This window comes from Humulus lupulus, chromosome 7 (genome assembly GCF_963169125.1).
Source record: "Humulus lupulus chromosome 7, drHumLupu1.1, whole genome shotgun sequence".
Taxonomy (NCBI): domain Eukaryota; kingdom Viridiplantae; phylum Streptophyta; class Magnoliopsida; order Rosales; family Cannabaceae; genus Humulus; species Humulus lupulus.
Window position 1 is genome coordinate 65,956,384 of NC_084799.1, and position 72,089 is coordinate 66,028,472.

The 72,089-nt window shown below is 41.3% G+C and overlaps 2 non-coding genes across 2 annotated transcripts; one reads left to right on the forward strand and one right to left on the reverse strand.

Moving 5' to 3' along the window:
• Positions 1-36,438: 36,438 nt before the first annotated feature.
• Positions 36,439-36,545, forward strand: LOC133793349 (small nucleolar RNA R71). The gene has a single exon (XR_009874795.1). It is a non-coding gene; the product is annotated as a small nucleolar RNA R71 (small nucleolar RNA).
• A 26,449-nt stretch (positions 36,546-62,994) lies between these two features.
• Positions 62,995-63,101, reverse strand: LOC133793120 (small nucleolar RNA R71). The gene has a single exon (XR_009874580.1). It is a non-coding gene; the product is annotated as a small nucleolar RNA R71 (small nucleolar RNA).
• Between the last annotated feature and the right edge of the window lie 8,988 nt (positions 63,102-72,089).

The window sequence follows — 72,089 nt, forward strand, 5'->3', positions numbered from 1 at the left end:
ATTAAATATAATTTTTTATTCTGATTATAATAAATCAATAATAAGGTGTTACACAAGTTTTTAATTTGGAAAGGATTTTGTAACTTACAAAATTATTGTTTAAGAGGAGTTACATAATGATTTAAGTTTGAATTTATAATTCAAGTCTTTGAAATGAATTTTAAAATTTGTAACTATTGAGTTAATCATGTTTAAACTCTCATTAAACATGTGAATAGTGTATTAGTTGTTGGATTATAAAAACCAAGTATATAGACATTTTGGGAGGCTAAAAGTGCTTAAAGAAACAAAATTGTAGACGATGCCTTGGAAGTGACAACATGTCCCCATAGGTGACATGTAACCACTTGTGTTTCAACTCCCTCTAAATTGTTACAGATGTATATTAATGTCCCAAAAATGTCTATACAATAGATGTGAGAATTTGGGATTGTGAATATAGAAAAATTGCTAAAGGTACAATGCATGTAGTAGGCCGAGAATGGTAAAGGTACAAGGCACCTGGGAAGAGGGCCTCGCTATGCGAGGCACGTAGAAGGCTGAAGTCACTAAAGGTGCGAGGCGCCTAAGGAAGAGGGCCTCACTATGTCGTGAGTCGAGGTCAAGAAAGGCGCAAGGCACCTGGGGAGGAGGGTCTTGCGTAGCCAGGCCCAACCTGCCATATGTCGAACATCCTAGAGTTGCATAGAGCCTAAAGAAGAAGGCCTCGCTATGCCAGTCCCAGTTTGCCCAAGTGACTCGCACGCGAGACCGTGTGTCAAGTCCCTTGCGCCAAAGGTGAGAAACATTTGAGGACGAGAGCCTCACTATGCGAGGCCCAACTCGCCTACACCTCATGCACCTCCTGGTGCCTCGCTGATCCCTAGCGCCTCGCGCACCTCTTAGTGCCTCGCGAAGCCCCAGTGCCTCGCGCACCTCCTGGTGCCTTGCGGATCCCTAGTGCATCGCACACCTCCTGGTGCCTTGTAGAGCCCCAGTGCCTCGCGCACTTCCTGATGCCTCGCGAAGCCCTAGTGCCTCGTGGAGCACCAATGCCTCGTGCACCTCCAGATGCCTTGCGAAGCCCCAGTGCCTCGTGCACGTCCTGGTGCGTCGTGGAGTCGTGTCGCTTCGCACACCCGCCAACGCATCACGCACCTCCGGATGCCCTGCAAAGCCGTGGCACCTCGCGTGCACATTAGCACCTCGTACCCCATGGAATCTTGCGAGGCCATATCCTCTCGAAGTCATACATCGGCCTTGTCAAGGATTGGGAGATACAAAGACAAGGCCAAACTAGCCCAAAGTAATAGAGGAGGAGAAAGCCTTAGTACGGAGTATGTCAGGCCAGGTACGTACGTGCTTGGAAGAGCACAGAGTACAAACCGAGTGCCCACGCCAAACAAGTAGTGGCAATACAAAGATAGTACGTGGTGAAACCTCTGCTACCACGTTCCAAACATCTGTACCATATAGGTAATGTTCATATGAAGTAGTACAAAGACTGGGTATTACCTGTTGACACTTGATATGTACTGGACCAGACCGCCACTCCTCCAAGACCACTACCACCTTCTCCACGATCACCTGTGGCCTGAAAATGAGTCTTTTTGTCCCTTCGGGATCACTATGTATTAGGAGCCGATAGTGCTCACCTATAATTAGGTCATTCCTTCACCTGAGGGAGGGGTTGGAAAATTGATTGTATAAAAGATTTTATCCTTCAAGTTTTCTCTAAGTTCATCATTCTCCAATATATATTTTTGAGTTTTCTTACCTAATATCATTGATGAGTTCTCACTGTCAACAGTTTGGCACCGTCTGTGGGAAGGGAAAGTATCAAGTCACAGTTCTTCCTTCAATTCTGATAAAAAGAAATGCCAAGGCATTCAAGATGCCTGCGAAAATCACAAGAAGTGGAGATCCACCTGGACGGAGACCAACGAAGGGCCTCTAGGAGAAACCCTCCACCACCTGAGAATGGAGGTGCATCAGAGGAACACCCAGTCCCCGAAGAGGAAAATGAGGCATCATCCCCAGTTGTCCCACCTAACGAAAACCCTCCAGAACCTTCAGATGCCTCCATGGGTGTCCCGGGTATGCACCCTCCTCCTCGACCATCGACCGCTCTGCGCTCCAGTCACCTAGATCCAGGTTTCTCTACGCACAGGCCCAGAAAGTGTCCTCGGGTACTCTCCTTGAGCTCCAGCTTGCTTTTATGAGGATCAGATCCGAAAGTTGCACAAAAAGAAACAAAGGATGGAGACCACGTTAGAAAACATGCAGGAGGTACTGAACAACCTACTACAAGGGAAGTCAAGCATGACCCTTCCCAAGAATAGGCAGGAAAAGCATGGGAGAGGAGAAATCACCATCCCCGTTGATGACGAAAAAACCTGGCTTTCCACTAGCCATACTCTCGAACAAAGCACCACGAAAGCCTTAGGCCAGCAAAGTACACCCAAGGGAAAAGGTGGAGGAACGACGCTGGTCGTAGAAACGAAGCCGAGGTCACCTCTAAGGAGACACCCCCTGACCTAAGAGACAAGCTCAATAGAAGGTCAAATGTAAGAACAATGCCCCCTATGGCCCCTCCAGAAAATAAGGGGAAAAGAAAGGCCAAACCTTCGAATTTGAGGGACTCGTTGAATAAAAGGAGGCAAGAGCTAGACATTGAGATGAGGATCCTTTGCAGCAAAATAGTCACCGCGTCCGATGGGAATATTATCAATGACGAGTTCGAAAATGAGTCACCTTTCACAAGGGAGATTCAAGTTGAACGACTCTCAGCCAACTTCAAAGAGCCTCACATGACCCCTTATGAAGGCATTACGGACCCTAAGTACCATCTTGATGCCTTTAACGACTTGATGAAGTTGAAGGGAATCAATAGCAGAGCAAGGTTCCATTGCTTCGTTGTCATGCTGAAGGAGGCTGCATATAAATGGTTCAAGAGGCTAAGGCCAGGAACCATCTGGTCATGGCGGCAGTTTTCCAACGAATTCTCCAGAAGCACCATGCAGTACGTGATTACACCATGTCGGGCACCAGCCTCGCTAACGTAAAGCAGGGTGAAGGCAAAAGCTTAAAAAGTTACATTCATAGATTCAACATGGAGGCGGCTAAGGTGGGAAGCCTGACTCAAGGAGAACTAAAAATGGCTATCACTGCCAGAGTGTGCCCAAGCAGCAAGCTATGGGACAATATGCTCAAAAGAAAGGTCAATGACTTTTACAACTTCTATGAAAGAGCACAAAAATACATCCATGTCGAGGATGGCCACGAAAACCTTAATGCAAGAAAAAATGAACCCCTTTTCAAGCCCTCTGCCCATGAAGGCTCAAATGGTGCAAAGAAGAAGAGAGTGTATGAAGGGCCAAGGAACGACCACCGAAGAAAGTACGTACGCGGAGGTGAACCCAGGAAAACGCCATATACCTTCTATACAGGCATGACAGATACAAGCGAACACATCTTCCTCACAAACGAAGATCAGGTGCCCTTTAAGAGACCCCCGCAGATGAAGAGAGACCAATCCAAAAGGGACCCCAATAAGTATTGCCAGTACCACAAGGATATTGGCCACACCACGGTGGAGTGTACCCATTTGAAAGTAGAAATCGAGGAACTCATACGCAGGGGGCACCTGTGCAGGTATGTCAGAAGGGAAAACCCAAGACCAGAGGATCAGCCATCCTATTTTCAAGTTCGAGAGTGAGCCCCTGAGGTGTAGGGAGAAGTAAGAATGGTGTTTGAAGGTCTTGGATGTGGAGGAGAGTCGAGGAAGGGACGAGATAGATATGTCAGGGAAGCAAGATGAAGTCCACCATCGTGCACCATGAGCCTGGAGCAGCGACCCCAAAGAACATTAAGGGGGAAAATGATTCGATAACCTTAACAGAGGAAGATGCGTGATGGGTGCATTTCCCCCACAACTATCCCTTGGTGCCAATCGTTCAATTGGCCAATACGAGAGTGCATCAAGTCTTCGTGGAAAATGGTAGTTTCGTAGATATCTTCTATCGCCCCGCATTGGAGAAGATGGGCTTGGGCATCAGGAACTTGAAACCCTATCATACCCCCTTATATGGATTCACTGGGGACTCAATACAACCTTTAGGAGCCATCAGGTTAGCCCTCACCATGGGGGAGCAGCCCAGACAAACCATTGCCATGACGAAGTTTGTTGTAGTAGAATGCACTTCGGCTTTCAATTCAGTATTAGGGAGACCCTCCCTAAGAGAATTGAAAGCGATGACGTCAATATATCTCTTGTCTGTTAAATTCCCAACTCCTGAGGGGATAGCAAGCATAAAAGGTGAACAAAAGGAAGCAAAAGAGTGTTATAATATCTATCTCTGTATAATGTCCAACCAGAAGAACCCATGGCGATGGTGATACATGGAGGTGCAAACCCACATTCACACTTGTGGATGGATGACACTGTCATACCCCGAGCATGGAATGCAAAACATATCAATAAATATTACCAATAAGACTTTTGCATCTAATGTATGAATATAAGTACCTTGTTTGTTTGTCTTATGTTACTTTCTGTAGTTAAAAATCAAAGAGGTTGCCAAGATAACCTCATAGTAGATGCAATGTTTCCATACATGCCTTTGTAATCTGCTTGCTATCAATGAAAGTGTTTCCTATCTCGCATATTACATTCCTTCTATATGCATGCACCTATATAACAAATATGCACACATTGTCCAAATCTATGTTGGGAGCGAAATGATCAAAGTGCTCAATGGAATGAATCCCGCCAAGCACTTGAGTTCATGAGGGTTAGCTACCCTTATGGCTATCAAGGGAGCCAAAAGGTTCTACAGGGATAACCTTGCGACAAAGGCTAGATACCTCTACGAGGGGTACGGTCTTAATGAGGACATCTGCTGATAAGCCGAGAGCATTTCTTGGATTTTTAAGGATTAGCTATTGTTATGAAATTTTAACTACGCAAGTGTACGCAATCAACCAAGTAATAATAGTAGAAGTAAAGTATCGTTCCCAAAAAGAATTGATCTACTAATTACCAAAAGTGAACTTTAATTTCTATTTGACTAGTGAAAATTGAGTGAAAAATTAACAACTAACAATAAACTAGAAGAACACAATTAAATTAATGAAATTTAATGGAAAACATATTTGAGCATTTTAATTTCATCAACCTTCAATTCTATTCAAACAATAATACAATTGATATGATTATTCTGACTATGATTATAGCAAGTTTACTATTGACAATTCTATTCTTTCTCAAGATATAAAATATTCAGTTTACATGTGAATTCTCTAAATATCTGTGATAAATTCTACACATAAACCGCATTAAGAACAAAAACCTATTTGCTAAACAAACCAATTTGATACTTTCGTTCTAAATTGAAATCTATGTCTATTTTCTATAGCTATTCCAATCTCACTTTTTCAGATATTGAGTTCAAACCAAAAATCATGCAAAAGATGGTCAGTCAATTACAATCATTAAGCATAAGAACAATAGATAAACATAAATTCAAGAAATCATAGAAACTGCATTAAAGATGAAAAGAATATACAATGACTACATTAAAATACTCTAAACAAGAATTTAGTTCATAATGTTAAACATAATTACATAAAAATAATCTCAAATTGAAAATCATAAAAAGATGAAATAAATTTAATGAATTCTTGCTCCATTCCTTCTCCACGCCGTCCAGAACACCTCTCCTCCCTTTTTCCAATCCTCTTTGTATTTCCACAAAAAAACCCTACAAAATTCCATGAAAATTCCAAAAATGCCCTCATGCTGATATATTGCCTCCCATGTTGCGATATATCGCCTGCCAAATATTCTCGATAAAAATGCAAAATCTCTGTTGTCGTTTCTGTCTCTGCGAACAATCCATATTCCTTGAGTGGCGATATATCGCCCAAGACAGGCGATATATCACATGTGCCAGATTTCTGAATTTCGACTAATTACGCAGATATTTAATTTTAAAACTCCGATTTAGCATACTAATCATAATTATAGCGACAAACTACACAAGTTCACAAAACAAATCAAATACGTAATTTCACTTGAGAAAAACAACCAAATCAAATCGGAAAAGTCGTGAATAAGCGTATATTTTGTACACTTATCACACCCCCAAACTTGACTGGTTGCTTGTCCTCAAGCAAACAAAAAAAAAAAACAAAGATAAGATTCAAAATTACAAACAACTATTGGATGACTTAACTTTACAGAAAAATTTAAACTTAGACTAGGTGCATAATTTTCTCCAAAATACCAATTCTTTTTCAATCGTTCAACCAATGCTTCAGACCATGTGACTAGAATTTCGACATATCAACAATTTCTCTAAATACTGTCATTCATGCAAATACACATTTCATTTCACAAATACTGTACAAAACATAATTTTACAAGTATCAAAATTCATCCATACCACAAACCGATCAAAATTTTCCATAAGCTTGCTCAATTAACTTGTCTCCGTTAATATAAAATCTATATCAAGTAGATCAAAAGGACTTTGCTAGGCTCATAACGTTAGGCTTAGGTAAAGGTAGATAAATAGTCATTTAAGCTCATAAATACCATAAGCATATAAACCCAAAAACCAGCCAATTTTTTTCCATCACACCACAAATCACCCTTTTTACACATTTAGAGAGAGATTACAGCACCTGCATCATCATTTTTTTTCAAGCTTATCAATTTTCTCAAATCACACTCCCCCAAACTTAATATTTTTCATATATTTTTTAGTTATTTCGAGAGTGTGATAATCATAAGCATAATATATATATTTTTATAAACTCATAAACTTCTCTCCGTCTTCCTTTTGTACAATCATACTGCATCCAAATCACACCAAAACTTCACCATTTTCCATTCCCCTATCTCACAATATATATGCTCATGATAACAAAGGAAAAAGAAAAATAATAAATTAGGAAATTTAAGCTCAACATAGTACAATCAAGAACAAAAACCAAAGTTTTAGGCTAAAAAAGGGTAACTAAGGATAAAATTTTCATCGATTAGCTGGAAAGGCTCAAACGTTCCAAAAAAAATGCCTAAATCATCTCTACTTAACACTTCGTGTAGAATTTTGTCTCAACAAATTAACCGAGCAAATTCTAGCTTATTTCAATATCCACCAAACATACCAAATCCCACAATACTTATAAACTTATATCATGTAAAGCAAACATTAAATGAAACACATATAATACAACAAATGAAAATACTCATATCAATTATCAACAGGTCAAGCACACAGTCTACATATCCAAAGCATCAATCCAACAACATCAAAGAGTTAGCATAATTCATCATCGAAGCCCCACTTGTCTTAGTCAATATTAGTTTTGTACAGTCATCCAACATTCGAAAATTAAAACGAACTTAAACCCAAGAAAAATAAAGAAAAAGAATTAAAAGAAAATAAATTGTCCCCCCAAACTGAAATAAACAGTGTCCCCACTGTTTCATGATATCCCAAAGAAAAGACAAAAAATATAAACCTGACAACATAAATGTTATTCGTCATCCTCTGAATCTTGGGGCGGTTGATATGGTTGGCGTAATTCTGCAAGACATTGTGGAAAGTCATGAAATCCTGTGTATCCCGTAAATGCCCCACAAAAATCTGTCATGTAGTTTGTCATGTGGAACTGGCGATCTCTAATATCAGCCTGACAATGCAATAACAGCTGTTGTTGCCTCTTTAAATCTTCAATGTCTTGTTGCATGTTTCTATATTGCCTAGAACTAGAGCCTTTAGTAGCTCTAGAGGCAGATGGTTTTCTACCCTTTCTTTTTGGTCTGGTAGAATCAGGTTGTGCATCTGTAGGTGGCAATCGTAAAAGACTCGGGTCTGCAGGCTCATATCCCAAACCAGTTGGCCTAGGAACACCACCATAATTTTCATCTTGATGCAACACTGAATAATGACTAATTATTGGAGATTGTTCACATACTTCATTGATGTTCATGGGCACCCCTTGATCCTTGCATAAACTAATAATCAAAGAACCATGGCCATGGCCACCAGATGTGACCCCTCGAGCAATATAACTAATACTCTCATTGATAAGCCTCCCGACATTGATGGACTTTCCCAAGCATATACAGTATAAAAAATATAATCGTTCGATTGTTACCTCCATTTGTTGAGTTGAAGGCATAAGAGTACTTATGACAAACCTGTTCCAAAGCCTCCCATATGGACTTAAACATGTGGCCTTGATAGATCGTGGAGTGCCAATGTCACTGCCCATTTTGTATGTTGATCCTGGTTTAGTTATTTCTCTTAAAAGCAAATCATAATTCTTCTCATTCACTCCCGCTCAATAATCATCATCCCAGGGATCATTAAGGCCATAGAAACTGTTTATAATTGTAGGAGAATAACAAACATTTTTTTCGCGAACTAAAATAGTATGATTCTCCCGATCCACATAAGAATTGGCATAAAATTCCCTTACCAAGCTTATATTGGCCATGCGCTTAGGCTTACACAATTACTACCAATTTATATTAATAATCATTTGCGGGAGGACGCCATCCAAATCACTCGGGCGAAAATGAGACTCCACAATCACTATTTTATTTTTTTCAATCCATTCCTCAAACTTGTTCTGAGTAGTGGGGTTAGCAAAAAGAATGAGGAATATTCACATTCGCTTGTTGGACGGTGGACATAGTTTTAGCTTTAGTAGGTGCCATTGGATTTTTCAATCACAAGAACAAAAACCAAAGCTGCTTAACACACTCACACCCTTGAATCAACTAAAAAACGCACAAAAATCCCCAAAAATCATCAAAGCCTTTCACTGGGGACTTTTATGAAACACTTAAGATGCAGTCTTCGAAAAATGTTTAAACACACTCAAATGACCCCAAAATCTCTCCCAAACATATAAAATAATCTCACAACATTATAATAGAAAAAATCACAGACCAATCTAACAACAAATCTCAAAATCAGTTCATTACTCCAATACCTTATTTCTTCAAATTTCCTCAAAATCTCAATAAAAACTTCAAAACTCAACAATGTACCTTGAAAATCTTGAGGAGGATGAGGAACAAGTTCTTGAATCACAGTAGAAATCTGAATTTTGATGCTTGATGGAGGTGATTTGAGAAAGAAATGAGGAAAAAATTACAATAAAATGGGAGAAAAAGATGAGCTTTTCGGTTCTGTAACATTTGGGTCGAAATGGGGTTACATTGAGGGAAGACAACTGAAATAAGGAAATCATGTGCTCACCACATGACTATTAAAATTCAAAAATTGCAACAGGCGATATATCGCCTACTTATGGCCATATATCTCCATAGACTGTATATGCAAGCGGCGTCTCTGCCCAAAATGGCAATATTTCGCCATTACCACCACCAATATAGCGTAGCCCCATCCACATGTACTGATATATCACCATTGGTCGGCGATATATCTCCTGGGCACCTGAAAAAAATGTTAGAAAAATGCACCAAAATTCAAATTGAATCTGTTGTCCAAGCGATATATCGCCTGGTGTAGGAAATAATGCAGTTTAAAATAATTTTTTTTATTTATGTTTTTTTCACGCTTTTCATGGTTCAATTAGACTAAACAAAACAATAATTAAAAATAAAATATAATAAAAACTATGGGTTGCCTCCCATAAAGTGCTTCGTTTAACGTCTCTAGCAAGACGTTGCAACTCAGTCTCGACTTGGACTGTCCACCAGTGTAATATTCACCTTCTTCTCAATTTCACCACCATAATAATGCTTCAATCGCTGTCCATTGACTTTGAACGGCGAAGAATCACCTTGTTGAATCTCAAAAGCCCCGTATGGAAAGACTTTTGTAATGATGAATGGCCCCGACCATCGAGACTTTAATTTTCCGGAAACAACTTGAGCCATGAATTAAATAATAGTACCTTATCGCCCAGCTGAAAATTTTGATTGGCAATATTGTAGTCATGCCATTTCTTTGTCGTCTCCTTATAGATTCTTGCATTCTCGTAGGAATCATGATGAAATTTATCAAGCTTATTTAGTTGAGCTAGCCTTAATGCTTTCGAAGCTACCGGATCTAAATTCAGCTTCTTTAAGGCACATTGCGCACTATACTCTAGTTCAAATGGTAAGGAGACATACCAATTGGCGTTTTAAAAGCCGTCCGATAAGCCCATAACGCATCATCAAGCTTATTGGACCAATCCTTTCTATTGACTTGCACCGTCTTCTCTAAAATAAGCTTAATCTCATGATTTGACACTTTTGCTTGCCCATTTGGCTGTGGATGATATCCCGATGCCATCTTGTGTTTAATTCCATACTTTTCCATTAGGGAGTCAAAAATCTTATTTGAAAAATAAGTCCCTTCATCACTTATGATTGCTCGAGGTGTGCCAAAACGAGAGAAAATGTTCTTTTGCAAAAACTTGACTACCACCTTAGCATCATTTGTTGAAGTAGCTACTACTTCAACCCATTTACTAACATAATCCACCACTAACAAGATATACAAATTACCGAACGATGGTGGGTAGGGCCCCATAAAGTCGATACCCCAAACATCAAATAATTCAACCTCCAAAATGTTAGTTAGCGGCATTTCATGACGTCTTGAGATATTACCTACCCTTTGACAACGATCACAATGCTTCACATATTCATAAATGTCTTTATACATAGTAGGCCAATATAATCCACATTCAAGGACCTTTGCAGCAGTCCTTGCTCCACCAAAATGTCCACCAGTAGGTGATGCACAGCAATGAAACAAGATGTCTTTCATTTCTCTTTCTAGTACACATCTTCTGACAATCAATTCTGGAAATTGCTTGAACAAGAAAGGATCATCCTAGTAGTAATGCTTCACATCATGATAAAACTTTCTTAACTGCTGCCTTGACAATTCTGGTGGCACCACATTGGGTGCCAGATAGTTCACATAATCGGCAAATCAGGGCACCAACTCATCTTCCACTGCAAATAACTGTTCATCTGGGAAACTCATTAATCTCCACTGCAGCAAGTTCTGACTCATCCCCAACTCAAGTCTTGATAAGTGATCTGCTACCAAATTCTCAATACCCTTATTGTCCCGAACCTCCATATCAAACTCTTATAAAAGAAGCACCCAGCGAATAAGTCTAGGATTGGCATCTTTCATAGCAATAAGTTGCTTGATGGTTGAATGGTCAGTATACACAATAACCTTATTTCCCATCAAATAAGGCATGAATTTATCGAATGCATATACAATAGCAAAAAGTTCTTTCTCAGTGATGGCATAATTCAACAGGGCACCAATGAGTGTTCTGCTGGCATAATAAATAATACGAAATACCTTGTCAACATGCTGCCCCAGAACTGCGCCCACTACAAAATCACTTGCATCATACATTAAATCAAAGGGAATCTCCTAATCTGGTCAAATAACTACAGGGGCTGACCCCAATTTCTGTTTAAGTATTCTAAAAGCTTCAAGACACTTCTCATCGAACTCAAATGGCACCCCATTCATCAACAATGCTGAGAGTGGCTTAGAAATCTTGGAGAAGTCCTTAATAAATCTTTTGTAGAAACCCGCATGACCAAGGAAACTTCTAACCCCTTTCACTGAAACTGGTGGCAGTAGGTTTTCAATAGTGGCAATCTTTGCCCTGTCAACCTTAATACCACTTTTAGACACCTTGTGCCCAAGCACTACGCCTTCATTTACCATGAAATGGAATTTTTCCCAATTCAGGACTAAATTGGCCTCTTGACATCTTTTCAAGACAACCTCCAAATTCAACAGACAATCATCAAAAGAAGACCCCATAACAGAAAAATCATCCATAAAAATTGTAACACCCTGGTTACCCCAGAACAGTTACGGTGAACGGTGAATCGGAAATTTAACTCGCTACCCGAGTTCTTTGGTTAAAAAACGTGCTTCTAGGTGTTATTAACAGGCTAAGGTGGAAAACCAATCAAAAGGAAAGGATATATTTCATTTAATACATAAAATTGTTCATGGGCCCATCAAAACATTTACAAGTTATTTACAACTCAAAATGGTCATTACTGTTTAAATTTACAACCCGCCGACCTAAGTGACAAAAATAGGGTAAATCCCCTAGTTCCTCTGAGAACTCCTTGGCCGTGGTGGTCAAGCGACCGCATATGTACACAGCATCACCTAAGCTCTCCACTCAAGGTTGGGTGAGCTTTTCTTTCCCTTTACCTGCACCACATAGCACCCATGAGCCAAAGCCCAGCAAGAAAACACAATATAGAATGAATATAATAGCAACAATGATCATAATCATCATTCAGTACTTTCAGTCCAAAACAGATGAGTGACAGTCGCAAAAGTCACTAAGGTGGGTTCTGTTCCCTCTAGCCATGTGACGATAGGGTCGCCGGGGCTTTACAAATAAGTGATCCTCTCACTAGCTTAAACAGGATAGGTGCTTGATGACTAGTCACCAACATAACCTACCTCGTGACCATAGAGTCACCACCATGGGATTTTGCTCCCTAGCCATGTGACAAGCAGTCACCTAGGCCTTAGGCCCTGGCTCTGAGTAACTAGTCTTACACTAGTCAAGCGCTTATAATTTTCATCGACCTTAGGGTTGGTCCAGTATTAATGCTTTAGATTCATTCAACGCTGATATCGATTAGATCTAATATTTTATCGACCCTGCGTTCAGGACGCTTATGCCGTTTCTAACTCACAGGTCAGTAATATGCGACCAGTGCCGTCCCTGACTAATCAGTGCCATACACAAGTAAGCAAGCTCTGCTAAGCATTTAATATGCAATCAATGTCCACATTTATCAACCAACATGCCTCAACAACAATCATGCATGTCACATATGGGGTGCAGTTTTCTTACCTCTGATTCGAGCGAGAATGAATAAAAGAACGACCCTTGAGAACGATCTGACTTTTAGTCCTTTAGCGATCACCTAGTCATAACCAAATATGGGACACCATCAATAAAATGAATAACAAGGGTTCCCAAACCAAGATCTAGCCTCCGAGACATCAATCCCCACTAATCTGGGTAGTAGGAACAATCCCGAGGCCTAAAACCAAGTTCCCGAGGTCAAAACACTCAAACAGGCTCAAAACTACCTAAGATTCGCGACCCTAGCACCTTGAGCCATGGCCCCCAGCCACACTAGGAGCAAGGGCCGCGACGCCCAGCAAGGCCAAAACCTCCCCAGCTGCTTCTTCGATCTTGGGTCGCGGCCCCCCACCCAGAACCAGCCAAGAACTCGATCTTCTTCATCCCAAACCCTCCAAAAACATACCTAAACACTTCCAAATCCAAAAATCAAAGTTCCCAAACTTCCCAATGATCCAAAACCATCAAATCCCGAGGCTCAAACGAACCAAAAACTCAACAATTCACAAAATCCAATTTGAAGCTTAGAAACTCTAAAAACTCTCCTTTGATTAGGTTATTTCTCGTCAAATTCTTCGGTCAAGAAGCTTCTAATCTTTCCTAGGATCACTATGCCTCGATCCTCGCTTGATTCCGACTCCTAGAACTCAAGATTTCTTCGAAATTGCCTCGAACGGTAAAAAAAACTAACGGGAAGAGAGAAAGTGTTTTTTCTAACATACGGTTCTATCTGACAAGCTATTTCAAGCTTAAGTAACCTCAAATAAAACCTAGTGCTCAGGGTCCCGAAAACACCCCCGGGGACATTATAGTCAAAACTCCCAGAATTTCCTCCTGATCTCAATAACTCCCAATTTATCATCAAATAAACATTCTCATTACTCAATATCCCAATAAAAAAACCTTGTTATGACAAAACCGCTAATTTACAATATAAGACCGTCTCATGCCGAATAGCTCGAATATATCTCTATAATAATGGGATCTCATCCATAACTCACATTATGCACCAAAATACACAAATATGCCCTCAACAAGCCAAATTACCAAAACACCCTAATAATCGAATGTGGACCCACATGCATGCATATAACATCATATTATAATATAATTCACATAAACATGCACATAATCATTTAATGGCATAACTAAATAATTATCGCCCTCCCGGCCTACTAATCCAGCCATTAAACCGCATTAGGGATTCGGGGCATTACAACTATCCCCTCCTTACAGAAATTTCATCCTCAAAATTTACCTGAACAGCTCGGGATACTAACTCTGCATATCTGACTCCAGCTCCCAAGTCGCTTTCTCGACCTTGCTGTTCCTCCACAACACCTTAACCAAAGGTGTCGTCTTATTCCTGAGGACCTTATCCTTTCTGTTAAGTATCTAGACTGGCTGCTCCTCAAAGGAGAGATCTGCCTCAAGCTCCAGATCTTCATAACTCAAAATATGATTCACATCAGACACATACCTCCGAAGAGCTGAAACATGAAACACATTATGCACGACCGACAACGCCGGTGGCATGGCCAACCTGTAAGCCACCTGACCAATCCTCTCCATGATCTCAAATGGTCCTAAAAATCTAGGGCTCAACTTGCCCTTCTTCCAAAACCTTCTCACCCCTTTCCATGGTGAGACTCTAAGGAAGACATAGTCTCCCACTTGGAACTTCACATTCCTGCGCTTAGGATCTGCATAGCTATTCTCCCTACTTTGAAAAATGAGCATCCGAGCTCTGATCTTCTCAATGGCCTCACTGATCCTTTGAACTGCCTCAGGACCTAAGTATCTCCTTCCACCTGTCTCTTCCCAATGAATGGGAGATCTGCACTTCCTACCATACATCATCTCATAAGGTGCAACTCTAATGGTAGACTAATAACTGTTGTTGTAGGAAAATTCTATCAAAGGTAGATACTCCATGATTCACCAAAGTCCAACACACATGCTCGAAGCATGTCTTCCAATATCTGGATCATCCTCTCAGATTGCCCATCTGTCTAAGGATGATAAGCAGTACTGAACTTCAACTGTGTCCCCATGGCCTTCTGTAAACTCCCCCAGAACTTAGAAGTAAAAGTGGGGTCCCGATCTGACACGATCGACCTAGGCGCTCCATGGAGGCGCACGATCTCTCTCACATAGAGATCTGCATACTGATCAACTATATAGGTAGTCCTCACTGGCAAGAAGTGAGCTGACTTGGTGTAGCGATCCACTATCACCCAAATAGAATCATGCTGACCAACAGTCCTGGGTAAGCCCACCACGAAATCCATCGTGATGTCTTCCCACTTCCACTCTGGGATATCCAGAGGCTGCAATAACCCTGCCATCCTCTGATGCTCAGCCTTGACCTGTTGACATGTCAAGCACTTAGCCACATATTCCACTACATCTCTCTTCATCCCCGGCCACCAATACAACGATCTCACATCCTGATACATCTTCGTGGTGCCTGGATGCAAAGAGCAAGGTGTAGTATGAGATTCATCCAGAATCTCTCGCCTCAAAATAGTGTCTAGCGGAACACATATCCGCCCCTTATATCTCAATAACCCTACCTCAGACACTGTATAATCTCTGGATGCTCCAGCCTGAACATCCTCCCTGATCTTAATTAGCTGTGAATCACTCAAATGACCCTCCTTAATTCTCTCCAACAGCGTAGACTGTAGCGTAATATTAGCCAACTGGCTCACCAGCAACTCTATACCAACTCTGGTCATATCATCTGCTAACTCTCTGGCTATCAGCCTCTGTTGACTGCGTTTTTAGCCAACGACGTGAGAACGTCAAATACGACAAACCTTCGAGAGAATGTAAACGACAACAGACGGTATAAACAAGAAAAGTAAATAATGCACAGGATTTTTATAGTGGTTCAACCCCGATTGTCGGTAATAGCCTAATCCACTTAGAGTTGTAATTTATAGATCTATACTCAAGATCAGATGGACTGAGCCAACTGAGTTTCTTCAGTACAGATTGTGAAAATACAAGAGTTCTCTCAAATATCAGCACTTTCTCTCTCTAGAATACACAGACCCAATTTCCTCTCTCTAGAAAGAAGAAGCAGCAGAAGCCCTTCTCTCATCCCATAAGCCCTCTTTATAGGCCTAGGATCCTCAACTGATATCCCATTTCGATAGGGATATTTTATTATTCATCTTATATTTATATTACAAGAAATATTCAAAATTCGAAATGTAACAAACCCCCCATTTGTGGGAAGAATGAGAGATTCCCGCGTATGTTGTTGAAGCTGTTTCTGGGCACCTTGACTTAGTCTCCTCTAGCTAGTTGATCCACCTCCTACTGACCACCCATGAAAGTGCTGGTCGAATGTGCATGGTGGTAGGACTTGTGCATGGTGGACATGCACTTCTCTCCTCTAACATGGCACTCTCCTCTAGCATGCCATGTTTCTCCTCGGACCAAATCCTTGGGGTCTTCTCGGACCAAGGCGGTAGGACATGCACTTCTCTCCTCTAACATGGCACTCTCCTCTAGTATGCCATGTTTCTCCTCGAACCAATCTCCTTGGCTTCTCCTCGGACCAAGGTGGTCCGAGGCAACCTCCTTGGCATCTCACCCTTGGGGTCTCCTAGGACCACATCCTCCTTGGGGTCCCCTAGGACTACTTTCTTGAGTTCTCCTCGATGCAACCTCCTTAGCTCTCCTAGGATCACTCTCTTGGCTCTCCTAGGATGCATTCCCCTTAGCTCTCCTAGGATGCATTCTCCTTAGCCTCCTAGGATGCATTCTCCTTAGCCTCCTAGGATGCACTCTCCTTAGCTCTCCTAGGATGCATTCTCCTTAGCCTCCTAGGACCAAGGTGCACTTGGCTTGGTTATGACATCTTTGAAGCAGTCCAAATTCTTCGTCAGTCTACTGGGTCACTTTATCACAACTCTGAGGAGTCAATGTATCTATTGACTATTAACGTGTCTTTTACTGACCATGCACTGCTACTTGTCACATTTATTGCCACGTCCTTGATCTCCAATTTTTGGGTATAACAGCCTCATACCATGAATTTTTCCCAGACCCTTCCGGCTTAAAGCATCAACTACCACATTGGCTTTTTCTGGATGATACAAAATCTCACAATCATAATCTTTTACTAACTCCAGCCAACGCCTTTGTCTCATATTCAAGTCTTTCTGGGTGAAGAAGTATTTCAGGCTCTTGTGGTCTGTATAGATCTCACACTTCTCCCCATAAAGATAATGCATCCATATCTTTAAAGCAAAGACTACATCCGCCAACTCGAAATCATGAGTGGGATATCTCTTTTCATACTCCTTCAACTGACGGGATGCATAGGCAATTACTTTCTCTGACTGCATCAGAACACAGCCCAAACCCTGATGAGAAGCATCACAATAGATCACAAACTTATCTTGATCTGTCGGGAGACTCAGAATCAGAGCTGTAATCAATCTCTGCTTTAGTTCCTGGAAGCTGTTCTCACATTTATCTAACCACATAAATTTCCGACTCTTGCGTGTCAGCTCAGTCAATGCAGTAGCAATCTTTAAGAACCCTTCCACGAAACGTCTATAATAACCAGCCAATCCAAGGAAACTTCTAACCTCAGAAGCATTCTTTGGCCTTGGCCAGTCTTTAACTGACTCAATCTTTGCTGGATCTACCTTAATCCCCTCCTTACTGACAATATGCCCAAGAAAGGATACCTAAGATAACCAGAACTCACATTTCTTGAACTTTGCAAACAATCTATGCTCCCTCAATCTTTGTAGAACCAACCTCAGATGCTGCTCGTGCTCTGACTCAGACTGAGAATATACCAGAATATCATCGATGAAGATGATCACAAACTGGTCCAGATAATCCTTGAACACTTTGTTCATCAAATCCATAAAAGCAGCAGGGGCATTAGTCAATCCAAAAGACATGACTAAGAACTCATAATGCCCATACCTGGTATGAAAAGTAGTCTTCGGTATATCTCACTCCTTGACCCTCAACTGATGATAACCAGAACAAAGGTCGATCTTTGAGAATACTTTCTTACCTTGCAACTGATCAAACAGATCATCTATCCTTGGCAAAGGATACTTATTCTTAATTGTTAGCTTATTCAGTTCTCTGTAATCAATGCACATCCTCAGAGAACCATCCTTCTTTTTCACAAACAGAACTGACGCACCCTAAGGTGAGAAACTAGGTCTGATAAAACCCAAGTCTAACAGTTCTTGCAATTGTACCTTCAATTCTTTTAACTCAACTGGGGCCATTTTGTATGGTGCTCTAGACACTGGCTCCGTCCCTGGTGCCAATTCTATCACGAACTCTATCTCTCTATGTGGTGGCAACCCTGGCAAATCTTCTGGAAACACATCCAGAAATTCACAAACAAGTCTGGTCTCTTCTGGCCTCACTAGCACGACCTGAGTGGTATCGACCACACTGGCTAAGAATCCAATGCAACCTCCTTGCAAAAGATCCCTAGCCCTCAAAACATAAATCATAGGTATGCGAGGTCCATGCACAGTACCAACAAACACAAAAGGATCCTCACCTTCAGGCTCAAAGGTGAGCATCTTCCTTCTGCAATCAATAGTTGCCCCATACTTTGCCAACCAATCCATACCCAATATCATATTGAAGTTAGTCATAACCAACTCTATCAAGTCCACTGATAACTCTCTGCCCTCCACTGTCACTGGCAAAGATCTGACCCATCTCCTGGATACCACTAACTCCCCAGTGGGTAGCAAAGTTCCAAACCCCAAAATCACAAGGTCTACACAGTCTATCAATAATACTACTAGCAACAAAAGAATGTGTAGCACCAGAATCAATAAAAACATTATAAGGGGTTCCAGCACTAAGAAGTTAACCTGTAACTACTGAGGGAAAAGCCTAAGCTTCTGCTTGTGTCAATGCAAACACTCGAGCTAGGTCCGAGCTGTCCGCTTTTCTGGGTTCTTCTTTTCTTGCCTTAGGGCAATCCTTTCTAAGATGACCCACCGCTCCACATGAGAAGCAAGCTCTTGCCCTACACTCTCCCAGATGATTCCTCTTGCATCTAGGGTATTCAGGATAAGACTTCCAGGCATCATTACCACCTAGACGACTAATTGAAATACCACGGGGCCGCCTATCAGGACCTGGAATTGGGAAGGTGTAAGGAACCTTCCTTTTCTGATCACTGGGGCCTCCACCCTTACTTGAACCCACAAATGGAGGACCTATCCTCCTGAACCCCTTTATGGCTGCACTGTCTCACCAGATCTTGTTCTTTGCACTCTCAGCTATGAGTGCCTTCTCAACCACCTGTGCATAGGTAGTAACCCCAGCCACAGTGGTAATACGTACATCACGGGCTAATCTGGGCTGTAGCCCCTGCAGAAATCTCTCTCTTCTGGTCTCATCAGTGGGCACCAGCTCCATGGAAATTTTTTCCAAACGATCAAATTTCAAGGCATACTCAGTGACTGACAAACCTCCCTGAAGTAGCCTAATGAATTCCTCAGCTTTTGCCGCCCTAATGGCATCATTGTAGTATTTCTCGTTGAACAGAGTTTGAAACTCTTCCCAACTCAGGGCATTAACATTTCTGGTATGGGTAATAACCTCCCACCAGATTTGGGCATCCTCCTGAAACATATAAGTGGCACAAGCCACCGTCTTGTTACCAGTCACCCTCATGAAATCTAGGATGGTGGTAATCATACTCATCCACTGCTCTGCCTTGGCAGGATCTGCACTGCCCTAAAAAACTGGAGGTTGTTGCTTCCTGAACCTTTCATAAAGAGGCTCCCATTTATTTCCAACCTCGGGCAGCTGCCCAGCTACTGGCACCAACACAGGAGGTGTCTCTGGTACACTGGCCACTGCAGGTGCTTGTTGTTGTCTCAGGAGACGAAGCTCTTCTCCCTGTCTCAACACTGTAGCCTGCATATCGCTAATTATCTGTTGCCAGTTTACAAGAGTTGGATATGGAATCTGTCCTTGGTCATTTTCTTGACCCTGATTGTTATTATTCTGTCCTTGATCACTCTGTCCAGCTGACATATCTGTCTGCCCTAGATTCATTCTTATCACTGATACCTTGCTGAAACAATGATCATTACGCCTAGTCAGGTAGTAATAACTAAACCTCTTGCCACCTTACGGTCCAGGAACAAGCAAACAATTATCATATTCCACAGTCACATAATTATACAAGCAGATACATGATTATAACATTTAGCAGTTAGCATGTATCACATAATAGTTCACAAACAACAATACTAATAAGTATGTTCCAGAAATTTCAGTACCATTTAGCACACGGTTGCTGAGAATATAATATTCAGGGCACAGGTTTAACATGGTGTCTCATGCATACAGGTAAAGCATATATACTATATTTAAGAAGTTATACATATAACTACATAAATAATTACCAAACCATGAGTCGAGCTTGACTTCAGTGATGTGTGTATATGACCAGCCAGTCTACAGGAACCCTAACCTTGGCACGCTCTGATACCAAGTTGTAACACCCTGGTTACCCCTGAGCAATTACAGTGAACGATGAACTGAAAATTTAACTCGCTACCCGAGTTCTTTGGTTAAAAAACGTGCTTCTAGGTGTTATTAACAGGCTAAGGTGGAAAACCAATCAAAAGGAAAGGAAATATTTCATTTAATACATAAAACTGTTCATGGGCCCATCAAAACATTTACAAGTTATTTACAACTCAAAATGGTCATTACTATTTAAATTTACAACCCATCGACCTAAGCGGAAAAAATAGGGTAAACCCCCTAGTTCCTCTGAGAACTCCTTGGCCATGGTGGTCAAGCGGCCGCATATGTACACATCATCACCTAAGCTCTCCACTCAAGGTTGGGTGAGCTTTTCTTTCCCTTTACCTGCACCACATAGCACCCATGAGCCAAAGCCCAGCAAGAAAACACAATATAGTATGAATATAATAGCAACAATGATCATAATCATCATTCAGGACTTTCAGTCCAAAACAGATGAGTGACAGTCACAAAAGTCACCAAGGTGGGTTCCGTTCCCTCTAGCCATGTGACGATAGGGTCACAGGGGCTTTACAAATAAGTGATCCTTTCACTAGATTAAACAGGATAGGTGCTTGATGACTAGTCACCAACATAACCTACCTCTTGACCATAGAGTCACAACCATGGGATTCTGCTCCCTAGCCATGTGACAAGCAGTCACCTAGGCCTTAGGCCCTGGCTCTGAGTAACTAGTCTTAGACTAGTCAAGCGCTTATAATTTTCATTGACCTTAGGTTCAGTCCAGCATTAATGCTTTAGATTCATTCAACGCTGATATCGATTAGATCTAATATTATTCGGCCCTGCGTTCAGGACGCTTATGTCGTTTCTGACTCACAGGTCATAATATGCGACCAGTGTCGTCCCTGACTAATCAGTTCCATACACAAGTAAGCAAGCTCTGCTAAGCATTTAATATGCAATCAATGTCCATATTTATCAACCAACATGCCTCAACAACAATCATGCATGTCACATATGGGGTGCATTTTTCTTACCTCTGATTCGAGCGAGAATGAATAAAAGAACGACCCTTGAGAACGATATGACTTTTATTCCTTTAGCGATCACCTAGTCATAACCAAATATGGGACACCATCAATAAAATGAATAACAAGGGTTCCCAAACCAAGATCTAGCCTCTGGGACATCAATCCCCACTAATCAGGGTAGTAGGAACAATCCTGAGGCCTAAAACCAAGTTCTCGAGGTCAAAACACTCAAACGGGCTCAAAACTACCCAAGAGTCGCGGCCCTAGCACCTTGAGCCGCGGCCCCTAGCCACACCAAGAGCAAGGGTCACAGCGCCCCATACTCAGGGTCGCGGCGCCCAGCAATGCCAAAACCTCCCCAGCTTCTTCTTCGAGCTTGGGCCGCGGCACCCAAGAACAGGGCCGCGACCCCCCACCCAGAACCAACGAAGAACTCGATCTTCTTCATCCCAAACCCTCCAACAACATACCTAAACACTTCCAAATCCAAAAATCAAATTTCCCAAACTTCCCAATGATCCAAAACCATCAAATCCCGAGGCTCAAACGAACCAAAAACTCAACGATTCACAAAATCCAATTCGAAGCTTAGAAACTCTAAAATTCTCCTTTGATTGGGTTGTTTCTCGCCAAATTCTTCTGTCAAGAAGCTTCTAATCTTTCCTAGGATCACTATGCCTCGATCCTCGCTTGATTCCGACTCCTAGAACTCAAGATTTCTTTGAAATTTCCTTGAACAGTAAAAGAAACTAACGGGAAGAGAGAAAGTGTTTTTTCTAACGTACGGTTCTATCTGACAAGCTACTTCAAGCTTAAGTAACCTCAAATAAAACCTAGTGCTCGGGGTCCCAAAAACACCCCCGGGGACATTATAGTCAAAACTCCCAGAATTTCCTCCTGATCTCAATAACTCCCAATTTATCATCAAATAAAAATTCTCATTACTCAATATCCCAATAAAAAAACCCTGTTATGACAAAACCGCTAATTTACAATATAAGACCGTCTCATGCCGAATAGCTTGAATATATCTCCATAATAATGGGATCTCATCCATAACTCACATTATGCACCAAAATACACAAATATGCCCTCAACGGGCCAAATTACCAAAACACCCTAATAATCGAATGTGGACCCACATGCATGCATATAACATCATATTATAATATAATTCACATAGACATGCACATAATCATTTAATGGCATAATTAAACAGTTATGGCCCTCCCGGCCTACTAATCCAGCCATTAAACCGCGTTAGGGATTTCAGGGCATTACAAAAATCTCAATGCTACGTTCCACCATATTAGAGAAATATAGTCTTCATACACCTTTGGAAAGTTGCTGGAGCATTGCATAGACCAAAAGGCATATGACGGAATGCAAATGTACCATATGGACAAGTGAAAGTCATTTTCTCTTGATCCTCAGGAGCAATGGCTATTTGATGGTACCCTGAATAGCCATCCAGAAAATAATAATATTTGTGTCCAGCCAACCTATCCAACATCTGATCAATGAAAGGCAGCAGGAAGTGATATTTTCTAGTTCCTTTGTTCAATTTACGATAGTCAATACAAATCCTCCAACCAGTTATTGTACGCGTTGAGATAAGCTCATTAATGTCATTCTTTACCACTGTAATGCATCCTTTCTTAGGAACTACCTGAACTGGACTTACCCAACTGCTATCTGAAATGGGATAGATCACCCCAGCATCTAACCACTTCAAGATTTCCTTTCTGACTACCTCTTTCATTGTTGGATTCAGACAACACTATGCTTCAATGGAGGGCTTACTGTCATCTTCCATCAAGATCTTGTGCATAACTGTTGATGGACTTATACCTTGAATATCTGTCAGCATCCATCCAATTGCCAACTTATGGGTTCTCAATACCCTTAACAGTTTTTCCATCTCCTCAGTAGAAATAGAAGAAGACACAATGACTGGTAAAGTCGCTTTCTCACCCAAAAAAAGCATATTGAAGATGTGCTGGCAATGATTTCAATTCCAACTCTGGAGGTTTCTCAACTGATGGTAATGGTCTTTCAAGTCCCTGGCCCAATTCTTCATATTTTCGATTATAAATTGGCCCTTTAGAATTCATCCACTATACACACCCTTGGACCTCTCTGTCTATCTCAACATCTACATCATCTGTCGTCAAACTTAATAGAAGGGAATCCTCTGTAATGTTAATCGCTGCCACTGCTTTCTCTACCATGTCAACTCTAAAAACCTGTCATTTACATTGGCAAAATTTAAAGCTTTAAACACGTTAAATACCATTTCTTCACCCCTAAACTCAGAGCTTCAGTTCACCTTTCTGAACATCAATCAGAGCTTTCCCAGTAGCTAAAAATGGCCTTCCCATAATGATTGGGACATTTTCATCTTCCTCCATATCTAAGACGATGAAATCTGCCGGACAAATGAATTTGTCCACTTTAACAAGAACATCCTCTATGATACCTCTGGGATGTTTAACTAAGTGATTTGCTAGATGAAATGCGACTGTAGTAGGACTAGCCTCCCCCAAACCAAGTCTGTGAAATACAGACAATGACATCAAATTAATTCTTGCCCCCAAATCATATAGGACATGCTTGCACTCAAAATTTCCAATAGTGCAAGGAATAGTAAAATTGCCAAGATCTCTCAATTTCGGGGGAAGCTTATTCTGTAAAATAGTGCTACACTCTTTAGTAATTGCTACACTCTCATACTCTACCCTTCTTCTTTTCTTTGATAGAGTCTCCTTCATAAATTTGACATAAGAGGGCATCTTCTCTAATGCCTCAGCAAATGGAATATTAATATGCAGCTTCTTAAATACCTCAAGAAACTTTAAGAACTGCTTGTCCAAGTTAGACTTTCTCAACCTCTGTGGATATGGAATCTTGAAGTACGGGTCTCTGTTGATGTTTATGTTGGGAATTGTGCCCTGAAAGCATATGTAGTAGACATTGTTTTAAGAAATAAATAAATAAATTGAATTTGTTTTGTATATATTTTATGGACTATATTATTCTGTGATGGTATTAAGTAAATATAAAAAAAAAATTCCTAAGTTCGTATATGTGATCTCAACCACGTATTGGTACGGGAGGATTGTGTTTGAGATAAATGAACTTGAATAGTTCGCAGTAAATAAAGTTATGGAATCTTTAGATTAATTACTACAAGTACGGTCCACTAGTATTATGAATACATGTGATCTAGATCTGGATTACTAGTGTAGTAGGACACTTTAGTGGAGGTACTTTATATATTAGAGAATATATAGAACTGGACCAGATACGTTTATTAATACTTAGTTAAATACAGTTTCGAAGTATTAATTAAATATATCAACTGATGATCATATACAAATAGATCTTAATCCTGAAGTTACTATGAACTCTTGTTTATGTTATATGAGTTTGTTGTACCCTAATCTTAGCACGAGTTCATTCACTCAGCTTGGGTACAACTGGTAGATAAATACGTGGAAAAGTAATCAAGTAGAATATCTTATTATTATCTATACGGACAGCTCGAGGTTCGTAATGGTCAGACCTGGTGTTAGGCGTCCTGACTTTACCACGAACTACGAATAAGATAAGTCATCAAAGCACTAGCTCGGGGTCGAATAGCTGTCAGAATACAAGCCCATGGAAGATACGCAGCTCGGGTGATTTAGATATAACACATACTGCATACTAAAGGATTCCCAAAGATTCGGGATTTGCTTATACGCTTATTCATGACCAGGCTGTCATATTTATTATCCAAGATAGCAAGATATATTTCCTTTGTAATCAAATCATATCCCAATATAAATGGGAATTATTTGTATTGAATGTAGACATTATGTAAATGTGCGATTGACTCACGCGGTTACCCAAACCTGTCCATGGAATTCCCCTATAAATACTAGGGATATTGGACAGGAAAGAGGGGATTATTCTGTAATACCGAAACTCTGCCAAAATAGAGGGAGAAACAGCAATAATATTGACTCGTGGACTAGGTGGATTTTAACCACTGAACCATGTAAAATTTATGTGTTCTTGAGTGAATTCAGGTTATTTTCCATTACAGTATACTTTAAAGCACTAATGTACCTTATTATTTCTTAATACACTGTTGGCGAAAAACTGCGTCAACAGTTTGGTGCTTTCATTGAGAGTAAATTAGTGCTTCATCAAAATCCCAGTCAATTCTCATCATGGTGCTCACTCGCTCAATGCACGATAATGAGATAGAACAGCCCGGTGGGTAGGAGGTCCATCGTACCGCTGTTTCGAATGAACATGGCCTTGAGATTCAGCAATGTCCGGGAAAATAACTGGCGGGACAAGGTGACACTGGGAGTTCGGCATCATTGCCGCCGAATCCAAATCCAGACTACCTACTTTCGTCGAGTTGGAAAACATGCAATTGAGGAGCCATCTCGCTAAGGAAAACAGGCAGATTGAGGAGGTTTTGGCTCGGTTACCCCCTTTGGCAACCGACGTTAATGTCGAAAAGAGGCAGAATGGGTCTCATAAGTCCCACAGGAATAATCGATCTAAACTGAGTCAATCAATCAGAACCACCACTCCAATTTCTGTACCTACGGGGCAAGATCGCCAGAATGCTCAACCCAGTAATCATCATAGAGGTCGTCAGCATGTCAGTCGGTCGGTTAGGACTGCAACCCCAAGTTCGTTGCCTTCTTCACCGGCCCCTGGGAATGCCCATGAAAATCCATGAGGGGTGGTTGGGATAGGCTCACGAAGACAAAATGCTCAAACAAACCCTCCTATGCCGCAATCGAATCAACAGGCACAGAGAACTTGAGACATTGGAGTAGAACATAGGCGGGCTCATTTAGTCCCCCTAATGGAACGAGGATAGCCTCACAAATAAGGCATCCCCCGTCACCTATAATACATCCGACACCACCTCATCCAGATTTTAACCATTGAAATCCTCCCCCATCTGCCAATACTTTTGTCCCACGAACAAGTGTCAAAAATCCAGATCCTCGGCCCCAACCGTGAGCTGTAAGCTTCACAAATGGGAGTTATTGGACCAAAAGTCGTCGTAGCAGTAGGTCCGAGGGCGACCTAAGAAATTAGTTAACTTCAGCACAGAGCCCTCGGCACGATCCGTAACTCGATTTGCGCGATCGTTTGAATTTGTAGAGAAGGAATCCAGCTTGAATGAAGATATTAGCTATACTCGACAAGAAGGAAGTCCATCCATAGTACGCGATAATAGGAATGCCCACAAAACAAAGCTCGAGCTTGGGGGGGACAATACCCCATCAAATGCATACGATAGGATGGGAGCTATTGAATAGCCCCCAGGTAACCTAGGGACTAAGGACCAAACCCTCGAAAGACTAGCCCTAATGGAAGAGCAAATGAAGAGGCTTTTATTTAGAAAAGAAAAATACGATTGTGACTCAGATGAGGAGCTTAAGCCTTTTGCTCCAAATATTGCGGCGGCCACATATCCGGTAGGCTTTAGAATGCCACACCTGTCAAAATTTGATGGAGATGGAGATCTGTCAGATCACCTCGAAATGTTTAACACCATGATGATGGCTCACAATGTCGGGCTCGATCTAAGGTGTATTTTATTCCCTGCAACTCTAGTCAGGCCAGCCAGGCAATGGTTTAAGCAATACAAGGGGCATTCCATAATCTCGTGGAAGAAGTTTTATTCTGATTTCAAAAAAGCATTCCGAGCTTCACAGGCAGCTCGGGTTGATACTGATTCATTGGCCAACGTAAAGCAACAACCTGGCGAGACGTTGAATGCATATCTAAGTAGATGACGTTGCACGAGCTAGGGATGTTGATGACAGTTCTAAGATAATGGCAATGAGGACAGGAATCCTCGTTGGGGGTGACCTGTGGCAGGAATTCCAAAGAAAAGGAGTTAAGAGTGTGGATGAATTCTTGGCCCGAGCTCAAGAATGGATTAACCTAAAGGAGGAGCGAGCTTTTATTGTGGGAACCAGCCAGACCCCTGTTCAGCCTGTTGGAGCGGTAACAGACATTGCAGCTACGGCTTAAACCGTTACCCAGAATAACCAAGGGGGAATAACAAAAGGAAGGGAAATGGCGAGGGCGGCCAGAGTGGGAAGAAGAAAAATAAGTCTATGGAGAAGTTCAAACCTGTTTACGCTACTTATACCCACCTAACGGACACTAGGGAGCACATCTTCCTAGCAAATTCTAATCGCCTTCCATGGAAGAAGTCAAAATCGTTAAAAAACCAGAGGGCGAAGAGAGATTCTTCAAAGTTCTGCTGATTACATAATGGCATCGGTCATAACATTGATGATTGTTGGCAGCTAAAGGATGAGATTGAAACCCTCATTAGAGCGGGACCTTTGGCCTAGTATGCATGAAATCGGGTGAATCCGAGTCAGCCCATTGGTCAGACCCTGCTGCCTGTTCAAGAAGCTCCTACTAACCAACCTAGAGCTCAAGCAAATCAGGTAGACCCTCCCCAGATAGTAGGAGGAGATATAACCACCATTTTGGGAGGACCTCATTTGGCAGGCACGAGCAGCGGGGCCCAGAAGAGGTACATTAATGAACTGAAGTCCCATAACGGGGTGGAGTTCGTCCCATAACAATGGTTATCAAAACAACATTGATTGGAAAAGCAACCAATCATTTTCACATAAGAGGATGCTAGCCACGTTCAATTCCCACATAATGATCCGTTGGTCATAACCGTTCAACTCGCCAACCGGAGGGCCCGAAGAACACTAGTGGATAACGGAAGTTCTGTGAATCTACTTTTTAGGTCCGCCCTGGGAAAAATGGGGTTATCTGTAACTGATTTAAAGGCGACCTCAATGACTCTATATGGGTTTTCTGGTGAAGGGTCGGCAGCCATCGGGGCGATCGGATTGGTGGTGACATTGGGAGAAGACTCGTAAATTGTTTCCAAGTTACTTGAGTTCATGGTAATCGATTGTCCGGCTGCATACAATGTGATTTTGGGGCGACCTGCGCTGATGGCGTTTGAAGCCATAACCTCTATCCGCCACCTGGCAATGAAATTCCCCTCAGCCACGGGAATATGCACCATTAGAGGTGATCAACTCGCTGCCAGGGAATGCTATAGCATTTCTATGAAGGGAAAATCACAACCCAGGCAGCAGGCGATGGTCATAAATGACAGAGGTGAGGAGTTCCAGGAAGTAGAAGTTACTAGCGGGACGGAACAACCTCAGCAAAAAAAAGATAGTGACGTCGCCCAACGCGATGACATTGACCCATGGGTAGGCGAAGACAGATCAGAACTCCAAGCCATAGAAGAGCTCGAGGAAGTAAACATCGACCCCAAAGATGCTTTAAGAGTCGTAAAGATTGGGAAGAATCTTGACAATAAAAGGAAGAAGGAGCTGGTTTATTTCTTACAGGAAAACCTAGACGTTTTCGCTTGGTCACATGAAGATATGGTGGGAATAAGTCCGAATTTTGACAGAATGTGCCTGCAAAATCTAAAAAACAGAGACGTTTGGGAACGATCCGAGATAAAGCCCTTGAGGAAGAAGTAGCTTGATTATTGAAATGCGAGTTTATTCAAGAGGCAAAATACCCGATCTGGGTCTCCAATCCCATGCTGGTCTCGAAACCAAACGGGAAGTGGAGGACCTGTATCGACTTCTTTGATCTAAATAAAGCTTGTCCCAAGGATTGTTTCCCACTGCCAAGGATTGATCAGTCGGTAGATGCCACGGTAAGTCACGAGCTTATTTCCTTCATGGACGTGTATTCTGGATATAACCAGATCACGATGAATCCTACGGACCAGGAACATACTAGCTTCATGACAGAACATAACGTATACTGATATAAAGTTATGCCCTTCGAGCTGAAGAATGTCGGGGCTACGTATCAATGCTTGGTCAACAAGATGTTTGCTAGTTAGATCAGGAGAAGTATGGAAGTATATGTCGATGACATGCTTGCCAAATAAAAAACTTCCAACAACCATGTGTCTGATCTAGATGAGTGTTTTGGAATATTAAGGAGGTATGACATGAAGCTGAATCCCCAGAATTGCACTTTTGGAGTGGCATCTGGAAAATTCCTGGGGTTCATAGTCAACACAAGGGGGATCAAGGCGAATTCTGAGAAAGCCAGATCGTTGTTAGAAATGCCCTCGCCCAGGTCACGTAAAGAATTTCAAAGTCTAACTAGAAGGGTGGCGGCTTTGAATCGTTTCATTTCAAAATCCACTAACAAGTGTCTGCCATTCTACAACTTGCTCAGAGGAAACAAAAAATGTGAGTGGACCGAGGAGTGCGAATAGGCATTCCACGACCTAAAAACGCATCTGGCCGAGCCCCTTGTATTATCTAAACCTATGTCTGGAGAATCTCTGTTCCTTTATTTGGTCATGACAGATAATGCAGTCAGCGCCATGTTAGTTTGAGAAGAAGACCGTGCTCAGAAACCAGTTTATTATGTAAGCAAGAGACTTCTCGGAGCCAAGTCACCATATCCACTGATAGAGAAGCTGGCATTCTGTCTAATATTGGCTTCCAGAAAGCTCCGACCATATTTCCAGTCCCATTCAATCAACGTCTTGACCGACCAACCTTTAAGGCAGGCTTTGCAAAAACTTGAAACGCCGGGATGTCTTTTAAAATGGGCCATTAAACTTAGTCAGTTCGAGATATTGTATATGCCACAAACCTCAATTAAAATTCAGGCCCTTGCTGATTTTATGGCTGAATGCACCGGTTTTCAAGAAGAGCTCTTGAGGGAGCCGGTGCACGAATTATGGAAAATCTACATTGACGGATCGTCAAACAAGAACGGATCAAGAGCTGGGATCATCTTAATCTCACGAGAAGGGCATCGATTTCATACAGCTATGAGGTTTAAATTTCAGGCATCCAACAACGAAGCCGAATATGAGGCCTTACTAGCAGGACTGGGGGTAGCAAAAGAACTCAAGGCAAAAGCCATCCAATGCTATATCGATTCCAACCTCGTGGTCAATCAAAAATTAGGAGAGTGTTAAGCCCGAGGTACCAAGATGGCAGCCTACCTCACTAAGGTAAAGGGAGAACTGTCTAATTTGAGTACAACTCCGTTGAACAGATACCCCGCGAGCAGAATTCTAATGCTGATGCTTTGGCAAGGCTTGCTACCACAAAAGAGGTTGAGACATTGAATGTGGTGCCAGTGTAGTTCTTGGAGAGCCCGAGTGTGATAGGAGAAGTGATAGAGGTCAGAATGATCGACATAAGGCCGACCTGGATGACTCCTATAATGGAATACCTCGCAACTGGAAAGTTACCTGACGACAGAAAAGACGCGAGAAAAATACTTTATCAAGCTCCAAGGTACGTAATAGTAGATGGAACCTTATGTCAGCATGGTCATTCGTTGCCTCTCCTATGATGTGTTCTACCCAAGGAAGCCAAAACCATTTTACAAGAAATACACGAAAGCTTTTGTGGAAATCATGCTGGGGGAAAAACCTGGCACTGAAGATACTGAGGCAGTGCTATTTTTGGCCCACTTTAACGAAAGACTCGATCTCATATGTTCAGAAATACGACAAATGCCAGTGTTTTGCCATGGTTTCCTGATCTGCTCTGTTCGAGCCCATGGCCATTTGCAGTATGGGGAATCGACCTAATAGGCTCCCTACCTATGGGAAAGGGGGGAGTTCGTTACGCGGTGGTGGCGATCGACTACTTCACGAAGTGGGTAGAAGTCGAGCCTCTGGAAACCATCACTTCAAAAAGAGTCGTGGACTTCGTGGTAAAGAATATTATATGTCGGTTTGGGCTTCCTAAAAAGATAGTGCCAGACAATGAGACACAGTTTGACAGCGATCTCTTCACTGAATTCTATGAAAAAGATGGCATCACGAAGAGTTTCTCGTCAGTAGCATATCCGCAATCCAACGGGCAGGTCGAGGCTATAAACAAAACCCTTAAGGCAAGCATGAAGAAGAGGTTAGACAAAGCCAAAGGATTATGGCCCAAACAGCTCCCGCAAGTACTTTGGGCCTGCCGAACTTCTCACAGGACCATCACGGGGCATACTCCTTTTTCCTTAACTTTTGGAAGCGAAGTCGTACTTCAATCGAAGCCATGGTAGCTACTCACGTGCAAAGGACATTTAATCAAGAATAGAATGATGGACTACTTAACGCATCTCTCGATCTAATTGAAGAAAAGCGAGAGGAGTCGCAGTTACAGCTCACCCATTATCAACAAAAAATCACTCGCTATTTTAATTCTAAAGTTAAGAGGCGCAGACTTGGATTAGGCGACCTAGTTCTCCGAAGGGTCGTTTTGGAAAATAAAGACCCCAAGGATGGTGTATTGGGCCCAAACTAGGAGGGACCATACCAGGTCGTAGAAGTTTTGTGTGAAGGAACTTTCAAGATAGCTCGACTGAATGGGGAAGTAGTCCCACAAACCTGAAATGCTCTGCATTTGAAAAAGTATTATCAATAGTACCACCATCAATGTAAGGCTTATATACAAAAGTCATTTTTATTAAATAATAGATGGATTGTTAAATAATTATTTCTTAGTGCTGTTATTGGAAGCTTGTGTTCTCGTATTTGTAAAAGCAACCAAGAAACTTTATACATTCCGGTTACTTGGGGGGCACATAACTGAAGTTGGCAAAATTAATCCTGCTCGGATAAGATCAAAAAACTTAGAAGCTTGGAAAAATTGATTATTCAACGACTTTTTAAAGCTCGAGTTTTCAATAAACCTAGCGCGAAATAAGTTTAAATCATTTAAAACCCTGGACGTAACCAGGTCCGAAACTTAGAAATTTGGAAAAATTGATTATTCAATAGCTTTTTAAAGCTCGAGTTTTCAATAAACCTAGCGCGAACTAAGTTTAAATCGTTTAAAACCCTGGACATAACCAGGTTCGAAACTTAAAAATTTGGGAAAATTGATTATTCAAGGGCTTTTTAATGCTCGAACTAAGTTTAAATCATTAAAAAACCCTAGATATAACCAGGTTCGAGGCCTGATTCTTAACAGCTATGATACAAATAAGCAAACAAAAACTTGGATATAACCAAGTTCAATAAGATCTATCTCGATCTAAAAGTTGATTCCTAAAATCTCGAATGTACAAGAGTCTAAGGATTCATAAGCATGAGAAGTTAATAAAGGAAAGACGAATGGATCAAAAGTTAGATATATATATTAAAATAAGACAAACAAATATATGGTCATATCGAGGAGATAAAACCTCAAACTAAGCCCGAAGGCAATTGTTTAATATCAAAAGACTTAGACAATTACAAAGAAAATCATATCATTGGACCCTGTCAGCTCGCCCTGCAGAAGTGACCTCCTCGCCGTCTCCCTCCGCCGCTCCATATGCCTCACCAGTTTCTGAGGGTTCTTGCAAGAACCGAGCCTTGAATTTAGCAAGGTACGGATCCCATAACCTGGGTTCCATAAAAGAGAAGTTCTCGTCCTGGTTGAAATCCCAGCAATGGAATAGCATCTCCTCCATGGCTGATGATGACGCCACCTTTTCCTCCTTGGCTTTAACTTTGGCCTCGAGTAGTTTTGCTTTGAACTCACTAATCTCGACCTAAAGTTGTTCAGCACGATGGTTCGCTTCTGTGGTCTAAGCTTGGGAGGCGTATAGTGCGGTCTTTGCGGCCTACTCTTTTTCTTGGGAAGAAATGAGAGTAGCCTTGGCATCCTACTCATTCTTTTGAGTAGTTGTCAAGGCAGCTTTGGCAGCCTACCCACCTTTCTTAGCAGCATTCAAGGTGACTTTGGCAGCATCCAGCTCGGCCCAGAGCTCTTCATTTCTGGCCCTAGCATGAGTTATGTTTCAGTATTGGGCCAGGACGGACTACAAAATAACAAAACAAGTAAAAAATATAAGATGAAAAACATAGTAAAAAAAATTTCATCACCAAATATGGGAAAAGAACTCACGGTGAGGTTCATCCCCATGGCGGACTCAAAGACATTCTCCGGGTTGCGCTCCTCTATGGTTCTCAAGTCCCTCACACTGGCTTTATAGGCGTGGCCCACCATATGAGTCGATTTCTCATATATGATACCCCGAAAGGCTTCAGGGATCTTTTTTAGGTCTTGAGGATCAACCGGTATTCGGACGGTGGGGGCATCAGATTGTATTACTTGAGGCATTGGTTGAGGTGGGGGAGGAGGAACCTGCCCAACGATAACAGAGGTCATCAGAACTGGTTCTCGAGCTGAGCTCATGTCCTTACCCTTAGCAAGGGATTTTGAAGTATTCCCCGTTGCAGGGGTGGCCTTCTTCGCCACCCTAGGCCTCTTCACGACGGGGCTCGTGCCGATTTTCTTAGCCTGAAAGACAGTTTGTAGGTCGGGAGCTCCGGTCGATTCCATCTGTTCGCCTAAAATGAACAAAGGGAGTTAGTTCACATAAATGATGCTTTAAAAACATATATAAATAAAGAGGAGGAAACAAAGATCCTACCCTCCGGGCTGGGGGAGGAATCTATTATCACCAGCTCGGGTGTTTTGACCGGGATAGGCACGAACTCCGGCCTTGGAATTAATGGAGGATAAGGGGAATATAAAGTTAATATTTCTTGGATCCTAAGGGGTCCAGGTCCTTCCTCGGGGCTGGTTTCATCTACGTATTGTCTGAACCCAAGGACAAATGCACCATGGAGTAAAGAAGTCTAGGTCCTACGGTTTGTCTCGTATTCTTCAAAAATGGCAGATCTAAAGTTTAGGGTGTTATCAACTACTACAGTGCCTCTAGGGTAGCTATGGTCAATCTGAGAGGACAATTCTGATATTAGAAGAGATGTTGCGAGCATGTGTGATGGACCTTGGTGGATCCTGGAGTAAGTATCTACCTTTGATAGAGTTTTCCTACAACAACAGCTATCAGTCGACCATTGGGATGGCACTTTATGAGATGTTGTATGGTAGGAAATGCAGATCTCCCATTCATTGGGATGAGATAGGAGAAAGAAGATACTTGGGTCCTGAGGAAATTCAGAGGACCAATGAGGCCATTGAAAAGATTAGAGTTCGGATGCTTGCTTCTCAAAGTAGACAGAAAATTTATGCAGATCCCAAACGCAGGAACGTGGAGTTCCAGGTAGGAGACTATGTTTTCCTTAGAGTCTCGTCATGGAAAAGGGGGAGAAGATTTGGGAATAAGGGCAAGTTGAGCCCTTGATTTGTAGGTCCATTTGAGATCCTGGAGAGGATTGGTCAGGTGGCTTACAGGCTGGCCTTACCACCAGCATTGTCAGTCGTGCATAACGTATTTCATATCTCAGCTCTTCGGAGATATGTATCAGATGTGACTCACGTTTTGAGTTACGAAGATCTGGAGCTTGAGGCAGATCTCTCTTACGAGGAACAACCACTTCAGATACTAGACAGAATAGACAAGGTCCTGAGGAATAAAACTATACCTTTGGTTAAGGTATTATGGAGGAACAGCAAGGTCGAGGAAGCGACCTGGGAGCTAGAGTCAGATATGCACATTCAGTATCCCGAGTTGTTCATGTTAATTTCGAGGATGAAATTTCTGTAAGGGCAGGATAGTTGTAATGTCCCAAATTCCCTAATGTGGCTTAATGCTTAGATTAGGGGGGCAGGAGGGCCATAATTGATTTATTATGCAATTAAGTGATTAAATGCATGATTATATGATGATAATTGCATATCTGTATATTTATGTGCATGTTTATGATTTATGGATGAGACTACATTATAATGTGGATATGTTCGAGCTATTCGGCATGAGACGATCCTAGGAAGCAAATTAGCGATTTGGTCATAACGGGGTCAAATACCGAGCTCAGGGCGAGCCTAGGGGTAATTTGGTAATTTAGTACATTATCGGGTTCGGGTAATGGGGATATTGTTATTGTGTCCTGAAAGCATATGTAGTAGACATTGTTTTAAGAAATAAATAAATAAATTGAATTTGTTATGTATATATTTTATGGACTATATTATTCTGTGATAATATTAAGTAAATATTAAAAAAAAATCCTAAGTTCATATATGTGATCTCAACCATGTATTGGTACGGGAGGATTGTGTTTGAGATAAATGAACATGAATAGTTCGCAGTAAAATAAAGTTATGGAATCTTTAGATTAATTAAGTTCTGAATCCTCTACCTCTGCTTTAGGCCCTTCATAGGCCTTACCACTTCTCAACGTCACTGCCTGACATTGTTCTTTTGGATTCACTATTGTTGAACTGGGTAGATTCCCCTGAGGCCTGGTATTAAGAAAATTTTCCAACTGTCCAACCTGTGTTTCCAAGTTTCTGATTGAAGACCTGGTTTCTGTTATAAACTACGCTTGATTCTTGGTAAGAGTCACAAGAGCAGCTTCTAACTCACTCTATTTTTCTTGTGGATCTGGTGGCCTGGTCTGTTGTGTAGGAGCTACTAGTTGTACTTGAGGCATGGTTTGTGGAAATAGAGTCTGATACTGAACTAGAGGCCCCTGATTGTTTCTCCATGATAAATTAGGATGGTTTTTCCACCCTGGATTGAATGAATTGGAGAACGGATCGTTATACGACCTTGGAAAATTACCAACTGCCTGTACCTGGACCTGATCAACTAGAATATTACCATATATGCTGGCAACTATACACTGTTCATACAAATGAGCCCCCCACACAATTCACACCCTGACTGCATTTGTATAGACTGAGTCTAAGCTGAGATCTTGTTTTGTTGCAACTGCTTTGTCAATGAAGAAACCTGAGTAGTTAAAGCAGTAATAGCATCTAATTCATGTACCCCAGCTACTTTTCTCTATGAGGGGTCTCGTTCAGCAGGCCACTGATAATTGTTCATGGCCATCTCCTCTAACAATTCATAGGCCTCATCAGCCCCTTTACTCATGAAAGCACCACCTGCTGCTGCATCTATGATAGTGCGAGCAGTACCGCACAGCCCATTATAAAAATTGTGGACTAAATTCCACTTCTCAATACTATGATGAGGGCATTTTCTGAGCAGGTCTTTGAATCTTTCCCAAGCATCGTACAATGACTCTCCCTCATTCTGATAGAAATTATTGATTTCCCCCCTCAACTTGGAGAGAAACTTCTGAGCTAGTTCCTCCCATGTATTAATTGAGTTGGCCTGCAGAGAAATAAGCCAACTTTATGCTCTGTCCCTAAGTGAGAAAGGGAACAGTCTCAACCTTATTGCATCATCGTTCACCCCATTAAACTTGAACGTTGTACATAGCTCAAGGAAGTTCACTATGTGCAAGTTAGGATCTTCAGTGGGGAGATCCCCAATCTGAACAGAAGTCTGGACCATTTGTATCATCGCCGGCTTAATCTTAAAGTTATTGGCAGTGACAGCCAGCGGTCTAATGCACGAGTGCACCCCTGTGATAGCAGGGAGCACATAATCTCTTAATGCTCGCATATTTTGATCCCGATGGGGTTTTCACCATCAATGTGATTGGCCTCGTCTCTTTGGTTGGCAGCCATTGATGCTTCCAAACTTTTGTTCCTTCTGTTCTTTTTGCAAGATCTTTCAATTTCAGGATTAACAGGAAAAAGATTGGCAGACCCTTCACGTCGCATTAAAGATTCACCTAAAATAGCAAAGTGCGACAAATTAAATTAGTACAAAGAAATAAAGACATTCAAATTAGAATAAAAATTAACTATTTTGATATTAATAGAATTTCAATTCCCCGGCAACGACGCCCCAAACTTGTTACAAAATTTTTACTGCGCAAGTGTACGCAATCAACCAAGTAATAATAGTAGAAGTAAAGTATCATTCCCACAAAGAATTGATCTACTAATTACCAAAAGTGAACTTTAATTTCTATTTGACTAATGAAAATTGAGTGAAAAATTAAAAACTAACAATAAACTAGAAGAACAGAATTAAATTAATGAAATTTAATAGAAAAAATATTAGAGCATTTTAATTTCATCAACCTTCAATTCTATTCAAACAATAATACAATTGATATGATTCTTCTAACTATGATTATAGCAGGTTTACTATTGACAATTCTATTCTTTCTCAAGATATAAAATATTCAGTTTACCTGTGAATTCTCTACATATATGTGATAAATTCTACACATAACCGCATTAAGAACAGAAACTTAATTGCTACACAAACCAATTTGATACTTTTGTTCTAAATTGAAATCTATGTCTATTATCTATAGCTATTCCAAGTCTCACTTTTTCAGATATTGAATTCAAACCAAAAATCATGCAAAAGATGGTCAGTCAATTACAAGCATTAAGCATAAGAACAATAGATAAACATAAATTCAAGAAATCATAGAAATTGAATTAAAGATGAAAATAATATCCAGCGACTACATTAAAATACTCTAAACAATAATTTAGTTCATAATGTTAAACATAATTGCATAAAAATAATCTCAAATTGAAAAACATAAAAAGATTAAATAAATCTAATGAATTCTTGCTCTATTCCTTCTCCACATCGTCCAGAACACCTCTCCTCCCTTTTTCCAACCCTCTTTGTATTTCCACGAAAAAAAAACCCTACAAAATTCCATGAAAATTCCAAAAATGCCCTCATGCCGATATATCGCCTCCCATGTTGCGATATATCGACTGCCGAATATTCTCGATAAAAATGCAAAATCTCTGTTGTCATTTCTGTATCTGTGAACAATCCATATTCCTCAAGTGACGATATATCGCCCAAGACAGGCGATATATCGCATGTGCCAGATTTTCAAATTTTGACTAATTACGCAGATATTTAATTTAAAAACTTTGAATTCGCGTACTAATCAGAATTATAGTGACAAACTGCACAAGTTCACAAAACAAATCAAATACGTAATTTCACTTGAGAAAAACAACCAAATCAAATCGGAAAAGTCATGAATAAGCATTATGGATGCCAAGAGAGCCAAAAGGTTCCATAAGGACAACCTCATGATAGGCTAATGCCTCCACAAGGGGTAACACCTCAAGGAGGATGTCCACCAATAAGCCTAGAGCAGCCACCAAGCTGTCTAGCCAAAAAGTGCTGACAAGAGACACTTGTGAAAAAAAGTCAAAAAATTTCACAAGGAAAAACTCCTAATAAAGGCTAATACCTCCACGAGGGGTAAGGCCTCAAGTAGAGCATCCATCAATAAGCCTAGAGCAGCTACAAAGTCGTCTAGCCAAAAAGGGTCCTAAAAGATACCCTTGTAAAAATAGTACTATGCATAATGACGAGAAGGACGCTTCTCGCACAAAATAAAAAGTGCGCACAAAGAATATAAAAGGATGCCAAGAACCCAAAGGGTTGACATGTCCTTACAAGTATAGTCAATGTGCACCAAAAATACTACGATCATCAGTCCAAGGAAGACATAAGGAATTAATCAAAGAAGAGGGACTTATCAAAGCCCCTAAAGCATGATAACCAAAAGAGAATGACAAAGGCTCAAAAGGCCAATACATCCTCACAGTTAGTACAAAGATAAGCAAAGGTCTCATATATAAAAGTTGCGCACACAAAGGCGAACATAAAAGGACCTCACACGTAAACAATTCCACATATAACCAAAAGAAGTTCCATGCAAAAAAAAACATAGAGGGTTACACAACAGTAAAAAAATATAATAATAAGCCTCGAAGAGGGCCTATGGGTTCCCACCCAAACCTTTCCACTCGACAATCTTCTCAGTCGCATACTCTCCAAAGGGGGACAGGTTGACATCAGGGCTAGTCCTCCACACGACATGCAATGTGCGCTCGACTATGCCATTCTCAGCGTTCACCAATTCAACCTCGAGAGTGTTAATCTTCTTATTCAGGGTATGACTATTGGCTTCAAGCCTAGTGTTAGACCAAGAAGTCAACGTGGCCTTGCTAGTGCAGCATCCCTCTGGCGAATTGCCTCAGCAAGCTAGCCCTCCAAGTCACTGACCCGTGCGGTCAACTCATCTTTTTCTGCCTCGGCCAAGGGGAGGTCCTTCATCGCCTCCTCAAGCTTGAACTGTAACCATTGTGTGGATGAGGATCTCAAGGCGACAAAACGATGACCCAAGATGGAAGACTAAGTAAAAACAAAGAAACGAAACAAAACAAAACATCAATGATCAGGCGATATCAAAATTGAAAAACATACATTAAGTGTTTTGACAAGCACCTGCATAGAGGCTCGCATATAAGCCTCTCCTAACTCGGCATCTGGAATATCATACATAGACCCCCACTCATCTTTGAAAATATTCCCCATGTTATGGCTCAAGGCCTCTCCGTACTGGGTCGCTAAAGGATGCCCCCGGGAAGTGGAAGCATGGGCTCGGTGGGGAGAGACACGTATACTTGTCGATGCATGCCTAAATAAGGAAGGGGACCAAGAAGGTCGTGATCCATCCACGGAGCACGGGGAACGGAGGGGAGCAGAGTCACCTTTTCAGGAAGCGAGGCACTCGAAGAGGCATGTCCCAAATGCGCCCCAAGGGTGGAAGAGCATCGTCAAAGGAAGGCAGGAAAAAATTCCTCTTCGAGATAGGAGGAGCAGGAGGATGGGCATTGAAAGCAAACTCACCAACTACTACTACCAGCGATAGGATCCAGGAAGTGACGTTGTCGGTGCATCCATCATCAGCAACATCCCCGGCCCCGTCAGCCAAGGATCTTAAACAGGAATAGTTCTCGGACTCCACCTCAACCTCTTCTTCAGTATCCATCAGGTCACCCTCAGATTAGTGATAGTTTTCATCATCTTCATCATTGTTCGGGATGGTAGACTTGGATGAGAGGAAGCATAAGGAAATGGCTTGGTTTGGAGACAGCAACTTGGACAAATAGAGATTGCCCTCAGTGAAAAGGTTTCAGGCCTATTTGCATAAAGTTGATACATCTAGGACCTTCGCCACACGATCGCGGGCATTCGAACTCAAAGCAAGGCCGAAAACCCCTTCAAGACCTATGGTCAAGGAAAAGAAATAAGTATAGTTAGGCAAACCTAAGAAGAGGGGTCAAGAAAAGTAAAAAATAACCTAAAAAGGTAATATATGTATACATGCAGGTAGAAAAGGCTTACTTGATGTGTTGAAATGTGTATGCTAGGAAGATACGCTATTGGTGAAGAAAAAATTGCTCTTCCACAAACCCCTATTGGAAATAGAGCCCTCCACGAGGGGGTACCCTGTGAGAGCCACAACTTTCTAGAGCTGATAGAAGCAAGGGGTTGTTGGGTTCTCCCTCAAAGTGAACAGATGATGGGCCTTGTCATGGAGGTCCCCTGAAGGTGCACTTGCTTGTATTGCACATACAAACAACTCAACACAACCCAAGAGTTAGGAGACAGCTAAAGAGGTGCTAGCTCGAAATAGTTAAGTATCTTAACAAAGAAGGGGTGGAGTGGCAAGACCCCTCCAGACTTGATCAATGAGTTGCTCAATTCTACAAGCCCCTTAGGCAGCTCAAACGCACGGTTGTTACGAGATGGAATGACGAAGCTGATGTCTGGTAACAGTTGATGGGCCTTCAGCATGTTAGAAAGCTTAATATGGGTAAGAGTAGACTCGATGCCCACGTTCGTCAAAGATCTCCCTCAGCATGTTCGATACCTAGATAGAAACAATAGGTGGTTTGTGAACGATTGACTTCATCAACCCCCTAAAAGACCTTCTACATGTCCTACTTCTACCCGCATACTATTTGACCCTATGCGTTTGGTCGTGGACAGATGAAGAAACGAGGGAAAGACCATGAATAGAAACTCAAGTTCAAATGGATCAAATGGATCACAATCAGCACCCCCATGAGCAGGACCCCCAGAGCCTGGGGCTCCATCGCCATAGGACAATGGAGGTTTAAGTGGCAGGTTTTACTCTAGGCAAGCAATTTTGGCTATGCAATCTTGAAGGGTTGATTTTAGTTGGGAGACATATGTTTCATGCCATGGGGAGAAACCTGAACCCCCACCACTGGTAACAGATTCGAGTTCACTCTCAAGGCCCCATGCCTTCTGCCTGAGGTAGGATAACCTCTGCAGATAGAGCATTCGCACACCCACATTTGCAGAGGGTTTGCAAATGTCAGCCTCTTAGTTAGAAGAAGACAAATCATTAGGCTCAACGTTAGGTGAGACTTTAAAAGACCATCCAGACGCCATAGGCAAGCTAAGACTTAACGACGTGTCTGCGTGAAGACAACCCTATATCTACAACACGAGTGTAAAGGGTGTAAGATAGAGACCCATGTATATTGTCTAACACGCCATGGGAACAAAGAACTCTTAAGGAATAGGTACATACTAACCTATGGCCCTACCCTCGTATAAAAGATAAAATAGACATGCATATCGCTGGGGGAGGAAGGTGTACCTGGGTGCATGTATGTGAGTCCGTAGATGTGCGAGGACAGGCTTTTGGGCGTGTGAAGAGGGGTCAAGCGATAGGCAAGAACGAACCTTTAGAAATGTGAGAACACCTTGTACCCCTACAATGCAAACACGGGACAAGGAAGAATAAGTTAAAAAAAAAAGATGAATTTAATTAAAAGGGGCGAAAATTACCTGAAGAATGCTTCTATAGATGATAGAACCTTGGAGCCCTTGGAAATAGCTTCAATGAGATACCACTAGGCTAAGTAAGTTTTTGTGTAAAAAAATGAATCCAAGCCTTGAGGTATTGATAAGGATAGTCAAGACTTCCTGTCCTTTAAATCAAGTCTAGGATGAATGGTGAAGATCAAAAGTCTTGGCAACTTTGGGATCTTCACCTAAAAATGATTGGCTCACATTCAAGCACAAGGAAGCACTTGGATCACCACCTTAGGGAGTTGATTTTGGTGCTTCTTGGTGCACTACAAAGTAACACACCATACACAACAAAGCACCATTTCTATACATGTCATTAAAGGAACACGTCAAGGGATCTACAGGAACACTTGAAAGTGTGCTCATAGACTCGGGGGCAAGTGTGAATATAGAAAAATTTCTAAAGGTGCAAGGCATGTAGTAGGCTAAGATCGGTAAAGGTGCAAGGCACTTGGGAAGTGGGCCTCGCTATGCGAGGCCCGACATGTAGAAGGATGAAGTCGCTGAAGGCGCAAGGTGCCTAAGGAAGAGGGACTCGCATAGCGAGGCCCGACATGTCACGAGCCGAGGTCAAGAAAGGCGCAAGGCACCTGAGGAGGAAGGACTCGCATAGCAAGGCCCAACCTGCCATATGTCGAACATGATAGAGTCGCACAGAGCCTAAAGAAGAAGGCCTCGCTATGCGAGGTCCAGTCTGCCCAAGTGACTCGCTCGCGAGACTGTGTGTCAAGTCCCTCATGCCAAAGGTGAGAAACATCCGAGGATGAGGCTCGCCTATGCCTCGCGCACCTCCTAGTGCCTTGCAGAGCCCCAATGCCTCGTGCACCTCTTGGTGCCTCACGGAGCCCCTAGCGCCCCGCGCACCTCCTGGTTCATCGTGGAGCCCCAGCGCCTCGCACACCTCCTGATGCCTCGCAAAGCCCTAGCGCCTCACGCACTTCCTAGTGCCCTATCTAGCCCTAGTGCCTCGTGCACCTCCAGATGTCTCGTAAAGCCTCAGTGCCTCGCGCACCTTCTGGTGCCTCATGGAGTTGTGTCGCTTCGCACACCCGCTAGCGCCTCACGCACCTCCGGATGCCTTGCGCACACATTAGCGCCTCGCGCCCCATGGCATCTTGCTAGGCCATATCACCTCGAAGTCACACATCATCCTTGTAAAGTGTTGGGAGAAACAAAGACAAGCCTAAAGTAACAGAGGATGAGAAAGCCTGAGTACAGAGTATGTCAGGCCAAGTACATACATGCTTGGAAGAGCACAGAGTACAACTCGAGTGCCCACACCAAACAAGTAGTGGCAATACAAAGATATTACGTGGTGAAACCTCTACTACCACATTCCAGACACATGTACCATACATGTAATGGGGGTACGAAGTAGTAAAAAGACTGGGTATTACCTGCTGACACCTGATATGTACTGGACCCGACCGCCACGCATCCAACACCACTACCACCTGTTCCATGATCACCTGTGGCCTGCAGATATGTCCTTTTGTCCCTTCAGGACCACTATGTATTAGGAGTCTTTAGTGCTTACCTATAAATAAGGACTCCATTCACCTGAGGGAGGGGTTGGAAAATTGAATGTGTACTGAGGCTATTGGGTGATATACGAGTATCATTTATCTGTTGTTGTTCAACGCTTTTATCCTTCAAGTTTTCTCTAAGTTCGTTCTAAGTTCATCATTTTCCAAGATATATTTTTGAGGTTTCTGACCTAATATCGTTGACGAGTTCTCACCGTCGACGGGGATCAACACAAAAAGATCATTTTCATTCGAGGAAAAAACCTAATGAGAAAATGTTGTGTGATTACTTATAATCCTCCAAATTATCATTTTACATTGTTGTAAAATCTCTTATGACCCCTAAGCTCAGAATAAGAAAATTAAATCAAATCAGTCAATGAAAAATTATCAAACACATAGAAGGCAAGACCATGGTTTATACTGGTTCAGGCTAAATCAATGTCCTACTTCTAGTTAAATGTCTCCCACAAGAACCTTTTCACTAGCAAAGAGAATAAAACCAGGTTACATACACAACAATGGCAACAATCATCACAAGCTTCTATGTACAAAATAATGGTGGAAACCCTCTATACCCAGAAATGATGTAACATCCAAAAAGCTTGTCGACACACAACACCACATAGACCACCCAATAGAAAACTCAGAAGAATACAGAACCCTTCCTCACCATTCTCTCTTGCTCCCAACAAGAAAGACTCTCTCACTTTCACATAGAAACCCTCAATACAACGTTGTTCTCTCTACCTCGTTCTCTCTCTATTTTGTTCTTTATAAAAAATGACTCTATTTATTTTTCTAACTTCCTAATAAGAATAAAGAAACTAACATGTATTTAGATAACTAACCTAACTAAAAGAATTAACTACAATAACTAACAACTAACCACAGTTAGTTACAATATCCAACAAATACTTTATTCATTTTTCTAGAATTCTCATGCAAAGAGTGAGAGATTTGATTAATTCCAAAAACCTATTTCCAAGAGTCATCCCAAATGAACTTTAGTGAGAGGGAAGAAATGGTAATTTTTGGACAAAGTTTTCCTAAATTTGTTCAATCTTATTATCTTATTGTTCTTGTAATCTTTGAGTGTTTTTTAGGTTCTTTTATTTTATTATTATTATTTTCTCTTGCAATTTTTAATTACTTAGGTCATTGTACCTATGACTGGTGTCTTAACCATATCAAATTTAATAATTATTCGTATTTATATTTCACCGCTACTTCAGTATAGCGATAAAGTACGAGTCGAAACCACAAGGACTATTGTAACGCCCTGGATAGCCAAGACCGTTACACTGTGTATTTTAAATAGTTTTAAACTCACTAATCGAGTTCTTTGGTCATAAACATGTAACAAAAGGTAATTAACAGATCAGAGTTAGAAATTTCGGCCAAAGAAATATTAACTTTCATTAAAAAGTTTAAGTTCGTACATGGGATCCCAAAATAAACCTTTAAATAGTCATTTACAATTCAAAAGGGTGATTACAACATAAGTCGACCCTGGATTAGTAGGACGTTACATCCGTCATCAAGGGAAACTTCCAAAAAGTCTCAGTGGCCTCATTGATCTCCTCCTCCAAAGCCCTCAGGCCTAGTTCATCTATAACTAGGGGCTCATCTACCACGAACACAGGAGAGACTCGCCTCTCCCTCCGACGCGAGTTTATGATTCCCCTCATGTCCAGGCGGTCTACCCTTTTCCCAGCGTCAATAACCCTGGCTTCCTACAGCCGAGTAGTGGTGGTCAGCAGTAAGATGTCCCAATCTTCGTGAGAAGGGGTGTGGATAGTCTTGGCCCTAACCAAGTGCTCATCCTTCTGGTTGGGCCTTAAATATTGCCCAAATAATTAGAGGACAGGCTGCACTAAATGAATAAAGGTCAACTAAGCAAAACATAAGGAGATAGATGCTTACCGACTCTGTTAAAGGCCAGGCTTAGTCGGTGATTGTTGTGCCTATCAAAGCCCATGGTGAAGAAGAACTTGTTTTTGGATTCCCTGTGATTGTTCTCGTTGTGATGGGGGGTTCGGTAAGGTGAGGCCCACTTGGTTAGTTGATAAAAACTCTTCCTCCTCCAGACCCCCTTTTTTGGGGGCTGCCTTCAGTTGAAAAATGGTAATGGAGCTCTGCAGGGCTCGAGAGGACCCAGTTCCTCTCTTTTCAGAAGACATAGAATGCTGCCAGAAGTCGGTAAGCGTTTGAGATTAGTTGAAAAGGGGAGATTCGCATCAACACCAAGAAGTCGATGAAGTGTTGGTGGAGTGGAAGGGTTGCCCCTGCTTTGAGATGGGCCTGGCTCCATGTCGAGAACCCATTGTAAGAATAGTAGGCTCTCTCTATTACATTGGTTATTCTATTGATGAAAATATTGGAGGAGATTCCATAGTGCTCCTAGATCGCCCTAAGCACGTCCACTAAGTCCAACTTGGAGATAAATCCCTCATATTTGAAGTGAGTGGCCCGTGGAGGAGACTTGTGAGGGTATAACACAGGTCCCATGGGTGGTGGGGCGCCCGAGGGACCTTCTCGGGAAGCTGGTGCCTGACTCATCGGGCTTGGTATTGCTAAAGTTACTCCTACTAATAATGAAGGATGTCTAGTGGTTAGAACTATTCGGGTGTGTTCTATGAACCCCTGACGTCTGCCCTCGCGCAGTTCTCCAAACTTGCGAGCCGCAGTTTCTCTGGAAAAGGCTAAGTCTTCGCACTCTTGGTATTCCCATTGCAAACAAAGATTCCTAGATAATGGAGACTTCTCGATGATGGGCCCCACTAGTTCATCGCGGAGTAATGAAAGGAAACTGGAGTCGAATGAGTCGTACCCTTGTGAATGCAACTCTTCGAGTTCAGGGCCACAGGCATCTGAAACAAAAACGAGCAGTTAAGTACTTGGTCAATGAAAACAACACCAAAGTTTCTAGATTAGCCACATGAAGGAATACTTCTTGTGAAGAAAGAAAAGAGATGAAAGACCCAAAAGGGGGAACAAAACCTGAGAAACCCCTTATGCCCTTGACACCTAGCATGCCTCTAAGCCCTAAAACTTATGTCCAGAGGAAAAATAAAAACTAAGAAATAGAGGACTTGCGTGATAAAAAGCGTCGATATGTTTGATAATGTTGGGGTTTTATGCTCTAATTAAAACTCAATATCTTTGTAATCTCATTTTATTATCAATAAAAGAATAGAAATAATTTTTGACTTGGTCGATCACTTTGCTCACATGTGTTTATTTTCATGATTATTTGTTTAATATAAACTTCTATTAATTCTTGAACATATAGCTAATCATATTTAGAGTGACATAATCACAGTGGAATATAAATATGATTATACATTCAAACATAAGCTAGTTCTTAGATTAGTCAATGCACAGGATTTACACTGACTTTCCAATCTACGATATGATCTACTTACACATTACAGTGTTATGTTCTTTCCAGAACATTAGTAAAGTAAATAAGATCGGATGTATTTGTTACATCAGACTGGACCGATATTGATAGTGGATAAGATAAGTAAGCATACCATTATTATCTATTATAATCATATCATATAGTTGACCATAGGTCAATTCAATCTTAATTCTGAGTGGTTAGTATTCTAACTGATTATATTATTTGAGTTCTTTGACTGTTTCGTTACCAGCTTACCCTACAGACTAGCCCATACTTACATCTTGGGAACTCGGTAGTATAATTGAGTGGGAGTGTTAATAATAGATATGAACATCTATAGCTTCTGATGAAGAATTAAAATGATGGTTTCCTTTTAGTTTGGTTCGAGGTGCTAATGATAGAGATCTCATTTCAGTAATTAATATCAATTTACTGAAATATCATTTACAAGGAACTAAGTGTTTTAAGAATAAAATACAATGAGGGGTAAAATGGTATTTTAGTCTCATCTCATTGTAGGCTGTCTATAGAGGACTGAGTGATAATTATGGTTGTAACAATGGATAACTAATAACGTATCTATATTTCTTATAGAGCATTCTACGAATTCAAGAGTGAGATTCTAAGTCTTTACTGGAGTCACGAGGAATTAATAAGTTAGTAAATTTATTTGTTAAATTTATAATAACTTATTAGAGCTTGATTTCATAGGCCCATGGTCCCCACTGTACCTTGGATAAAATCATCTAGATAGTCTCAATTAATTGATTTAATTATTAATTAGAATTATCAAAGTTGGTCAAGTCAATTTTGGATAGTTTCACATAGTTCTACAATCTAGAGAGAAAAGAGATTTTAGGGTAGATTTATTTATTAAGACAAATTGGTGTCTAAATTATTAAATAAGTTCAAATCAATGTTCAAATTTTAAATAATTAATATGATAAAGGATATAAATAATTATTTAATTAATTAATCAATAGAAAATAATACAGGCCTTGATTTTAAGTCCAACGGGCTTATAATTAAATGGAAAATTCCAGGCCTAAAGCCCATGAGAATTTCGACCTAATGGCTGATATTACCTATTATTTTATTGATTTTTTTAATAAAAAAAGTGACCTGATTGAGCCTATAAAAGGAATGCTAAGTGAGAGTTGAAATCGGATGATTAGAAGATCTGGTGCAGAACAGAAGATCAAAAGATCTAGTTTTGACACTTTAGGGTTTTAGACTCTCTACAATAAAATTCCTTTTCTAAGCCTCAATATTCTCTTCTCTTCTTCTCTTTATATCTATCTCATGTGATGAGAATTTTCCACTCTAGTCTAGGTGATTCTAAGGAAACTTTGGAAGCTTGTGAAGAAATTTGAAGATCGGTTCAATTTCTTGGTGATAACCTGCGACTGAAAGGATTCCAGGGTTAGAGAAACTGAAGGAAGGACTTAATCATTTCACTCCGTATAATGTAAGTGTTCTTATCATTATCTCTTTTTAAATTCAATTATAGAAACATGTTATAGGTTTTCATATATTAATTTTTTTTTAATATATGATTTACATGAAAATAAACAAGATCTTGTATAAGTTTTCCCAACAAATAAGTGGTCCTCAAACGAATAAACTGGCATCCGTCAACTTCGAAGATCCTTGCAACACTGTTGGGGTAACCAATAGGCTCTAGGGAAAATTGCAGTTGAGAGCAATTTCTTTCCTCGGTGAAGGAAACTTCAAGGGTGCACAGAGAAGAAGATGGGTGTAAGATTTCGGGGGTGGAAGGAAATGAGGGAAAAATCTTGACTTTAAGTAGGATATTTCAAAATTTGAATCAACGGTCGGATTACAACTGCAAGTACTCGAGTACCATCCAGCGGTTTGCTGGGGGTAGTATCATCTCAAGACGCCCGTCGAGTTGACAACCTACTACTTAGGACAGGCTAGCGAGGGAAGTTGCAGAGTCCCGACCAGTCGGAAAGTGACACGTGTCTTCAGCACTTAATGCACTCGCAGGCTCGACAACTAAACGAGTGCCACGTGTCCACACATTAAATGCAGTTGCAAGTTCTGAGGTGACTCTCATTGCCAACACGTGTCCCACCGAGCTCGAGGATTTCCAACCGAGCGAACAGATATTCTCCACCACGCGTCAAATACCAAGAATCTCCACCGTAGACCATACGCCAGAGACTTTGGGGGAAAATGTTCCAGGCCATTTTTTACTTATCGACCACGTCAGCAAATGACAACACATGGAGTTGAGATTGGTTAAATATAATGGTTAAGATATTTACACGTTGAGGTGCAAAACACTTAACAGTTTTCACTTAAAGAGAAGTGAAAACATGAGATTGTGTAGAAGGCATCTAAAAGTGACTTTTATAGGTCTAAAGTGATACAATGAAGTATCCAAACATTCCCAAAAATTTTGGTGGCATTTGGAGCAATTTTAGGACCATTGGAGTGGTCCAAAGTCAAAGAGGGTGTCGATACATGGCCCCCTAAGTGACGTAGCATCACTTAAATACGAAGGGCTTCAAAAGCCCTAGCAGGCGATACATCGCCTACATGCAGGCGATGCATCTCCTGGGCAGTCTTTTAAGGTCGTACAGTTTACATAAAATGCTCAAAATAATGTGTTTTAAATGCTCTAATCCTATTGGTTAGACTAATTATGATGCCTACACTATATATATATGGGTTATTAGAGTTGAAAAGCCTTGATCACACTTTCCAACTCTCTCTCTAAAACTCATTATCTCTCTAGCTCTCTAAGACCAAATTTTTCTCCAAGAAACTCATCAAACTTGCTTGACTTGCATGAGTTTCAAGGCTTCTTCAATCCCAAATCTCTTTCTACTTAGTTGAAGCTTCAAGCAATTGGGAAGACTTGGAATAGAGATTTTGGACAACAATATTCATATTGTGTATAAGCCTTAGAAGTTCCCCAAGTTGAAGATTCAAGTTGCTCAATACAAATGTTGTATCTCTCTAACCCTAATCTTGTATTTTGTGATTCTATTATGTTATTCATTGTTAGTATTGATGATTAAATGTATCTAAGTTCATCTTATCATCATTTAATCATTTAGTTCATTATATTCAAGATTAACATTCATATGATGAACATGTTTCTTTGATTATCAAGAATAGCCTTCATACTTTGAATTTGAATCTTGATCAACATCTAGGGTTTGGAATATTATATTATTATCATAATTCATTGTTGATTTGCAAAAGGTAAAGCCATATATTCCCTACACATGGTAGGAAGCAAAATAGGTTTCCCAAAAATTCCTTGGAAAGGTGATTCGTCGACGTCATACTAGCGAGCCCCCATCTCCTCAGTTCCCGAGACGAGGTCTCAATAACTCCTATAGACCCCCGAAGGTAGGTATCTTAATTGTGACACCTCGAGGTACCGAGAACTTCTCATAACAACTTTCAGAGATTTGGGGGACCACTTTTGTCGAAGGTGGTCTCTAGTGCCTTTTCCATTGGAGATTTTGAGACCACCTACATTTTAGGCTAGATCATCATCCCTATGGGCCTGTGATAGAGTAGTGTTGTCCGTATTTTTACCTCCTGACGCGTGGAAGCTCACAGTGACTGACTCGGTCGCTCGTAGACGTCTTCGGGGTATGTTACCCTCCGAGGCCTCTCTTCGGGGCAAGGATCCTTCCAGGTGAGGTCATCTGTCTATGTCAGTTGGTAGGCCGCGGGTGCCTTAAAGAAAGGTCACCCTCCATGGTTTGCCCTTAGAGCTGGAGGTTCTCTAAGTGAAGTAACTATGACAATAACTCTCTTCCCTTAGTCGTCCCCCAGGTCCGAGGTTCTGGTTCTCGGACCTAAGATAGGCACCAGGTGTCAGCCAATGCGGGTTTGCAGCGCCAGATGATCGTCTAACAAATTTTTGGTGATCTATCCACAGTGTTGTTGAGTGTAAAACTCAACAATTTGTACTCCCACTACGCCGTCTAACATGGAGATACATACAGCACGCCCTGACAGTACCTAAGGCATGTTCCCTATAAAGTAGGTACCTTTCTGCAGTGGGCCCCGTGGATCTCGCCTGGGTCGTGGTCTCTATTCAATGCAGCCCAGTGCATTGAATCGTTATTAATCCCTCAATAACAGGAAGAATATGTATTAATTATAGATGATTAGTATTAATGACCCCGACCTCTATAAATAGGGTTGGGAGTCTCATTGTAAAGGGTCAGTTTTTTAGAGAGAAAAACACCTTGTAGTCAGAGCAATCTAAACGCTGCCTGAGAATACACCATTGAAGTTTGCCTCAACAAGCTTCCAATCCTCTTAATACCAGAGACACGTGGACTAGGCTCTTTTATAGCATGAACCACATAAAAACCTTTGTGTTCTTGTTATTGCTTCTTTGATCTCTCATTTTAATGTTGATAGCAAAAATGGCAGTCAATATTTTGGTGCTTTCATTGAGAGCATGAAGAAAGCATTCAGAACACTTACAGCCATGGTAAATACTTGAAGAAACATTATAGATGACATACTACCTCCTACAGGAGGTGAAGGAGGGGAACCCAGTCGGCAGTCACCTCAGGACATGCCTGAAATGGTGGAGGGTTATGACGAGGACGCTGAGTACGACAGCGAAGATGACGGTGTCAACCAGGGGTATTATGAGGAAGAATATCCTCAGCCCATGGACACGAAGGATACACCAGAGGTGGTGGTGCTCCGTGAGCAAGTGTCCACCCAACAACAAAAGATCGATGCTCAAAAGAGTAATATTTCCACTCGCAGGAGATGGTGCTTACCATGAAGGCCACTCTTGCAGCTCAAGGGCTACGAGTGGACCCCAATGGCAATGTACCAGCTGGGCACCCAACTAGCGCACCACCTGTGCACCATGTTGGAGTGCCACCTGTCAATACAGCCGGAGTGCCTCCTGAGCACCTGGCTACTGAGGTGCGAGATTTGCCAGCTGGGGTGCCCGCTGAGCACCCAGCAGGAGTTGGGACCCCGATGCCACCACAGGATCGTGGAAAAGGAAAATTTGACGATAATCCTTCTCCAAAGCAGAAGAAGGCTCACCAAGATCCCAAGGGCCACCAAGTTCCCCAGCGGGCTGGTAAAGGTAATGGCCTAGGGGGCTGAGGACACCGCCAGGCTGTCAGCGCTCGTGGAGCTCGGGGCGTTCCGCCCCGACACGCCCATACGGACCGTGTGAGGCCTAGAACGGGTGTCCCCTCAGGACCTAACCAACCCCATAGGAACAACGGTCTAGGGATCCACCCAAGGAATTCCCTGCATAACCGAGAACGTCATATCAGTATCTCGGTAAATGAAAATATTGAGCCCGACAGAGAAACCGAAGTGGCTTGTCCCGACGGTAATGGCGTGTTCTGATGTAACGACCCAAATTCACTAATAAGGCTTAAGGGCCTTGGTTAGTGTGCCGGGAGGGCATGATGGGAATTATGTGTGATTTTTATGATTAAGACGCATGATTATGATTTTAAGCATGTTATATAATTATGTGAATTGTGTTATGTGATAATTATGATGTGTGAATCGTACCACGTGGGTGCTGTGATACCAATGTGATGCACGTGCCGAGACGGTCCTAGAAAACTAGATAATGGTAACTGGTGATTTGGTAACCTGTGTAACTGTTAGTAACCATAGAGAGTAACAGGCTTTATTGGGAAAGTGGTAGAATTGTAAAGTTAGGAAAAGGACAAGTAAGCCCTTGAGGTCTAGTTAGTAAGGGATATAAATGGAGGGTTAAACTAGTCTTTTGGCAGGGAATAGATGAGTAAGAGTTGAAGGAAAATAAAATACGTATAACACTTGGAGAAAGGGGCTTTATGCTGAAAATTGGAGACCTAGAGGAAGAGCAAAACTAAGATGGAAGGGAGAAGCTGAATCTAGCTTTTGGAGGGAGAATTAAGGAGTGATTGAAGTTGTCAAGCAAGCTTAGATCAAGAATACTCAGAGGTAAGATTTTGATTATGGTATATCTAAGTTTTAAATCTGATTTTTGGTTGATAAGTGTGAATTGAAACAAATTGGTGGCTGGTTTTGTATGAACTCAGAATTGGGTAATCAAAGGGGAAGGAGGTTTAAAGCTAGAGGTTGGACTCACCACTCAAGGTAAGGTTTCTGTGTAATTATTAGGCTTATTTCTGTTAAGGTTTAGGGAGTTTGGAGTGTGGTCTGGTTTGGGTTCAAGTTGTTTTTAATTCTCTGGTTTGAGTTACAAAGCATGAAACTCAAGAGTGAATCTTGGGAATAGTTGTGTGAATGGGCTTGGGTATGATGTTTTTAGGTTGCTGTGAGGTTTATTAAGGATCTAGAGTTGGTTTTGGGACTTAGGATGGAGTTTGGGGTGATTTGGAGTGAGTTAGGCTCGGGAAAAACGCGAAGGAAAACCCAGAATTCTGGGCCTGCGAAGGCGCGCCGCGGCACAGTTTTAGCGTGCCGCGGCACGAGGCCCCTGACTTGCTGGGTGCCGCGGCACAAGGCCAATTTCAGGACATCAATTTTGGCAATTTTGGCCCTTTGCTCCGGGGGTTCGGGGGATGTCTCCGGGGTATAGTTTTAAGGTTTTGGGGGTTCTGAGAGTGTGGGTTAGGTTCCGGGAAGGTAGTTTTGGACTGGTTAGTGACAAGGAATGTTTTATTTGTGTTGTGATTAAGACTTTGGAGAGGCTCGGGGTAGAGGACCGTGCTTGCGGCTACGTGGCATCGAAAACCAGTGAATTGAAAGGTAAGAAAACTGCATCCGAATGTATGATCGTAATGGGACTAAGTGCTCCCGAGAGTTGTATTGTGTCAATGTTGGTATTATGCCAAGGGACACGTAAAAGCGATCTAAGAGTACCGTACATGATTTTAGCGCACGGGGTGCGAATTGGCCACTGGGAGCTAGAAACAATAGGATAACAGAGGGAGCTGCGTGTGAGCACTAGCCCTGGTTATCGTCTGTGCATTATGTATTATGAGCTGAGATGCTTAGCATGTGAAATACTTGACTGAAGATATACTTGAGTTTATGAGATGCTATATGTGTAATTGACTTGTTTGCTAGTTGTTCATGCTCTGTTGTTGCTGTGTTTTCTTGCTGGGCCTTGGCTCACGGGTGCTTCGTGGTGCAGGTAAGGGCAAGAGCAAGCTGGACCAGGCCTGAGGTGGAGTGCTCAGCGGTGAAATGTACATAGCCAGTTGTTCGATCACCATGGTCGAGGAGTGTGTCAGGACAGGGAATTACCTAACTGCTCATTTTTGCCTTAGTATGGCCAGTCAATGTATTTAAACTTTGTAACTTTTGTAAATGGCTTTTAAACTGTCACTTTTGGGATCCCATGTAAATAAACAATGTTTAGTAATGAAAACGTAACTTTTGAGACCAAAACACTTTTAACCCTAGTTCCTCTACTGTTTCAATAACACGCTTTTACTTTAATGACTTGATTAGCAAGTCTGGCACTTTATAAACACACAGTGTAACGGTCTTGGCTATCCAGGGCGTTACATCTGAGGTCAGGCTGACCTACGGGATAACCTTAATGCCCGAAGGTTCAATAATTCCAATGGGCGTGGACCCACCAACAAAGTTCTATCTGACCTGCAGGACAATCTCAATGCCCGGAGAAGAGATAATCCAGCGCAAAGTGTCAACCAAGACTGAGATCCACTCCGTGCTGAGCTGAAGAGTCTAAAAAAGTTCATGCTGAGAATGGCCAGAAGGCAAGGCCACGATTCAAAATCGAAAGATGAAGAAGTGGAGCCATGTGCTCCCCACATTGTGGAAGTCCCCCTTGCCGCAGGGTTTCAAGATGCCGGCCATCCCGCCCTATGATGGCAGCTGGGATCCCACCGACCACCTTTCCAAGTTCAACAGGTTGATGGCGGTCCACCCTGTCTTCAACGACGCTAAATTTCACATTTTCCCGATCACTCTAACAGGACCAATAGACGAATGGTTCAAGAAGCATCGGCCAGGATCCATTCATTCACGGCACCAGTTGTCATCTGCCTTCCAAAGGCAATTCATAGGAGCTCAGAAGGTGAGCTTCGAGGTCAATGCTTTGGCCAACGTTAAACAAGGGCCATTCGAGACCCTCAAGGTATACATAAAATGCTTCAAGGAGGAGGCAGTGAGAACCAAGAGGGTTGACGATGGCCTTTGCAGGCTGGCATCTGCACGGGGTTGCCACTTTGGGATGACCTCCAGCGGAGAGGATGACGATGGCTCGACGACTTCATTTGCTAAGCACAAGAATACATCATCTGGGAGGATGCCCAGATTGAGGCGTTCGGAGTACTCGTGGTTTTCCCCGCTTCGACAGCGTCTGGCCCTGTTGCTTCGAGAATCCAATATTCTGCTTATGCTCTCGTCCAACCAAGGTTGGGGGGAGTACAACCTAGCCCAAGTGTTCCGCCTTTCGGTTTCAGTGCCATACCCACTCCTGGATTCAGCATGGCTCTGATAGGATACGGAGTGGCGCTCACTAGATACTGTGCTTTATAGCCTGCAGTCAGTGCTAGAGTTGCTACACCATCCCATCCTGCTGAATCCAGTCGAGCCCCCGGTAGTAGTAGACATGGGGGGGAAGGGCAAGGGCCGGAAGCCTATGGGAAATGGAATAACACAGGTTGAGCAGGGAGCTTCCTCTGGCAAGTGTATGTCTCACAATACTCCAAGTATACCGACTTGGTAGACTCCCGAGAAAATATCTTCATAGCCACGGTACAACATGTTCACTATAGGAAGACGCAGCCCATCCGAAGAGACATGGAAAGGCGAGACTCTGGAAAATTTTGTCGTATCCATAACGACATAGGGCACCACACCAATGAGTGTTGCTAGCTCAAGGATGATATTGAGAACCTCATCAAGCTAGGACATCTCCACCAATATACTAAGGGTAGAGCACGTCAGGCACAATCCCTCGCGACAGGACCGCTCATGCTACCTATTGTTTCGCAGGTTCCAACAATTGTTCCTGCAGTCCCACAACATCCAGTGGCACAAGACCTCCTCTGGTAAACGGGTAAGTAGGAACCATCTCAGGAGGGCCCCACTTGGGTGGCACCTCCTGAAGCTCGCAGAATAAGTACGCGGGAGCTTTGAATCATGATGATAAGGTGATGGCTTTGGCTCAATTACTTCCCCAAATGCCCCGAATGATTGACCAAGGCATAACATTCTACGAAGACGATGCTCAGAGAGTGAACTTCCCACACCACGACCTGTTGGTAATTGAGAGCCAAATTAACAACAAAATGGTGGCGCGGATTCTGGTAGATAACGGGCCTTCGAGAAAATAGGGCTAACCACGGCAGACTTGTCCCCGTGCACCTTGACTCTCTACGGATTCTCAAGAGAGGCCCTCATCCCGATGGGACATTTAAAGCTCCCTATAACGCTTGGTGAGGTGCCTCTCCAATCCTTCAAATATTGCACCTTTGTGGTGGTAGATTGTTCCTCAGTGTATAACGTCGTCTTGGGATGACCTGCACTGGTGGAGTTTGGAGCCGTCACTTCCATCCACCACCTATGCATGAAGTTCCCCACAGAAGTAGGAATTGGTACCGTTCGCGGAGACCAGAAAGAGGCAAGACAATGTTACAATGTCTCTCTCAAAACTTGTGTAATGGTGGTGGAGGAAGAAGGCCCCGAGAAGCCTGAGGCATCGGAGGTACAAGCTGTCCAAGAGATCAGGCTCAACAGATTCGACCCGAGGGTTCAAGAGGAAAGGTCCATTGAACTAATATAGGAAGAGGAGGAGGAGGAGGAGTTAGTTCTTGATACCTCCACCCCCAATAGAAAAATAAAAGTTGGGAGAAGCTTGAAGTCAGAAGTATGAGAAGAATTAGTGGGCTTCCTCTGTGAAAATTAGGACGTGTTTGCATGGTTGCATTCCGACATGACTGGCATTGACCCGAACATCATATGCCACGCCTTGAATGTCGATCCCAACTTTACTCCCATCCAGCAAAAGCAAAGAACGTTTGATCAAACTTAGAAAGAGGCTCTAAAGGTCGAGGTAGACAAGCTCCTCACCAACGGATTTATCTAAGAAGCCCAGTACCCTAGGTGGCTATCAAATCTTGTTATCATGCCAAAGCCAAACGGCACCTGGAGGACATGCATCAATTTCTCGGACTTTAACAAGGCTCATCCGAAGGACTGCTTTTCGCTCCCCAAGATAGATCAGATGGTCGACGCCACCTCTGGCTATGAGTTGTTGTCATTCATGGATGCATACTTGAGATATAACCAGATATCCATGCATGTCGTGGACCAGGAGTATACTAGTTTTTGGATCGATAAGGGTGTCTACTGTTACATTGTGATGCCTTTCAAGCTGAAGAATGTCGTTGCCACCTACCAGAGGCTGGTTAACAAGATGTTCAAGAACCAGTTGGAGCGAAACATGGAGGTTTATGTGGACGACATACTGATCAAGTCTAGGACAACTCCTAACCATATGGGTGACTTGGCAGAGGTTTTCACAGTGCTCTGCCAGTTCAGAATGAAATTAAACCCCCAAAAGTGCACATTTAGGGTTGCCTCCGGTAAGTTCCTAGACTTCATTTTCAATGCACGGGGAATTGAGGCAAACCCCGAGAAGATCAAGGCCCTAATCGAGATGCCATCTCTTCAAAAGCATGAAGACATGTAAAGCCTGACAGGGAGGATCGCAGCTTTGAGTTGTTTTGTCTCCAAGGCAATGGACAAGTGCATCCCTTTCTGCAATGTCCTCCAGGGAAGTTAGAGATTCGAATGGTTGGAAGAGTGCGAATAGGCATTCTAATAGCTCAAGGCGCACAAGGAAAATCCTCTGATCCTATCCAAGCCAGTGGATGGAGAGACTCTCCTACTCTATATGACCGTCTCAAAGAATGCTATTAGTGTTACATTAGTGCGAGAGGAAGGTCGTGTCTAGCACCCTGTCTACTATGTTAGCAAAAGACTCCTCAGAGCTGAATCTAGGTACCCACTGATGGAGAAGTTAACTTTTTGCTTAATGGTGGCTTCTCGAAAGCTAAGACCCTACTTCCAAGTGCATCCAATTAAGGTCCTCACAAATCATCCTCTTAGGCAAGTCCTCCAAAATCCAGAGTCGTTGGGAAGACTCTTGAAGTGGTCAGTGGAGTTGAGTCAATTCGACATCACCTACCATCCAAGGATTGCTATAAAGGGTCAAGAACTCATCGATTTCATCACCGAGTGCACAGGGAATCAGGAGAAGACTGATGGTACCCCAGTGGTCGAACCAGTCTGGAAGCTGTTTGTGGACGGGTCTTCAAATGAAAATGGTGTAGGGGCTGGACTTATTTTGGTTTCCCCCGAGGGGCACAGAGTGCATAGTGCCCTCCGCTTTGGGTTTAGCACCTCTAACAATGAAGCAGAGTACGAAGACTTAATTACTGGGCTCCGCGTGGCACTGGAGCTCAAAACCGAGGGCCTCGAGGTTTTTAGCGATTCCTTACTCATGGAGAACCAAGTCCTCGGAGAGTACCAGGCCCGGGGAACAAAAATGGCAACATATTTGGCCAAGGCTCAAGAAATGCTGCATAACTTCATAAGATTCACTATTCAGCAGGTGTCGCGAGAGCAGAATTCCAATGCTGATGCCCTGGCTAAGTTGGCCACAACCAAAGACGATGAGTTGATCAATGTGGTCCCCATTGATTACTTGGAGTCTTCAAGCATCTCAGCTCTCGACGAGGTGGAATCTATACAACCAAAATATGGGTGGATGGAGCCAATAGTAAAATATCTCGTCTCCGAGGAGCTACCCCAAGATAAGAAGGCAGCTTGGAAGTTGCTTTATCAAGTACCGAGGTACATAATCATGGAAAATAGGCTTTGTCGGTGAGGTTACTCTTTGCCATTACTTCGATGTGTGAACAAGCAAGAAACCAGTTTGATACTCTAAGAAGTACACGAGGGATTTTCGGAGATCACGCTAAGGGGCAGAGCCTTTCCAAAAATATCTTAAGGCAAGGGTACTTTTGGCCCACCATGAATGGAAAGGCGATGGATTATGTCAAGAAATGCGACAAGTGCAAGCGCTTCACCAACATCCCTCGAGCGGCTCTGAATGAGCTCACACAGATGACCAACCCATGGCCTTTCGATGTCTGGGGTATCAACCTTATTGGGTCCCTACCTACAGGGAAAGGAGGAGTGAAATATGCTATAGTGGCCATCGACTACTTCACGAAGTGAGTCGAGGTCGAGCCACTCGCTACGATCACCTCTAAAAAGGCCTTGGACTTTGTCATCAAGAACATCGTATGTCGATACGGGCTCCTGAGGAAGATAGTCTCCGACAACGGATTGCAGTTCGACAGCGAAGTATTCACAGACTTTTGTCAACAGCATGGAGTTATCAAGATCTTCTCTCTGTGGCCCATCTGCAAGCCAATGGTCAAGTGGAAGTAGTTAACTAGACACTCAAGTCCACTTTGAAGAAAAGGTTGGAACAGGCAAAAGGAACTTTGCCCGAGGAGTTGCCTAGGGCATTATGGAGCTACTGCACCACTGCCAGGACCTCCCTCAGCCATTCTCCCCTCTCGATGGCCTACGGATATGAGGCTATGCTCCCAATTGAAGCAGCAATCTCCACACACTGACAGGACACGTATGACCCGACCACGAACCATGCTTTACCGTGAGTTTCCCTAGACCTCGTGGAGGAGCTACGCGAAGCTTCTCAACATCGGGTAGCATCCTACCAACAGAAGGTAACCAGGTATTTTAACTCTAAAGTGAAGAATAGAAAGTTTGGGGTTGAAGATCTGGTGTTACGAAGAGTCTTCTTAGCCACCCGAGACCCCAATGCAGGAGTGTTGAGACCTAACTGGGAAGGCCCATACCAAGTCGAGAGCGTTGTGTGTTCGGGAACATACAAGTTAGCCCGACTAAGTGGGGAGTTGATTCCCCACACTTGGAATGTTGAGCATCTTCGTCAATATTACCAGTAATATGAGCAGTAAACCTTGTTAATTTCTGTGGTATCCCTTGTAGCCTTCGGGCACATTTAATGGAAACCGTGTATGTAAAACACGATAAGAAATTTATTATCTTATTATATTTTTTTGGTTTCCTTTATTCAATTAATGTTATGAAAGAGCACCCGATCGCCTGGATAAGTGATCGCAGACTAGTCTCCGATCACTTGGGGGGCATGGAGTTAGGGCAAAATCACGCCTCACATGGAACGACCTAGAAAACTAAGCTTGTCAAGCGAATTAAGCCTAGTGTCGCCACCCTAAGTATAGAAAAAACCTAGGAAACTAATTGAATCTAACCTAGGAGACTAAACAGAGTAGGCTTAACACCTAGAAATTAGACAATCTCAGTAGCACAAGAATAGATTTTTGTCATCTCCCGTGGACACTGAGCCCAAGGAGCTCTGACCAAGTCTCTTAATCTCGAGATGCGAACGGAAGGTCAAGTACCCTGTACTTGGTTCTAGGGCAAACTTGGGATGCCTCCCGTGGACATTGCGCCCGAGGAGCTTGGACCCAAGTTCAGGAGATCCGTGACATAGGGAGCTTGGCTAGTCGACAAGCGAAGCACCCCTATTGTCACCTGATACCATAGGAAACCTGGAGAAAACCCAGCGTTAAATTCCAATAGCGTGAACTTAGAGATTCAGGTTACCTCCCGAGGATAGCGCGCACCTGAGGAATAACAACTGAATCCTAATCTGCGAGATAAGGATGGACGCCTGAGCAATTTGTGCTTGGACACCTCATTAACATCACCTTCCAAGGACGTTGAGCCCGAGGAGGTGTAAGACAATCTTGGAAGTGACGAGATATGCACTCGGTGAGCAGTGTTGAAGCCCCTGGTTGACTTCCTGAGTAATGCATACTTGGGGGGACAAGCGATTTCATGTGCAAGGACTCCTGAAAGCCCGAATCTTTGGATTGCAGGGACACAGGAGGATGCCGAGTTAGGTCGAGGTCCTAGAGTGATAACTTCATTTTAGTGTCATTTTAGAATGTGTTTTTGTGGTAATCATGAGTCTTTATGTGTGTTTTGTGCAAGATTACGCTTTTGTTTGTCTTTGTTGTAGGTTGTTGTAGTGAATCATGAGAAAAATGTAAAAAGAAGAGAAAATGGTGGGAAAATGATGCTCTTGGCAGTTGTTGGACTCAAAATGATGCTAAGGACAATTAAAAGTCAGTTTTTGATGAAGAGATGAGTTGAAAGATCTAATTTGAGAAAAAATGGAATTAGAGCCACGACTTGAACTTATAAGTTGCAACTCTAGGCAAGTCAGAAACACATGGCTGCTGGAGGCAATTAGTGTCGCGACTTGATCTTATAAGTCGCGGCGCAAGGCAAAGTCAGAGGCTAAGCAAAGGGGACATTCTGGACACGAGCCACGAATTGAGATGTTTGTGTCGCGGCGCTTGAAGACTTGTGCAGATTCAAGAGGCTTCAAAAATTGACACAGGTCGCGACCTAGAAAAGGCCAAGTCATGGCCCGCATATGAATAACACAACCTTTGTAATTTTTTTACTATAAATTCATACATAGGGTTTAATTAGGTAATTAGGTCAATTTTTAATTAGTTTTTTAGAGACTAATTTTGATTCTTAGACTAGTTATTCTACATTTTTATATTTTTCTTTCTTCTTTAAGTTTGTGAATCTTATGTTTTTGAATTATTATTTTGTTGATTTAGTCATGTCTGATATGAACTAAACAATTTTATCTAGGTTTTAATGTAGTCACTTGGATTTCTATCAATTTAATTATGATGTTATATTGATTTTTCTTCTCTATTCTAATCTATATAATGTGTGTTTAATGCTAGTAAATACTTTATCAATATTTGCTTAATTTATGATTTTGATTCTAAATTCGAAAGATGAGAATTGAATATGCTATCATTATATAGATATAGGTTACATATTGCACAAAAGTATCTATATGACTTGTGTAGTAATTAGGTTTCCATGCTTAATGTCTGCTGTATGTTTAAGTTTATCACAAAGATGTAGAAAACATGCATATAGGATGAGATCTTATATCTTGAAAAAGAATAGGAATCGATTTATGTTAACCTGCTATTAGAATAGAAGGAAAGAAAGTTAGAACTTATTAATAAAATTAGTAGAATGAAAAGTTGATGAAATTAACACCCTAGGTCTTTTCAATAGTGATTTTCATTTGGTAATTAGTTATTTATAATTTTAAAATTAAAATCATTCATCTTAATTTTGGTTTCCAAATAGAAATTAAAATAACAATTATTGGTAAATAGAAAATAGTCTTCGTGGGAACGATACTCTATTTATCATCTATATTACTTAAATCGATTGCGTGCACTTGTGTATAAATATAATTTCACGATCAAGTTTTTGGCGCCGTTGCCAATGACATAATTTCCAATATCAAAGTTAATTGTTGTTTGTTCTAATTTGGTTTTTTTTTCTTTTATTATTGTTTTACACTTATTCAGATCAAGGTTGTATTGTGTTTCAGGAATTGTTGGTATATGCGAGGAAGTAGACAAAAGAAATCATACCAATAGATCTTGAAATTGAGAGAATGTGCAGACAGAACCGAAAGATAAAGAAAAGGCTGGACTTTGCCATGGTTGGGAACGCAAATAACGTTGTCAACAACAATGCAAATATGGGTAATGCAACTGAAGCTGGTCCACCATTAAGAAACTATGTACTCCCTACTGTTACGGGGATACATTCAAGCATTTGTCCTCCAACTATTGAGGCAAATAATTTTGAGATAAAACCCTAAATTATTCAGATGGTGCAGAATTATGTACAATTTGGGGGGTTACGAAATGAGGATCCAAATCTCCATATCACAATTTTTTTAGAGCTATGTGCGACATTCAAAATGAATGGGGTGAGTAACGATGCTGTAAGATTGAGATTATTCCCATTTTCACTAAAGGACGAAGCTAAGAGTTGGTTGAATTCTTTACAAGCCAACTCTATAGTTACTTGGGAAGACTTGGCTCAGAAATTCCTTGGTAAATATTTTCCTCCTGCCAAGTCAGCCAGAATAAGAGGAGAGATTAATAACTTCCATCAGCTGGATGGGGAGTCTTTATATGATGTATGGGAACGATTTAAAGAATTTCAAAGGAAATGCTCACATCATGGAATAGAGAAGTGGCTGCTAGTTCATACATTTTACAATGGTTTGGGGGGCAATACAAGGACAATTATAGATGCAGCATCAGGAGGAGCGTTTATGAGAAAAAGCGCTAATGAAGCATATGAATTATTGGAAGAGATGGCCATGAATAACTATAATTGGCCTACTAAGCGTGAGAATAAGAAAGCAGTAGGAGTCTTAGAAGTTGATCCAATTGCGTTATTGACCACTTAAGTGGCATCTCTAACCAAGCAATTGCAACAGACTAATCTCTCCGCACAAGCAATGCAAGTACAGAATGTTGTGAGTTATGAGATTTGTGGGGGACCACATTCTTATGAACAATGTCCGAGCACAGTTAGCTGCTCAACAAATATGAATAATATGCCTTTGGAACAGGCACAGGTTATTGGTAACTTTTCAAGACCTGCACCTAACACTTACTCCAATTCCTATACTCCTGCTTGGAAAAATCACCCTAATTTGTCTTGGAAAAATAATCAAGGGTTACAGCTGCAATATCTACAGTACTCACCTCAACAACCCCATCATCAACTGACTTATGGATTACATTCTAGACCATATTATGATCCAAACCCACGCCCATCTCATCCACCATCACATCCTTAAATGAACCCACCAACAATTCAGCCAGACCAATTAAATCAATTCATGACAGAGACAAGGTCTTCAATCAGGAGTTTGGAGACACAAATAGGTCAATTGGCTCAAATGTTTTCTAGTAGACAGCAAGGGAATTTTCCTAGTTCCACAGAGGTAAATCCTAAAGAGCAATGTAAAGTTGTCACTCTGAGGAGTGGGACTAAGTATGATGGACCTACGGTGAATGACAAGGGGAAGAAGACAAAGGATCAACATGTTACTAGTTCAATACAAGAGGAGTTTAGTGAAGACCTTCCAAAGATAGGAAAACCAAAATACACCGAGCCTACACCAAGGATTCCATATCCTCAATGGTTTCGGAAGGCTAATCTTGACAAACAATTCTCCAAGTTTCTTGAGGTATTTAAGAAACTTCACTTAACATCCCTTTTGCTGAGGCTCTAGAACAAATGCCTAGTTATGTGAAGTTTATGAAAGAGATATTGTCTAATAAGAGAAAAATGAAGGATTATGAAATCGTTGCATTAACTGAAGAGTGTAGTGCAATTATTCAAAAGAAGCTTCCTCAAAAGTTAAGAGATCCAGGCAACTTTATTATACCTTGCACCATTGGGAACTTTCATTGTGAGAGAGCTTTATGTGATTTGGGTGTAAGCATAAATTTAATGTCGATGTCTATATTTAAAAGGCTTGGTTTCGAGGAAGCTAGACCCACTACTGTTACTCTTCAACTAGCTGATCGTTCATTAACACACCCCAAAGGTATTATAGAGGATGTTCTAATAAAGGTATATAAGTTCATTTTCCCAACGGATTTCATTGTACTACATATGGAGGAAGATGAGGACGTGCCTATTATATTGGGATGACCATTTTTGGCCACGGGGAAAGTTGATAGACGTTCAGAAGGGAGAGTTAAGGCTTAGAGTACAAGGTAATGAAGTTATTTTTAATGTTTTCAAAGCTTTGAAATATCCTTCAGCTAGTGACAGTTGTTTTTGTGTTAGTGTATTGGAGGAACCAAGTAAAGGGGTCCAGTCTATTAAGGATCCACTTGAGTTGAGTTTGATTGCAAGTCTTGAAGAGTGTGTTGGTACTGAAGCCAGTGAGTATGTTAAGTGGTTGAATTCATCAGGGCAAATTTATAAAAAGAAATATGAGGAATTGGGGCAAGTGCCTGAGAGACTTCTCCCATCCATTGAGAAGCCACCGGCTCTTGAGTTAAAAACCTTACCTGGTCATCTTAAGTATGCTTATTTGGGTAAGAATGACACTCTCAGCTTCTTTGTCTGTGACTGAAGAAGAGAAGCATCTTAGTGTATTAAGGGCTCACAAACTAACAATTGGATGGACTTTGGCAGATAATAAGGATATTAGTCCTTCAACAGTGATGCACCGTATATTAATGGAGGAGGATACTAAGCCTAGTATTGATGCTCAACAAAGGCTCAATCCTTCAATGAAAGTAGTGGTAAGGAAAGAAATCCTTAAATGGTTGGATGCAAGGGTAATTTACCCAATATATGATAGTGTTTGGGTTAGTCTTGTCCAGGTAGTTCCAAAGAAGGGTGGCATGATGGTGGTTAAAAATAATAATAATGAACTTATTCCAACTCGTACGGTAACGGGGTGGAGAATTTGTATTGATTACCGTAAGCTAAATAAGGCCACCAGGAAAGACCATTTCCCTTTACCTTTTGTAGATCAGATGCTGGATAGAATGGCAGGCCATCTTTATTACTGCTTCTTGGATGGGTATTCGGGATACCATCAAATTCCTATAGCACCGGAGGATCAAGAAAAAACTACCTTCACATGCCCTAATAGAACATTTGCCTTTCAGAGGATGCCATTTGGGTTATGTAATTGTCTCGCCACCTGTCAAAGATGTATGATGTCAATCTTTTCAGACATGGTGGAAAAAGGTATTGAATTTTTTATGGATGACTCTTTAGTCTTTGGACCCTCTTTTGATGGATCTTTAGCTACTTTGGAAAGAATTCTGAAAAGATGTGAGGAGTCAAATTTAATATTAAACTGGTAGAAATGTCACTTTATGGTGATAGAAGGAATAGTCTTGGGCCACAAGATTTCATGCCATGGAATTGAGGTAGACAGGGCCAAGATTTCGACAATAGAAAATTTACCTCCTCCAGTGTCTATTAAAAGGGTTCAAAGTTTTTTGGGCCATGCTGGATTTTATAGGAGGTTCATAAAGGACTTTTCAAAAAATTTGAAGCCCTTATCTACTTTACTTATGAATGGTGTGGTATTCAACTTTGATTTTGATTGTTTAAGGGCATTTAACACACTGAAGGAGAAATTGGTATCCGCTCCAATTGTTGTATCACCAAATTGGGAAATTCCTTTTGAATTAATGTGTGATGCTAGTGATTATGCAGTAGGATCGATTCTTGGACAGCAAGTTGACAAGGTATTCCGAACAATTTATTATGCTAGTAGAACCTTGAATGATGTTCAATTAAATTATGCAACTACTGAGAAGGAATTAATTGCAATAGTCTTTGCATTTGATAAGTTCAAGCCATATTTAATTGGTAATAAGGTGATTGTTTACACAGATCATTTATCTATTAAGTATCTTATGACCAAAAAGGATGCTAAACCTCGCCTGATTCGATGGGTCCTATTATTGCAAGAGTTTGATATGGAAATTCGTGATAAGAAGGGGATAGAAAATCTAGTTGCTGATCATTTATCTAGATTGGAAAAAGAAGAAGAGCATAATGCGAAAGAGGAGACAATTGATGAAAAAATTTCGGATGAACAATTATTTTGATTGAATGTGGTTTGCAGATTATGTCAACTATTTGGTAGCTAAATTTTTTCCTCCGGACATGTCAAGGCCGCAACTAAAAAAGTTTTATTCGGAAGTTAAGCATTATTATTGGGATGAGCCCATTCTTTTTCGTCATTGTGCTGATTAAGTGATTAGAAGATGTGTTCCAGAAGAGGAAATGATTTCCATACTTACTCCTACCATACTTTACATTGTGGTGGTCACTTTGGGGGAACGAGGACAGCAGCAAAAGTTTTGCAATGTAGGTTTTATTGGCCTATGTTATTTACAGATGTTAATGCCTTTGTTAAGAGTTGTGATCGTTGCCAAAGGACCGGTAATATATCCAGAAGAGATAAAATGCCAATGACTGGAATTCTAGAAGTTGAGTTGTTTGATGTGTGGGGAATAGATTTTATGGGACCTTTCCCATCTTCCTATAATAATAAGTAAATTTTGCTGGCAGTAGATTATGTTTCTAAATGAGTGGAAGCTGCAGTAGCTCCTACTTGTGATGGTAAGGAGGTACTTAAATTTCTTCATAAGAATATTTTTACTCGGTTTGGTACTCCAAGAGCCATTATTAGTGACAGAGGTAGTCATTTCTGTAATAAATCATTCAAAGCTCTATGCACTCGTTATGGAGTTCATCACCGAAAGGCACTGTGTTTATCATCCACTTGCTAATGGTCAAGCTAAAGTGTCAAACCGAGAAATTAAAAGTATTTTAAAGAATACTGTAAACACATCAAGGAAAGATTGGTCAAAAAATCTTGACGATTCACTGTGGGCATATTGCATAGCCTTTAAGACTCTGGTTGGTATGTCACCATATCGGTTGGTGTTCGGGAAGGCATGTCATTTACCAGTTGAACTTGAGCACGAGCTTATTGGGCAGTGAAAAAGTTGAATGTTGATTTATTTATAGCGGGGCAAAATAGGCTTTTAGAGTTGAATGAGATCAATGAATTTCGAAATGAGGCTTATGAAAACGCAAAGATTTATAAAGAAAAGTCTAAGGCTTTTTCATGATAAAAGGATAATTAGAAAGGATTTCCAACCGAGAGATAAAGTTCTGTTATTTAATTCTAGATTGAAGTTGTTTCCAGGAAAACTAAAGTCTAGATGGTCGGGACCCTTCACAGTTGTTGTCTCATTACCTTATGGAGCAGTACAGATTCATAGCGAGAAAACATGACATTTTAAAGTAAATGGTCTGAGCTTAAAGCGTTATTTGGAAGGACCGATGGAAAAGTGCAAATCTGTGATGGTTTTGGAACCCCTTTAAATGGAGTATTCAGCATACGGCTAAATGAGTTTAACAACAGCGCTATAGGAGGCATTCCTATATTTTATTTTAGTTTTTGTTTTTATTTTTAATTAGTGGACAATTTTATTTAATTTTATTTTGGATTTGTAAATTTTATTTATTTTTAGTATAAATTCTATAAAAAATCGTGCAAATCATGAAAATGATGTTTTTCAATTAGTCATCAGGCCAAGTCGCGACTTGAACTTGTAAGTCGCGACATTAACACAAGTCAGAGAGCGCGTGGAAATTGAAGGAGGGGCGGGTCGCGACTTGGACTTATAAGTCGCGACCCTTGGCCAAAACAGAGAGCATTGGAGTGTTTAAAATAGAGGTGGGCCGCGACTTGATGAGGCTGAGACACAGCGCCTGGGAAAGAGAATTTTGGAAAAATTTGATGCGGGTCGTGACTTGCCCTATCTGGGTCGCGGCGCACCTATGTCAGACAGAGGAGAAGTGTTTTAAAATTGATTTAATACCTCTCATTTTTCATTTCCTTTCCTCCTAAACTAGTTTTTCTTGTGAAAAAGCTCTCATTTTTCTTCCATTTAGCTTTTATTCAAAATATCTTTAAGCCATATTCCTAATCCATATTTATCTCTTTCTTCTTTTCTTTTCCTCTAACGCTAATTGTTTTCTATTGGTAAGAAGTGAAGATTGAAAGGAGCATTGAGAGTGGGCAGTCTTCAAGAATCAAGGGCTTGTAAGTTTTCTCTTTTTGAAGTTTAATTGAAGTAATTTTCTGCTAAGGGATTGAATTGGGTTGTTGAACTACCTTGTTAGTATATTTAGTGTCTTTGAGTGATATTTTTGGAGTTATTCAGTGGAGGAAATTAAAGTAATTAGGGGAAGTGCTGCCAAATTTTTGTGTGTGTCATATTTGATCAATTGTGTAAGTATGGGTCCAAGAAAACAACCTACCAGGGCTGCCTCTTCTAAGAACTCTAATTTCCCTTCAACATCTCACACCTAACCACCCCAAACACAGCCAATCCCTCCAACACCTCTACCAATTTAGAGTTTGATCCGACGCGATGTATTAACAAGGATGCCTTTGATCACTATCAAAGGTTATCTCAGCGTCTGGTAATTCAAGAGCGCGTAATGGAATATCAAGAAGATCCTTACCCTTAGGAAACTTATAATATTATTAGGGCTGAGATTCAACGCCGTGGTTGGCAACTTTTTGTGGATGATAAGATGCCAAAGGCCAACTGTTCAATGGTTTATGAGTTCTATGCCAATTTTCTTGGGGATGTTAATAAAAGGGTCTTTGTGTGAGGGGTTTCGGTAGAATGTGCCATTGATAATATTGATGCCCTATATAGATTACAATGTTGTCTCAAGAAGACGATGAATATTATCAATTGGTGTATAATAGTCAAATTTATTGGGTTGAGGTAGCATAAACTTTAGGCATTCCTGGTGCTCCTTTTGTCATGCAGAATGGGGAACCAAAGCATTTACGAAGATATCAAATGAATTATGTGGCCAAAGCCTGGAATCTCTTTGTGAATGCGCGACTTATGCCCAACACTCGCTTGTCTGAAGTGGGAACTGATAGGTATCATCTGGTTTATGCTATTATGATGGGACTCTCTGTCGATATTGGCCGAGTTATCCGCCAAAGCATCAGGGATTTATGTCGACTAACTACCACTGCAGGGTTGAGGCACGGATCAATGATTATTTATCTATGTGAAGTGTGGGAGGTACCTGAATATCCTAGTGATATTTATAGGAAGGCCATGGGGCCTATTTCTCGTGCTACGGTGTATAAATTCAATAACCCATCCTTGGAGCCACCAGTACCACAACCCAGGAATGTGAAAGTTGAAGGGGAAAGAGAAGCGACTGAGGAACCCATACCATCCACTGATAAACTAGCCGATTCAAGGGCAGCTGAGCAAGAAAGGATAGGAGAATATCCTCAATATTTGGCACTTGAGGCTCCACCGGATCTGCACTTGGCCAGATTGGATTATATCATTCGGCAAAACCAGCATACTCACAAATATATGGGAGAGCTTCATGATTATAATAGAGCTCGGGTTAAGAGACAGAATGAGTTGGTTTACCGATGGTCAAACTAGGAGACGGACCGCTAGTATTTCCCTCATCCACTGCCTTGGCATCCTTTTCCAGATCCACCACAATTTTGAAGTGATTCGCACCAAGTAAGCTTTCTTTCTTTACTTATTTTTAAACATTGGGGATAATGTTTAGTTTAAGTTTGGGGGAGGGAGCTTATTTTTCTGTTAGTTTTGTTTTGTGTGATTTGTTTAGTTTTTGTTAGTGTTTGGAGTTTTGTTTTAGTGTGTTTAGTACCAACATGAATGATGATTAACGACAAGTGTTGATGAGAATAAAGTGAATGTTATGAGTATAATTCAAAGAAAATGAAATCTGAAAACAAAATCTGTGTGCTTGATTGAACACTCTGTTAGTTCATTTTAGTTTAGATAACATTTGTTGAATATCTTGTCATGATGTTAAATTTATGTTTTTGATATTGATTATGCTTGCTAAAATTGGTTAGTGGAATGATGAATGGAAAGTTGAAATTATTTTCTACAATTCTAGAACTTGTTGACTTGTTATTTGAGGCAACATAATATATCATGTATACTTAGGAATATGATTTAGGCTATCGTTTGGACCGTTTGAGCTTTTCTTGCCAACCTTAAATTACTTGATCCTTTATTTACCCCTTTTGAGCCTAACTTTGTATCTTTTTGTTCTAAACCATCATTTAAGTCTAATACTTAAAACTTGGTTATATATTCATCCCTAATATACGATGAGCATATGATTGAGAAAAATTATGGGGATTGATGTGTAATGGGGTTTAACTGTGATTTTAGTGGGTTTAGAAAATGAAAAGTGAAAAAAATTGAGAGAGTATATATCTATTGAAAAAAAAAATCAATACACTCCCAATATGAATATATAGAAAAATCAAGTTTGGGGGAGTGTAATTATCATTGAAAATATATATATGTATATTTTACATCTCTCTAAAGAAAGAAAAAAAGGATTGCGGGATTATATTACTATAGAAGTAAAGTTGGTGAGTTTTGGTCATGTGCTTATAGTAAAGTGAGCTTAAAAATTATTTTTTCATCTACCTTTACCTAAGCCATCATTACAAGCCTTTATAAGTCCTATTGATTCTTATGCATATCATGATTTATATTAGTGGATAATAGCAAGTAAGTGAGCTTATGGAATTATTTTGTTTGAATGGATCGATTGGAAAGAAATTTGGTTAGCATTATTGATTTCAAATACGTTTACTTAATGATCATGATTCGATAATCCAAAATCTTAGTAGACTAAAGTGTGTTGATGGAGTGTTTTGATCAAAATTCTAGATTGAATAAACTATTGAGTAGTTTTATGAGAATTATATGATTAACATTCATGATTTTGAGGCATAATTGTTGTTGTTGGTATAATTCATGTTGTTGGAGTCTAGGTTTGTTTTGAGTCCTTTGTTCGAGGGCGAACAAAGAGTAAGTTTGGGGGAGTTTGATAACTTCGTTTTAGTGTCATTTTAGAATGTGTTTTTGTGGTAATCTTGAGTCTTTATGTGTGTTTTGTGCAAGATTACGCTTTTGTTTGTCTTTGTTGTAGGTTGGTGCGGTGAATCATGAGAAAAATATAAAAAGAAGAGAAAATGGTGGGAAAATGATGCTCTTGGTGGTTGTTGGACTCAAAATGATGCTAAGGACGATTAAGAGTCAGTTTTTGATGAAAAGACGAGTTGAAAGATATAACTTGAGAAAAAAAATGGAATTAGAGCTGCGACTTGAGCTTATAAGTCGCGACTCTAGGCAAGTCAGAAACACATGGATGCTGGAGGAAATTAGTGTCGTGACTTGAGATGTTTGAGTCGTGGCGCCTGAAGACTTGTGCAGATTCGGGAGGCTTCAAAAATTGACACGGGTTGCGACCTAGAGAAGGCCAAGTCGCGGCCCGCATATGAAAAACACAGCCTTTGTAATTTTTTTACTATAAAGTCATACTTAGGGTTTAATTAGGTCAGTTTTTAATTACGGTTTTTAGAGACTAATTTTGATTCTTAGACTAGTTATTCTGCATTTTTATATTTTTCTTTATTCTTTAAGTTTGTGAATCTTATGTTTTTGAATTATTATTTTTTTGATTTAGTCATGTCTGATATGAACTAAACAATTTTATCTAGGGATTAATGTAGTCAATTGGGTTTTTATCTAATTTAATTATCATATTCTATTGATT